Raw genomic sequence first — 72,089 nt, forward strand, 5'->3', positions numbered from 1 at the left:
CTGACACTCTCGCGACCACCCCGTGAGAACCCTCTGCGGCCATGAAAAGGTGGGGTTGTGTAGTGATAACCACGGAAGACATAACACAACAGGGAAATCAGGAGACTCAATTCTAAAAAAAAAGTGACTTGCTCTCGATGAGTCTCGTCCGTAGTGACTGGTGCTGTAACTTCCCTGACGAACCCAGACCCTAATGGTTGACTGTCAAGTGCTCTGATGGGGAGTGGAATGGTTAGGGGAACCAATGTAATGCCTAGACTATGTGCAAATGAGCTGTCCATACTGCATGTTTTTTACTGCAGTAATTTTGCAGTATAACTGCAGTTATTCTGCAATTACTTTGTCCAAAATACCACAGTCGAATGCAGTTACACCACTTTTACTGCAGTTTCAAAACTGCAATCTTTTTTTGTAAGGGATACATTGATTAATTGACTCCAAGTACGTCAGAGGTAATTAAATTATTCTGCTATTGTCCTTGGAAACAAGTTAATTCCCCTCCCCAATCCCACACGGAAGAGAATGCACTAACAATGGGCTTGTTGTATGTACATAAAAAGTACACTGCTCAAAAAAATTAAGGGAACACTTAAACAACACAATGTAACTCCAAGTCAATCACACTTCTGTGAAATCAAACTGTCCACTTAGGAAGCAACACTGATTGACAATACATTTCACATGCTGTTGTGCAAATGGAATAGACAACAGGTGGAAATTATAGGCAATTAGCAAGACACCCCCAATAAAGGACTGGTTTTGCAGGTGGTGACCACAGACCACTTCTCAGTTCCCATGCTTCCTGGCTGATGTTTTGGTCACTTCTGAATGCTGGCGGTGCTTTCACTCTAGTGGTAGCATGAGACGGAGTCTACAGCCCACACAAGTGGCTCAGGTAGTGCAGCTCATCCAGGATGGCACATCAATGCGAGCTGTGGCAAGAAGGTTTGCTGTGTCTGTCAGCGTAGTGTCCAGAGCATGGAGGCGCTACCAGGAGACAGGCCAGTACATCAGGAGACGTGGAGGAGGCCGTAGGAGGGCAACAACCCAGCAGCAGGACCGCTACCTCCGCCTTTGTGCAAGGAGGAGCAGGAGGAGCACTGCCAGAGCCCTGCAAAATGACCTCCAGCAGGCCACAAATGTGTATGTGTCTACTCAAACGGTCAGAAACAGACTCCATGAGGGTGGTATGAGGGCCCGACGTCCACAGGTGGGGGTTGTGCTTACAGCCCAACACCGTGCAGGACGTTTGGCATTTGCCAGAGAACACCAAGATTGGCAAATTCGCCACTGGCGCCCTGTGCTCTTCACAGATGAAAGCAGGTTCACACTGAGCACGTGACAGACGTGACAGAGTCTGGAGACGCCGTGGAGAACGTTCTGCTGCCTGCAACATCCTCCAGCATGACCGGTTTGGCGGTGGGTCAGTCATGGTGTGGGGTGGCATTTCTTTGGGGGGCCGCACAGCCCTCCATGTGCTCGCCAGAGGTAGCCTGACTGCCATTAGGTACCGAGATGAGATCCTCAGACCCCTTGTGAGACCATATGCTGGTGCGCTTGGCCCTGGGTTCCTCCTAATGCAAGACAATGCTAGACCTCATGTGGCTTGAGAGTGTCAGCAGTTCCTGCAAGACGAAGGCATTGATGCTATGGACTGGCCAGCCCTTTCCCCAGACCTGAATCCAATTGAGCACATCTGGGACATCATGTCTCGCTCCATCCACCAAAGCCACGTTGCACCACAGACTGTCCAGGAGTTGGCGGATGCTTTAGTCCAGGTCTGGGAGGAGATCCCTCAGGAGACCATCTGCCACCTCATCAGGAGCATGCCCAGGCATTGTAGGGAGGTCATACAGGCACGTGGAGGCCACACACACTACTGAGCCTAATTTTGACTTGTTTTAAGGACATTACATCAAAGTTGGATCAGCCTGTAGTGTGGTTTTCCACTTTAATTTTGAGGCTGACTCCAAATCCAGACCTCCATGGGTTGATAAATTTGATTTCCATTGATAATTTTTGTGTGATTTTGTTGTCAGCACATTCAACTATGTAAAGAAAAAAGTATTTAATAAGATTATTTCATTCATTCAGATCTAGGATGTGTTATTTTAGTGTTCCCTTTATTTTTTTGAGCAGTGTATATTATCTATGGTATTTTACAGTGCTAAATTATATGATGAGGCAGCGCGTGCAAGTCACTCCACTGGTCTCAATAGGGACCCTCTCACATATGGTACTTTCTGGACTGATTGAATTCAGTAATAAGAAGTTTCAAGTTAAAGTTGAATAGTCGTATGTACGGGATACACGTTGTATACATCGTCCAATAAAATGCTTACTTGCAGGTTCCTTCGACAACAACAATAAGAAATAGTAAAAAAATAAGAATACGAACAAAGTAAATGGCAGTAGAATATAATCAACATTTTTGCATAAGTATAATACAGGAAGGCACAATTTATAGTACAATATTTCCATGTGTATTGGGGAAGGGGAGATGGGGGACAAGTGTATAAATTGAGCAGTATAATAAGAGTCTGGTAGCAGCAGTTGCGGAGAATCAGAGCAGGTGGTCAGTCCAGTTCAAGTGTTCAGCAGTCTGATGGCTTGTAGATAGAAACCGTCTCTGAGCCTGTTGGTATCAGACCTCACGCTCCAATACCATCTGCCCGACGGTAAGGGAGAGGACAGCTCGTGGCTTGGGTGTGTGTGGTCCTTGATGATGCTTTGTGCCTTCCACAGGCACTGTTTCCAGTTGATGTCCTGGATGGGTGGAAGCACGGTCCCAGTGATGTACTGGGCCGTCTTCACCCCCCGCTGAAGGGCCTTGCGGTCGTGGATGGAGCAATTCCCGTACCAGGCAGTGATGCAACCAGTCAGGGCGCTCTCGATGGTGCAGTGGTAGTATTTGGAGAGGACCCGGGACGGCATGCTGAATTTCTTCAGCCGCCTTAGGAGGTAGAGACGTTGTTGTGCCCTCTTGACAAGCACGATGTTTTTTTGGTCCATGACAAGTCCTCAGTGATGTGGATGCTGAGGAACTTAAAACTCATGACTCTCTCTACTACGGTCCCATTTATGTGGATCGGGGAATGTTCCCTCTGCTTCCTGAAGTAAACAATCAACTCCTTTGTTTTGCTAACGTTGAGGGAGAGGTTGTCGTCAGCAAACTTGATGATGGAGTTGATGTCGTGCAAAGCCAGGCAGTCGTGGGTGAACAGCGAGTACAGCAGAGGACTGAGGACACACCCCTGTGGGGACCCTGTGTTAAGAGTCAGTGTGGAGGTGTTGTTGCCAATCCTCACAGCCTGTGGTCTGCCCGTCAAGAAGTCCAGGATCCAGTTGCAGAGTGGTGTCCAGACCCAGGGCTCTGAGCTTGGTGTCGAGCTTGGAGGGTACAATAGTGTTGAATGTTGAACTGTAGTCAAGGAACAGCATTCTCACATAGGTGTTCCTCTTGTCTAGATGTGTTAAGGCCGTATGAATAGCAATGGAAATGGAATTTCCATGGATCTGTTGGAGTGGTAGGCAAATTGGAGAGGGTCCAGTGTGCCTGGCATGCTGGCCTTGATGTGGGCCATGACCAGCCTCTCAAAGCAATTCATGATGACCGAGGTGAGCGTGATGGGGCGGTAGTCAGTTGGGCATGTCACCTTGTTTTTCTTGGGAAATTTGATGATGGTGGTCTCCTTAAAGCAGGTGGAGACTACAGCCTGGGCAATATATCAATGGCAGTGCTGTGAGGGCTACGATGGCAATTCAGGAGGAGAGTCAAAGGTTTCTTCCGAAAACAAATTTTTATTAGGCCTAGTCCAAAGAAATGCACTATTTTGCGTGCAGACAAGCCTAAAGCCTATGTTCTATTCAGTTTGAGAAGGAGAGCACGAAAATGAAGAGGAGGACAGGATAAAACTTTGATAACTTGCTAGTACTATAATACATTTTATTAAAAACAATATATTTCAGGCCTCCCGAGTGGCGCAGCGGTCTAAGGCACAGCATTGCGGTGCTTGAGGTGTCACTACAGACCTGGGTTCGATCCCAGGCTGTGTCACAACCGGCCATGAAGGGGAGTCCCATAGGGCGGCACACAATTGGCCTAGCGTCGTCCGGGTTGGGGAGGGTTTGGCCGGGGGCGCTTTACTTGGCTCATCGTGCTCTAGCAACTCCTTGTGGCGGGCCGGGCACCTGCAGGCTGACTTCAGTCGTCAGTTGAACAGTGTTTCCTCCGACACATTGGTGCGGTTGGCTTCCGGGTTAAGTGGGCAGGTGTTAAGAAGCGCGGTTTGGCGGGTCATGTTTCGGAGGAAACATGACTCGACCTTCGACTCTCCCGAGCCCGTTGGGGAGTTGCAGCGATGAGACAAGATCGCAATTGGATATCACGAAAAAGGGGTTAAATAAAATAAAATATGGTTTCTTGACCATGACGTATTTATCAGAGCTATTGACCTCACAATAAGCCAGATTCGAGTAACTTACATTGTGGTGGTGAAATTTGAAGCAGCAGCTGCGAAACAATCAATCGGAAATGAACAGCTCATGCTGCTGAAAGTAGGCAAAATCGAGAAGGCATAATTCATTTCAACCGTCTTCATTTTATTTAGACTTTACTAAAAGCAAGAGGGCTTTGTATTGGAGCCCATTTCTTCCTATTTAATAAATTAGAGGTAGGCCTATCTGTTTGACAGCCGAAATTAGGCTATAGGCTGCTATATCCATAGATTAGTCTGTCAATTCCTCCTTCAGGCCAAAGAGCTCAATCTTGGTTTCATCAGACCAAAGAATCTTGTTTCTCATGGTCTCATGGCAAACTTGAAGCAGGCTGTCATGTGCCTTTTACTGAGGAGTGGCTTCCTTCTGGCCACTCTACCATAAAGGCATGATTGGTGGAGTGCTACAGAGATGGTTGTCCTTCTGGAAGTTTCTCCCATATCCACAGAGGAACTCTGGAGCTCTGTCAGAGTGACCATCAGGTTCTTGGTCACCTCCCTGACCAAGGTCCTTGCTCAATTTAGCCGGGCGGCCAGCTCTAGGAAGATTCTTGGTGGTTCCAAACTTCTTCCATTTAAGAATGATGGAGGCCACTGTGTTCTTGGGGACCTTCAATGCTGCAGAAATGTTTTGGTACCCATCCCCAGATCCATCCCCACGACTACAGACACTGGGGACACGCCCCCAACACAGCTCTGAGAGGCTACACCGAATAGGCCTGTGTGTAGCAAGGAACAGCCGGCAACCTGTCACTGACAACCAACCCAGACATCACCCTCCCCCCTGCGCTTCTCACTCGCTCTTCACATTCAACGAGAGACAAACAACAACACAGTTGTGCAGGGGGCTGATGGGGGCGAGCATGTAAGTCCCTGGCAGAGCCGGGAAATATTTGTTCCCTTGGACTGTCGGTGTGCAGCAGTGAAAACTAATTTGAATCTGCTGGGGACTCGTGTGCTATTAAATGTATAATCTGTGACATCTGTGATGTTCGTTGTTGTTACGAGGAAAGGGTCGATGGATACCTTCATTTGTAAAAAATGTATTTAATTTGATGCACCTAAAGAAAGGATTATTACCCTTCATGAATACATTTTTTAAAACCAAGGATTCTATGAGACTATTGGCATCTTTAAATGCTTCCTATCAAAACAGCCAAGAGGATGATAATGGGACTTTCCTTGACTATGATCAATTTCCTCCACTGCACACCTCTACTAGCTTGAACCAGAAAATGGCTGCTCATTGTTCGACTCCAGGTGAGCGTAAATGGATGCGTATCGGAACCAGAACTTGTTCTCAACTGGCTTACCTAGTTAAATAAAGGTTAAATAAAATAAAATAAAAAAGAAAGAAGGAGAAGAATCGTTTTCAGTGCGCCTGCCTTCTTCACCTGCGTCCGGACTTAAGACTTTCAAATCGCTTTGAGCCGCTGTACCAGCTGTCTTCTGCCGGGGGCTTGGGTGTCCCTTCCATGGCTGTGGATGCCCCTCCAGCTACCTCTCCCTGTCCTAGTCATTCACCTGCCTGGGCACAGCCTGGACCACCGCGGCCCCCCTCCGCTGGGCCGTGCTCTCTGAATCAGAGCTCTGTCCCTTTGGCTGTTGTGGCCTCCATGCAGCCGGCTTCTCAGCAGCCCTCTTCTCAGGTGAGTTCTGTGGCTCTGGCCTCGCAATCTGCTTCGAGACACGGCAGAGGCCGGATCATTCCGGGGATTGTGATAGGGAGTTCGATGGTGAGGCATTCATCTGTACCTGGGGCAAAGACTTTGTGTTTTCCTGGGGCAAAAGTTCAGGATATCACCAATTTGCTTCCCGAGGCTGTGAGTCAGTCACCGGGGACTGATACTGTCATGGTTCATTTGGGGTCAAATGACATTACGAAGGGCAGCTCAGAACAGCTGAAGATGGGAGTCTCTACTTGACACCAACAAACGCCCCATAATATCTGGCACTCTGCCCTCCCTAAATCGTGGCATTGAACGGTTCAGCAGACTTTTAGCCCTCCATAACTGGCTACGAGACTATCACAGCTCTGTGTGTGTAACATTTATTGACAATTGTGATACCTTCTGGAAACAAAGCTTGTATTATAAGGAGGATAGGATCCACCCAAATCATTTGGGTTCCTGGATCCTTTCACAGCATTATAAGGCTGCATTGAGACAATGACTTATCAATGACCCAAGTCCAGCTAATTTAATCCCTACCGTTGTGTCGCTGAGTTGTTATAATGCTTCAGCAAATGTACATTATCCTAGGGGCGTTGGAAGACACAATGTAAGTATCCTAATTTATGTCCCTCTTACTGCCCTGAATGCCTCTGCTGATCCTACAGCTATTGTATGCAGTAATCATATGCCTATGAACCAGAGTAATACTGTTAGCACTGAGGTGGTGTGTCCTAGTAGGAAGTCCACCGTGTGCAGCTCACATTGCGCTAACATAAATAAACTAAGCACGTCTACCTCTGCTAAGTTTCCCAGTAAAGCAAGAAAAACAATCAAGCATCCCAGAAAAGTGTTGAAAATAGCCCACGTTAACATATGTAGCTTAAGAAACAAGGTTCATGAAATCAATCATTTGCTAGTAACAGATGGCATTCATATTCTGACAATCTCTGAAACTCACTTAGATAATACCTTTGATGATACAGTGGTAGCAATACATGGTTATGAGATCTGGCTGTTTATATTCAGAACCACATTCCTATAAAGCTTAGAGAGGATCTCATGTTAAATACTGTTGAAGTAATATGGCTACAGGTTCATCTGCCTCACCTAAAGCCCATTCTGGTGGGAAGCTGCTATAGATCACCAAGTGCTAACAGTCAGTATCTGGTTAACATGTGTGAAATGCTTGATAATGTATGTGATATCAATAGAGAGGTATATTGTCTGGGTGATTTAAATATTGACTGGCTTTCATCAGGCTGCCCACACAAGAGAAAGTGTCAAACTGTAACTAGTGCCTGCAACCTGGTTCAGGTTATCAATCAACCTACCAGGGTAGTTACAAACAGTACAGGAATGAAATAATCAACATGTATTGATCATATCTTTACTAATGCTGCAGAAATTTGTTTGAAAGCAGTATCCAAATTCATCGGATGTAGTGATCAAAATATAATAGCCATATCTAGGAAAACCAAAGTTCCAGAGGCTGGGCCTAATATTGTGTTTAAGAGGTCATACAATAAGTTTTGTAGTGATTGCTATGTTGTTGATGTGAATAATATTTATTGGTCCGTGGTGTGTAATGACGAGCAACCAGATGCTGCACTTGACACATTTATGAAATTGCTTATCCCAGTTACTAATAAGCATGCACCCAAAAATGTTAAATCCCTATGGATTGATGAGGAATTGAAAAATGGTATGGTTGAGAGGGATGAGGCAAAAGAGAGGGCAAATAGGTCTGGCTGTACAAACGATTGGCAAACATACTGCAAATTGAGAAATCATGTGACTAAACTGAATAAAAATAAGAAGAACATACACTATGAAACAAAGATAAATGACATAAAGAATCTTAGTAAAAAGCTTTGGAGCGCCTTAAATGAAATTTTGGGCAAAAAGGCAAACTCCGCTCCATCATTCATTGAATCAGATGGCTCATTCATCACAAAACCCACTGATATTGCCAACTACTTTAATTATTTTTTAATTGGCAAGATTAGCAAACTTAGGCATGACATGCCAGCAACAAACACTGACACTACACATCCAAGTATATCTGACCAAATTATGAAAGACAAGCATTGTAATTTAGAATTCTGTGAAGTAAGTGTGGAAGAGGTGAACAAATTATTTTTGTCTATCAACAATGAAAAGCCACCGGGGTCTGACATTTACATTTTAGTCAATTAGCAGACGCTCTTATCCAGAGCGACTTACAGTTAGTGAATACATGTTTTTTTATACTGGCCCCCCGTGGGAATCAAACCCACAACCCTGGCGTTGCAAACGCCATGCTCTATCAACTGAGCTACATCCCTGCCGGCCATTCCCTCCCCTACCCTGGGCCAATTGTGCGCCGCCCATGAGTCTCCCGGTCGCGGCCAACTGCAACAGAGCCTGGATTCGAACCAGGATCTCTAGTGGCACAGTTAGCACTGCGATGCAGTGCCTTAGACCACTGCGCCACTCAGGAGTACAAACTGGATGGAAAATTACTGAGGATAATAGCGGACGATATTGCCACTCCTATTTGCCATATCTTCAATGTAAGCCTATTAGAAAGTGTGTGCCCTCAGGCCTGGAGGGAAGCAACATTTATTCCCCTACCTAAGAATAGTAAAGCCCCCTTAACTGGCTCAAATAGCCAACCAATCAGCCTGTTACCAACCCTTAGTAAACCCTAAAACACTTCAGCAAGCAGGCCTTTCTAATTGACCTGGCCTGGGTATCCTGGATGGATATTGATCTCATTCCGTCAGTAGAGGATGCCTGGTTGTTCTTTAAAAGTGCTTTCCTCTCCATCTTAAATAAGCATGACCCATTCAAAAAATTCAGAACTAAGAACAGATATAGCCCCTGGTTCACCCAAACTTGACTGCCCTTGACCAGCACAAAAACATCCTGTGGCGTACTGTATTAGCATCGAGCAGCCCCCGCGATAGGCAACTTTTCAGGGAAGTCAGGAACCAATATACACAATCAGTTAGGAAAGCAAAGGCTAGCTTTTTCAAACAGAAATGTGCATCCTGTAGCACTAACTCCAAAAGGTTGTGGGACACTGTAAAGTCCATGGAGAATAAGAGCACCTCCTCCCAGCTGCCCACTGCACTGAGGCTAGGAAACACTGTCACCACTGATAAATCTATGATAATCGAGTATTTCAATAAGCATTTTGCTATGGCCATTCTGTCCACCTGGCTACCCCTACCCCGGCCACAAGCTCTGCACCCTCCACTGCAACTTGCCCATCCCCCCCCGCTGCTTGCACCCGCCCACCCGACTAGAATCACTACTCTCGGCGGGTCTGACTTAGAATATGTGGACAACTACAAATACCTAGGTGTCTGGTTAGACCGTAAACTCTCCTTCCAGACTCAAATTAAGCATCTCCGATCCAAAGTTAAATCTAGGATCTGCTTTCTATTTCGCAACAATGCCTCCTTCACTCATGCTGCCAAACATGCCCTCGTAAAACGGAGTATCCTACCGATCCTTGACTTCGGCGATGTCATTTACAAAATAGCCTCCAACACTCTATTCAGCAAATTGGATGTAGTCTATCACAGTGCCATCCGTTTTGTCACCAAAGCCCCATTTACTACCCACCATTGTGACCTGTACGCTCTCGTTGGCTGGCCCTCACTACATATTCTTCGCCAAACCCACTGGCTCCAGGTCATCTATAAATCTCTGCAAGGCAAATCCCCACCTTATCTTAGCTCATTGGTAACCATAGCAACACCCATATCTCACTGGTCATCCCCAAAGCCAACTCCTCCTTTGGCCGCCATTCCTTCCAGTTCTCTGCTGCTAATGACTGGAACGAACTGCAAAAATCTCTGAAGCTGGAGACTCTTATATCCCTCACTAACTTTAAGCATCAGTTGTCAGAGCAGCTTACCGATCACTGCACCTGTACACAGCCCATCTGTAATTAGCCCACCCAACTACCTCATCCCCATATTGTTATTTATTTTGCTAATTTGCAGCCCAGTATCTCTATTTGCACATCATCTTCTGCACATCTATCACTCCAGTGTTAATACTAAATTGTAATTATTTTGCACTATGGCCTATTTATTGCCTTACCTCCATAGTTTGCTACATTTGCACACACTGTATATATATTTTCTATTGTCTTATTGACTATATGTTTTGTTTATCCCATGTGTAACACTGTGTTGTTGTTTTTATCGCACTGCTTTGCTTTATCTTGGCCAGGTCGCAGTTGTAAATGAGAACTTGTGAAATAAAATAAATAAATACAATTTTGGAGAAAACATTTGTTTGACCAGATACAATGCTATTTTACAGTAAACAAATTGACAACAGACTTTCAGCACACTTATAGGAAAGGACATTCAACAAGCACAGCACTTACACAAATGACTGATGATTGGCTGAGAGAAATTGATAATAAAAAGATTGTGGGGGCTGTTTTGTTAGAATTCAGTGCGGCTTTTGACATCATCGATCATAGTCTGTTGCTGGAAAAACGTATGTGGTTTGGCTTTACACCCCCTGCTATATTGTGGATAAAGAGTTACCTGTCTAACAGAACACAGAGGATGTTCTTTAATGGAAGCCTCTCCAACAAAATCCAGGTAATATCAGAAATTCCCCAGGGCAGCTGTCTAGGCCCCTTACTTTTTTCAATCTTTACTAACGACATGCCACTGGCTTTGAGTAAAGCCAGTGTGTCTATGTATGCGGATGACTCAACACTATACACGTCAGCTAATACAGCGACTGAAATAACTGCAACACTTAACAAAGAGCTGCAGTTAGTTTCAGAATGGGTGGCAAGGAAAAAGCTAGTCCTACATATTTCAAAAACTAAAAGCATTGTATTTGTGACAAATCATTCACTAAACTCTAAACCTCAACTAAATCTTGTAATGAATAATGTGGAAATTGAGCAAATTGAGGAGACTAAACTGCTTGGAGTAAACCTGGATTGTAAACTGTCATGGTCAAAACATATTGATACAATAGTATCTAGGATGGGGAGAAGTCTGTCTATAATAAAGCGCTGCTCTGCATTCTTAACAGCACTATCAACAAGGTATATAATAATAATATGCCATTTAGCAGACGCTTTTATCCAAAGCGACTTACAGTCAAAAATTTTTTTTTTTTTTGTGTATGGGTGGTCCCGGGGATCGAACCCACTACCTTGGCTTTACAAGCGCCGTGCTCTACCAGCTGAGCTACAGAGGACCACGTAGGTCCTACAGGCCCAGGTTTTGTCGCACCTGGACTACTGTTCAGTCATGTGGTCAGGTGCCACAAAGAGGGATTTAGGAAAATTGCAATTGGCTTAGAACAGGGCAGCACGGCTGGCCCTTGGATGTACACAGAGAGCTAACATTAATAATATGCATGTAAATCTCTCCTGGCTCAAAGTGGAGGAGAGATTGACTTCATCACTACTTGTATTTGTGAGAGGTATTGACATGTTGAATGCACCGAGATGTCGGACATCCATGCATACCCCACAAGATATGCCACCAGAGGTCTCTTCACAGTCCCCAAGTCCAGAACAGACTATGGGAGGCGCACAGTACTAAGTGAGCCATGGTTACATGGAACTCTATTCCACATCAAGTAAGTCATGCCAGCAGTAAAAGTAGATTTAAAAAACAGATAAAAATACACCTTATGGAACAGTGGGGACTGTGAAGCAACACAAACATAGACACATGCATACAAACACACAATAACATACGCACTATACACACATGTACACATGGATTTTGTGTTATAGATATGTGGTAGTAGAGTAGAGGCCTGAGGGCACACACTTAATATGTTGTGAAATCTGTTATGAATGTATTGTAATGTTATTAAAATGTATAACTGCCTTAATTTTGCTGGACCACAGGAAGAGTAGCTGTTGCCTTGGCTGCAGCTAATGGTGATCCATAATAAATACAAATACAAAGTCAATGGGCTGGGGGAGGTTACAGATATGTATTTGAGATGAGGAAGAGTTTTTTGGTTGTGTATGAGAACGATTGAAAAGTGCCATTTCTCCTCAACCTCTCATACAGAACAATATATATACTCTGTAAGAACTGCCCACCTAAGACTTTTCACACCTTCTGCAGCCCCCAGCCCATTCACTTTGTTGACTGATCTTTCCTTTCAAAAGCAGCTCCCAAGGTCCCTCATTGCCCTAAACAATATACTAGTCTCTCTAAACACTTACAGTAGGTCCCAATCGGTTGACATCTTTACCAACAAAGGCGTGTTGCCCTATGTCCCTTCCACAAAAAGTGTAAATTGGTAACACCACAACCATGTCTTTCCAGGAGACGGGGAGTACCAGCAAATCTTCTGCAAGAGGTCCAAAACAGTTGGTGGTTAAGGTCTACGAGCCCTACACCACTTTCAAGTCTTCTCTCATTGATCGAGACAGGTGAGTGTCAACCTCAAAGTGCCGCATGTCATGATGACAGACACCTGTCTCGATCAATGAAAGACTTGAAATAGACTAGATGGGGGTGTACACGTTGGATTACTTCATGGAGCAAAACATTTTTTTTTTAAATAACTGAACATTTTCTAAATTCAAACTGACCCCCTGCAACTGGACACTGACATTTTATGAGACTCCTGTTCCCACAAATGTTTGTCTGTAAGACAAAAATGTATAATACATGATTCTCCATTGCACAGTTTGAACGACAGTTGAACTGTGCCAGCATAACAATATTAGGGTAGACTAGTTCAACATGCATACATGTGTACAGGCACAGAGATTACATTTAGAAAAATATCTAGCCTAATAGAAAGAAATATGGCATGACCCTCAACCTTTGCACAGTGATCAGACCGTACAAATGTACCTAGGGTAGGTAGGCAGAGTATCTAGCTACAGCCATGTCTAACAGACATGCTTAGGCAAATATTTGTTTATGTTAAATTGTTGTATTATTGTTTCTCCTCACTGTTAGCTAGTGAACTTAGCTAGATAACAATTATTGGCTATCGATCAAGCTATATAAATCTGTTTGGGATCCTATCTTGCGTCATGCCTCTAATTTTGTGATTTTGAAATGCATCCACGGTCAAAATCATAACCAATGTCAACCCTTGTCAATTATGTTACATAGCTAGCTAGTAAAACTATTTACAGTTGCTGATGTTACGCATTTGCTAAAATGTTACAAACGCGAGGCCTGGCGCATAGTAACAAGTTAGCAGGTGCCAGGCTAACTAGCTAGCTAACTCCAGTCATGTGCTAACGTTTGCTGGAAAACCTAGCTGGCTGTAGTGTTATAGCTTGCTGTTTAGTAGCCATATCTACGTTTAAAAAGAGAAGAGGTTTTACAATCGAGATACAATAGATCTCGGATTGTAAAACCTTTTCTATTTTTAGTCATAGATATGGCTACCTGTAGTTGTTTAGCTAACTTAGCTAGCTACATACGTTAGCAAACAGAAACATTATTCGATTTCCCCCTACTATAACACATTAGTATGTTAGCTAGAAATACACTATATGAATTTCAGTAAATTTTAAAGAAAATTTTTAAAGAAAGTATCACTGCCTCCTTCTCACAAATGATCCAAAAAATATAAAAATTAAATAAAGTTGGTTCAACACAGTGGCGGGTCATTTTGACCCTAGGACAACGGGAGGGTTAAAAGAGTTCTTCAAAGAACCCCTTTTAATGTATCCTCAAATAACCTTTTGAAGAACCTTTTGGGGTTCACTTTTGAACTACTCCCCCCCTCCCCTATTATTATTAGTAGTAGTAATACGCTTAACAATAACAACAATAACACCATATTTTAGTTGTCAGTGTGTATTAGGATTTTAGTGGCAAAGCAGAATAAAAAAATCTAAATATAAGGTAAACTCCCAGCAGAGCCCCAAGTCCAATGGGTATATCCTCTGGCATGTTGTTAATGTGTTGATGTTCTCCGTATCCATAGCCAGAATGATTTTGCAGTGCATGGTGATCAAACAGGTTTCCTGTTATATTCATCAGAGGTGTAGGGAGGGTGAAGTCTGTGAATCCCAAAAATAGTAATTATACAGATGATTAACAAAACATGCACACGATAGTATTCATGCCTTGGTTTTTGTGGTAAATGTGAATGAAAAAAACTATTTTGATAATGGTTTTCATTCACATACCTTGTTCTTAATGTAGAGGCCTATGGGATGTTCATTGAAGAGGTAAGGGAGGTGGATGGTACATGTGATCTGCATAACATACCAATATCAATTGACATACGTTTGTATGCCTCCTTGTCTGTAAACCTGCAAACACAGACACAAAAGTGAGCAGTTCAGTCATCTGCACCCAATACAGTTAGCCTTCAACATATTCTTATAGCATACATATTCTTACCTCTTTGTTGATTGATATCCATTGAATTGTATCCATTTTCTGTTTTAGAAAGATTTGCACAAATATGAAAAGATATATGGTATCATCATAAAACAGTATCAATGTATTGTATCAACAGTATCAAACTATTACAGACTACAAAGGGAAGCACAGCCGCGAGCTGCCCAGTGACACAAGCCTACCAGACGAGCTAAACCACTTCTATGCTCGCTTCGAGGCAAGCAACACTGAAGCATGCATGAGAGCACCAGCTGTTCCGGACGACTATGTGATCACGCTCTCCGTAGCCGATGTGAGTAAGACTTTTAAGCAGGTCAACATTCACAAGGCCGCAGGGCCAGACGGATTACCAGGACGTGTACTCCGAGCATGTGCTGACCAACTGGCAAGTGTCTTCACTGACATTTTCAACATGTCCCTGACTGAGTCTGTAATACCAACATGTTTCAAGCAGACCACCATAGTCCCCGTGCCCAAGAACGCTAAGATAACCTGCCTAAATGACTACCGACCCGTGGCACTGACGTCTGTAGCCATGAAGTGCTTTGAAAGACTGGTCATGGCTCACATCAACAGCATAATCCCAGAAACCCTAGACCCACTCCAATTTGCATACCGCCCCAACAGATCCACAGATGATGCAATCTCTATCGCACTCCACACTGCCCTTTCCCACCTGGACAAGAGGAACACCTACGTGAGAATGCTATTCATTGACTACAGCTCAGCATTCAACACCATAGTGTCCTCAAAGCTCATCACTAAGCTAAGGATCCTGGGACTAAACACCTCCCTCTGCAACTGGATCCTGGACTTCCTGACGGGCCGCCCCCAGGTGGTAAGGGTAGGTAACAACACATCTGCCACACTGATCCTCAACACGGGGGCCCCTCAGGGGTGCGTGCTCAGTCCCCTCCTGTACTCTCTGTTCACCCATGACTGCATGGCCAGGCACGACTCCAACACCATCATTAAGTTTGCCGACGACACAACAGTGGTAGGCCTGATCACCGACAACGATGAGACAGCCTATAGGGAGGAGGTCAGAGATCTGGCCGTGTGGTGCCAGGACAACAACCTCTCCCTCAACGTGACCAAGACAAAGGAGATGATTGTGGACTACAGGAAAAAAAAGAGGACTGAGCACGCCCCCATTCTCATCGACGGGGCTGTAGTGGAACAGGTTGAGAGCTTCAAGTTCCTTGGTGTCCACATCACCAACGAACTATCATGGTCCAAACACACCAAGACAGTCGTGAAGAGGGCACGACAAAGCCTATTCCCCCTCAGGAGACTAAAAAGATTTGGCATGGGTCCTCAGATCCTCAAAAAATTCTACAGCTGCACCATCGAGAGCATCCTGACTGGTTGCATCACCGCCTGGTATGGCAACTGCTTGGCCTCTGACCGCAAGGCACTACAGAGGGTAGTGCGTACGGCCCAGTACATCACTGGGGCAAAGCTCCCTGCCATCCAGGACCTCTATACCAGGCGGTGTCAGAGGAAGGCCCTCAAAATTGTCAAAGACTCCAGTCACCCTAGTCATAGACTGTTCTCTCTGCTACCGCACGGCAAGCGGTACCGGAGTGCCAAGTCTAGGTCCAAAAGACTTCTCAACAGCTTCTACCCCCAAGCCATAAGACTCCTGAGCAGCTAATCATGGCTACCCGGACTATTTGCACTGCCCCCCCACCCCATCCTTTTTACGCTGCTGCTACTCTGTTAAGTATTTATGCATAGTCACTTTAACTCTACCCACATGTACATATTACCTCAACTACCTCAACTAGCCGGTGCCCCCGCACATTGACTATGCAACGGTACCCCCCTGTATATATAGCCTCCCTACTGTCACTTTATTCTATTGTATATATAGCCTCCCTACTGTCACTTTATTTTTTACTTCTGCTCTTTTTTCTCAACACTTTTTTGTTGTTGTTTTATTCTTACTTTTTTGTTTAAAATAAATGCACTGTTGGTGAAGGGCTGTAAGTAAGCATTTCACTGTAATGTCTGCACCTGTTGTATTCGGCGCATGTGACCAATAAAATTTGATTTGATTTGATTTGATTTAGATCATACAAGGGACAAACCTTACCTTAAATTGAGGAGATCTTTACATCTTTCAGTTAAGTGCCTGCACCTGCTGTCGTTTCAAATCCAAATGTTTCAGTTGGGCAGTTAGGTTCCTGCAAGAACCCCCACCAACTAATGAGGTTCCTCGATGAGCCCCACCTCCTATGGGGTTCTTGGAAGAACCTTTTGGGGGCAATTTTCAGTGCCAAGAACTATAAGGTTCTTGAAGCAGGTTCTCATCAAGGATTTGCCTGTATTTGGCTCCATTTATTGTTCCCTCTATTCTTACCAGACCCTGAAACACATCTCCATAGCATGACACTGCTACCACAATGCTTCATGGTAGGGATGGTGTTAGACAGGTGATGAGCTGTACCTGGTTTTCTCCAGACATAGCGCTTTGCATTCAGACCAAGTACTAAAATGTTTGTCTCATCAGTCCACAGGAGCTTTTATTGATTTTATAGTGATTGACCGTCATCTTGAACTTCTTCCATTTTCTAATAATTGCGCCAACAGTTGTTGCCTTCTCACCAAGCTGCTTGCCTATTGTCCTGTAGCCCATCCCCGCCTTGTGCAGGTCTAACATTTTATCCCTGATGTCCTTACACAGCTCTCTGGTCTTGGCCATTGTGGAGAGGTTGAAGTCTGTTTGATTGAGTGTGTGGACAGGTGTCTTTTATACAGGTAACGAGTTCAAACAGGTGCAGTTAATACAGGTAATGAGTGGAGAACAGGAGGGCTTCTTAAAGAAATACTAACAGGTCTGTGAGAGCCGGAATTCTTACAGGTTGGTAGGTGATCAAATACTTATGTCATGCAATAAAATGCAAATTAATTACTTAAAAATCATACAATGTGATTTTCTGGATTGTTGTTTTAGATTTAGTCTCTCACAGTTTTAGTGTACCTATGATAACAATTACAGACCTCTACATGCTTTGTAAGTAGGAAAACCTGCAAAATCGGCAGTGTATCAAATACTTGTTCTCCCCACTGTATATGCCTCATCACAATTCTATCTCAGAGATCTATGGACAGTTATTTGGTCTTCATGGTATAGTTTCTGCTCTGACATGCACTGTCAACTGTGGGACCTTATATAGACAGGTGTGTTTCTTTCTAAATCATGTCCAAACAATTGAATCGGCCACAGGTGGACTCCAATCAAGTTGTAGTGACATCTCAAGGATGAATTTGGAGTGTCATAGCAAAGGGGTGTGAATACTTATGTAACTGAGATATGTATGTATTTCATTTTCAATAAATGTTCTAACATTTCTAAAAGCATGTTTTCCCTTTGTCATTATGCGGTATTGTGTGTATCAATTTAATCCATTTTGAATTCAGGCTGTAATACAACAAAATATGGAATAAGTCAAGGGGTATGAATACTTTCTGAAGGCACTATGTGTGTGTTTGTGTGTGTGCTTACACGTTTATTTGCGCTCATGCGTGTGGGTATACAGTATATGCTCAGCTATACTTCTTTCATCTATGTATTTTCAATATACAGTGAGGGATAAAGTATTTGATCCCCTGCTGATTTTGTACGTTTGCCCACTGACAAAGAAATTATCAGTCTATAATTTTAATGGTAGGTTTATTTGAACAGTGAGAGACAGAATAACAACAAAAAAATCCATAAAAACGCATGTCAAAAATGTGATAAATTAATTTGCATTTTAATGAGGAAAATAAGTATTTGACCCCCTCTCAATCAGAAAGATTTCTGGCTCCCAGGTGTCTTTTATACAGGTAACGAGCTGAGATTAGGAGCACACTCTTAAAGGGAGTGCTCCTAATCTCAGCTTGTTACCTGTATAAAAGACACCTGTCCACAGAAGCAATCAATCAATCAGATTCCAAACTCTCCACCATGGCCAAGACCAAAGAGCTCTCCAAGGATGTCAGGGACAAGATTGTAGACCTACACAAGGCTGGAATGGGCTACAAGACCATCGCCAAGCAGCTTGGTGAGAAGGTGACAACAGTTGGTGCGATTATTCGCAAATGGAAGAAACACAAAATAACTGTCAATCTCCCTCGGCCTGGGGCTCCATGCAAGATCTCGCCTCGTGGAGTTGCAATGATCATGAGAACGGTGAGAAATCAGCCCAGAACTACACGGGAGGATCTTGTCAATGATCTCAAGGCAGCTGGGACCATAGTCACCAAGAAAACAATTGGTAACACACTACGCCGTGAAGGACTGAAATCCTGCAGCGCCCGCAAGGTCCCCCTGCTCAAGAAAGCACATATACAGGCCCGTCTGAAGTTTGCCAATGAACATCTGAATGATTCAGAGGAGAACTGGGTGAAAGTGTTGTGGTCAGATGAGACCAAATTGGAGCTCTTTGGCATCAACTCAACTCGCCGTGTTTGGAGGAGGAGGAATGCTGCCTATGACCCCAAGAACACCATCCCCACCGTCAAACATGGAGGTGGAAACATTATGCTTTGGGGGTGTTTTTCTGCTAAGGGGACAGGACAACTTCACCGCATCAAAGGGACGATGGACGGGCCATGTACCGTCAAATCTTGGGTGAGAACCTCCTTCCGTCAGCCAGGGCATTGAAAATGGGTCGTGGATGGGTATTCCAGCATGACAATGACCCAAAACACAGGGCCAAGGCAAAAAAGGAGAAGCACATTAAGGTCCTGGAGGGGCCTAGCCAGTCTCCAGACCTTAATCCCATAGAAAATCTGTGGAGGGAGATGAAGGTTTGAGTTGCCAAACGTCATGCTCGAAACCTTAATGACTTGGAGAAGATCTGCAAAGAGGAGTGGGACAAAATCCCTCCTGAGATGTGTGCAAACCTGGTGGCCAACTACAAGAAACGTCTGACCTCTGTGATTGCCAACAAGGGTTTTGCCACCAAGTACTAAGTCATGTTTTGCAGAGGGGTCAAATACTTATTTCCCTCATTAAAATGCAAATAAATTTATAACATTTTTGACATGCGTTTTTCTGGATTTTTGTTGTTGTTATTCTGTCTCTCACTGTTCAAATAAACCTACCATTAAAATTATAGACTGATCATGTCTTTGTTAGTGGGCAAACGTACAAAATCAGCAGGGGATCAAATGTTTTTTTCCCTCACTGTAACTCGTTTCCTTTTATGCAGAAATTTCTCAGAAGCTGGTTCTCATTTCCCACATTCTTCCTATATACAATTATCAATAGTTTTTCTAACCAAAACATTATATAATTTAAAATTCTATATTTTGAACAAGTCACTGCATGAGTCCAAGCTAAAATGTCAAACTGCAAAATGGTGAAACTAATTACGGTCTTTGAAATGTCTCAAATGTCTGCAGCCATTTGGAAAACTAAATGAAGGGGAGATGATGAGGATAATGTCATATCAATATGCGGAAATACCACCACTAATAAAAATGAGATGATAGCATGACATTACAGCAGCTGAGGCTTTTTTGGGGGGGGAAATACAGGCTTGCACTCAGACTAACGGGGGGTTCCACCACCACCACTACCCTGGCTGGCTTGTGTATGAAACACACCTGTGTGTACACTCCACTCCACACACCTGCCATGCGGTTCACCAGGTCACACCTCTCAGTGTCCAGAGACTGCTATTCTGTTTTTCAACCCTTTGTCCGTTGAAGATGAAAGGGGCACTTGAAAAATATGGCTAGGTTGTAGATTCAAAGGACCATTCAAATAGGGGAAAACTTAGGTGTTGATATTAAGCAAGTAGTAACCACTACAAAATGTCTGTCCAGAACAATGAGGAGTCAGAATGTCCAGGTAAGGGGGTTTAATTGACAGGAAGGATCCCCACACACACACACAGCTGACACCACTCGGACATCAATGAAATGTAGATAGTGGTTCTAGAACAGTAGAAAATAAAAGGACATTATAGTACACAATAATATGTAAAAGGGGTAAGGCTATACACAGATACACCTTGACTTAACTGAATGATAATGCAGCATATATAAATATGAATGACAATAGCAGGATAAAGCTGCAGTCTTTACTGCTACATAATACAGATCCAATATGCTCACAGACCGTAAAGTATAATGTCGCTTGAGAGTACACGTGACCACCGCATGGTGAGAAATCTGTGTTACTAAACCAAGTAATGGTGGACAGAGTGAGAGCGTTCACCAAACCCACTCAACATGCTACACATGGCTAATAAGCTGCTGCAATAGCGAGCAGGCTGTACAGTACAACACAAACTCTGCATAGAATGTAACTACTATAAAAAACTATTACTATTATTCTTACAGTGGGGAAAAAAGTATTTAGTCAGCCACCAATTGTGCAAGTTCTCCCACTTAAAAAGATGAGAGAGGCCTGTAATTTCCATCATAGGTACACGTCAACTATGACAGACAAAATGAGGAAACAAAATCCAGAAAATCACATTGTAGGATTTTTAATGAATTTATTTGCAAATTATGGTGGAAAATAAGTATTTGGTCAATAACAAAAGTTTCAATACTTTGTTATATACCCTTTGTTGGCAATGACACAGGTCAAACGTTTTCTGTAAGTCTTCACAAGGTTTTCACACAAGGTTTTTCCAGAAAATCACATTGTAGGCTTTTTAATGAATTTATTTGCAAATTATTGTGGAAAATAAGTATTTGGTCACCTACAAACAAGCAAGATTTCTGGCTCTCACAGACCTGTAACTTCTTCTTTAAGAGGCTCCTCTGTCCTCCACTCGTTACCTGTATTAATGGCACCCGTTTGAACTTGTTATCAGTATAAAAGACACCTGTCCACAACCTCAAACAGTCACACTCCAAACTCCACTATGGCCAAGACCAAAGAGCTGTCAAAGGACACCAGAAACAAAATTGTAGACCTGCACCAGGCTGGGAAGACTGAATCTGCAATAGGTAAGCAGCTTGGTTTGAAGAAATCAACTGTGGGAGCAATTATTAGGAAATGGAAGACATACAAGACCACTGATAATCTCCCTCGATCTGGGGCTCCACGCAAGATCTCACCCCGTGGGGTCAAAATGATCACAAGAACGGTGAGCAAAAATCCCAGAACCACACGGGGGGACCTAGTGAATGACCTGCAGAGAGCTGGGACCAAAGTAACAAAGCCTACCATCAGTAACACACTACTCTGCCAGGGACTCAAATCCTGCAGTGCCAGACGTGTCCCCCTGCTTAAGCCAGTACATGTCCAGGCCCGTCTGAAGTTTGCTAGAGTGCATTTGGATGATCCAGAAGAGGATTGGGAGAATGTCATATGGTCAGATGAAACCAAAATATAACTTTTTGGTAAAAACTGAACTCGTCGTGTTTGGAGGACAAAGAATGCTGAGTTGCATCCAAAGAACACCATACCTACTGTGAAGCATGGGGGTGGAAACATCATGCTTTGGGGATGTTTTTCTGCAAAGGGACCAGGACGACTGATCCGTGTAAAGGAAAGAATGAATGGGGCCATGTATCATGAGATTTTGAGTGAAAACCTCCTTCCATCAGCAAGGGCATTGAAGATGAAACGTGGCTGGGTCTTTCAGCATGACAATGATCCCAAACACACTGCCAGGGCAACGAAGGAGTGGCTTCGTAAGAAGCATTTCAAGGTCCTGGAGTGGCCTAGCCAGTCTCCAGATCTCAACCCCATAGAAAATCTTTGGAGGGAGTTGAAAGTTTGTGTTGCCCAGCGACAGCCCCAAAACATCACTGCTCTAGAGGAGATCTGCATGGAGGAATGGGCCAAAATACCAGCAACAGTGTGTGAAAACCTTGTGAAGACTTACAGAAAACGTTTGACCTGTGTCATTGCCAACAAGGGTATATAACAAAGTATTGAGAAACTTTTGTTATTGACCAAATACTTATTTTCCACCATAATTTGCAAATAAATTCATTAAAAACCCTACAATGTGATTTTCAGGATTTTTTTTTCTCATTTTGTCTGTCATAGTTGACGTGTACCTATGATGAAAATTACAGGCCTCTCTCATCTTTTTAAGTGGGAGAACTTGCACAATTGGTGGCTGACTAAATACTTTTTTCCCCCACTGTATAGGCATAATGTACTGTAACTGAAATACACTGTGTGCATGACACAGTGAAAAGGTAGCCAGTGAGCCTAGCTAGCCCTCAATCTTAGTCACACTTCCCATTTATTCATATTTGATTCATAGGGAGGAAATGGCTTTGATGGGAGATATTTTAGATGTTGAATATTGAATCATGTTCCAAAGCTGAATTTGAGAACATTTGGGACCTTGAGAAATTGGGCCTGGTCTCACTATAATATTGTGTATCTGCCAACACTGTAGAGCGGCTTTAGACTTCATAACAATCCTAAAATAAAAATAGATGCAATTATCAGAGGGGAAGATGCGGTTACGTTACCATGGGTTACATGTTGTTGTCAGGGAATATGCAGAAAAACAGTTGCATCAAACAATTATAGTGAAGCTTTGGCAAGAACATAGTCAGTTCTACATATTTTTCTAACTTTATTCATTCACAAATGGTTGAGTATATATATACAGTTGTCGGAAGTTTGCATACATTTAGGTTATAGTCATTAAAACTCGTTTTTCTACCACTCCACAAATTTCTTGTTAACAAACTATAGTTTTGGCAAGTCAGTTAGGACATCTACTTTGTGTATGACACAAGTAATTTTTCCAACAATTGTTTACAGACAGATTATTTCACTTATAATTCACTGAATCACAATTCCAGTGGGTCAGAAGTTTACATACACTAAGTTGACAGTGCCTTTATACAGCTTGGAAATTACAGAAAATGATGTTATGGCTTTAGAAGCTTCGGATAGGCTAATTGATATCATTTGAGTCAAATTGGAGGTGTACCTGTGGATGTATTTCAAGGCCTACCTTCAAACTCAGTGCCTATTTTCTTGACATCATGGGAAAATCAAAAGAAATTAGCCAAGACCTCAGAAAAAAGATTGTAAACCTCCACAAGTCTGGTTCATCCTTGGGAGCAATTTCCAAACGCCTGAAGGTACCACGTTCATCTGTACAAACAATAGTACGCAAGTATAAACACCATGGGACCGCGCAGCCATCATACCGCTCAGGAAGGAGACGCGTTCTGTCTCCTAGAAATGAACGTACTTTGGTGCGAAAAGTGCAAATCAATCCCAGAACAACAGCAAAGGACCTTGTGAAGATGCTGGAGGTAACAGGAACAAAAGCCACAGTAAAACGAGTCATATATCGACATAACCTGAAGGGCCGCTCAGCAAGGAAGAAGCCACTGCTCCAAAAGCGCCATAAAAAAGCCAGACTCCGGTTTGCAACTGCACATGGGGACAAAGATCGTACTTTTAGGAGAAATGTCCTCTGGTCTGATGAAACAAAAATAGAACTGTTTGTCCATAATGACCATCGTTATGTTTGGAGGAAAAAGGGGGTTGCTTGCAAGCCAAAGAACATCATCCCAACCGTGAAGCATTGGGTGTATGCAAACTTCCAACTTCAACTGTATATATATATATATATACAGTTGAAGTCGGAAGTTTGCATACACCTTAGCCAAATACATTTAAACTCAGTTTTTCACAATTTGTGACATTTAATCCTAGTCAGTTAGGATCACCACTTTACTTTAAGAATGTGAAATGTCAGAATAATAGTAGAGAGAATTATTTATTTCAGCTTTTATTTCTTTCATCACATTCCCAGTGGGTCAGAAGTTTAAATACACTCAATTAGTATTTGGTAGCATTGCCTTTAAATTGATTAACTTGGGTCAAACATTTCGGGTAGCCTTCCACAAGCTTCCCACAATAAGTTGGGTGAATTTTGGCCCATTCCTCCTGACAGAGCTGGTGTAACTGAGTCAGGTTTGTAGGCCTCCTTGCTCGCACACGCATTTTCAGTTCTGCCCACACATATTCTATAGGATTGAGGTCAGGGCTTTGTGATGGCCACTCCAATACCTTGACTTTGTTGTCCTTAAGCCATTTTGACACAACTTTGGAAGTATGCTTGGGGTCATTGTCCATTTGGAAGACCCATTTGCGACCAAGCTTTAACTTCCTGACTGATGTCTTGAGATGTTGCTTCAATATATCCACATCATTTTCCTTCCTCATGATGCCATCTATTTTGTGAAGTGCACCAGTCCCTCCTGCAGCAAAGCACCCCCCCGTGCTTCACGGTTGGGATGGTGTTCTTCGGCTTGCAAGGTCTCCCTTTTTCCTCCAAACATAACGATGGTCATTATGGCCAAACAGTTCTATTTTTGTTTCATCAGACCAGAGGACATTTCTCCAAAAAGTACGATATTTGTCCCCATGTGCTGTTGCAAACCGGAGTCTGGCTTTTTTATGGCGCTTTTGGAGCAGTGGCTTCTTCCTTGCTGAGCGGCCTTTCGGGTTATGTCGATATAGGACTCGTTTTACTGTGGATATAGATACTTTTGTACCTGTTTCCTCCAGCATCTTCACAAGGTCCTTTGCTGTTGTTCTGGGATTGATATGCACTTTTCGCACCAAAGTACGTTCATCTCTAGGAGACAGAACGCGTCTCCTTCCTGAGCGGTATGACAGCTGCGTGGTCCCATGGTGTTTATACTTGCGTACTATTGTTTGTACAGATGAATGTGGTACCTTCAGGCGTTTGGAAATTGCTCCCAAGGATGAACCAGACTTGTGGAGGTCTACAATTTCTTTTTCTGAGGTCTTGGCTGATTTTCTCATGATGTCAAGCAAAGAGGCACTGAGTTTGAAGGTAGGCCTTGAAATACATCCACAGGTACACCTCCAATTGACTCAAATGATGTCAATTAGCCTATCAGAAGCTTCTAAAGCCATAACATCATTTTCTGGAATTTTCCAAGCTGTTTAAAGGCACAGTCAACTTAGTGTATGTAAACTTCTGACCCACTGGAATTGTGATACAGTGAATTATAAGTGAAATAATCTGTCTGTAAACAATTGTTGGAAAAATTACTTGTGTCATGCACAAAGTAGATGTCCTAACCGACTTGCCAAAACTATAGTTTGTTAACAAGAAATTTGTGGAGTGGTTGAAAAACAAGTTTTAATGACTCCAACCTAAGTGTATGTAAACTTCCAACTTCAACTGTATACACATACATACATACATACATACATACATACATACATACATACATACATACATACATACATACATACATACATACATACATACATACATACATACATACATACATACATACATACACACACACACTATATATATATATATTTTTTTTTTATGTTCTTTGTAAAGTGTGTTGAGACATTGTGAAATGCACTTTCAATAAATTGTGACTTGACTTGAGTAAGAGGTGGCAAAGAGATTGCAAGATTTCTACAGCTATTTTCAAGTCTTGGTTCCATTATTATATACTGTATCTGATTAAACATATCAACTTATACCAAAATTATTACCTTTTCACAAAGTATTATTTTACCAATATTGCTAAATAATGTGATTTAAAAAAAAAAATGATTTGATTTTACATAGATTACTCCCATGGTGTTTGAGAGCTACTTTGCTACAGAAACACTACCACCATCCTCATTGAATTAAAACAAGTTTTTTTGCATAAAAAACAAAACACTAGCAAAATGTAATGATATCCTCTCATTATACAATACACATATAACATAGCTTATTCGTTCAATTGTGTCTCAATTATTTGAAATGTGTGTAGTGGCTAGACTAAAACTAGGCTAACATTTCTATGTGATATCCTTCCATTTATCAAGACACATGCATACTATTTAAAAGAATCACTGCATAAATGTATTGATCATGATCAGTGAGATAAAAAAATTATACATTACACACAGCATTACGCACAACAAAATATGTGAACGGTCTTACAATAAAATATAATTTAAATACAAATAAATCAATACTTCATAAATAAATCATAGCCTACAATTAATTGTGCAAGATTCTAATCGTGGATTTGACCAAGGATTGCATTGCACTCCATGGCTCCAGCTGAAGTAAATTAAATGTCCCCCTCACACTGGAATTGGACGATGGCTGGCAGTAACATGTTCTTGTGATTGCGGGATGCGTTTGAGACAAGATAAACTTTGTGGAACAGTGGGGTTGTGTCCTCTCCCAGGTTGGGGATTGCGTGAGGTTGCTATGTAGCCATCAAGACTTGTGCGTCTTTTTGGAGCATTGTGTTGTGGTGATAGGACACCAATTCATTGCTGAAATTAACAGCATCCAATGTATTGCTTGAGCAAATTTTATTGCAACCTAGAATAGTTGTAAAGGCTTTTCTGAAATCCACGTTAAATGCATAAATGACAGGGTTTAACAAAGAGTTGGCCCAACCAAACCAAACGAAAATGGTAAACGTGGTGTCGCTTACACACGGAGGGTCATAGAAAGGTACCATGTAGTTCAGGACAAAAAAGGGCAGCCAGCAAAACACAAAAACTCCCATTATAATGGAGAGGGTCTTTAACACTTTGGATTCCTTTTTAAAAGCTGTTTTCAATGCGTTTTCGTGTGCGCAAACGTTTAGGTGTTGGTTATTTTGCGCTTGCACCACAGCTCTCTCCAAGGAGGATATCCTCCGTATCTGTGTTTGCGCAATACGGAAAATCCTCATGTACGTGGCAACCATGATGACCACTGGGATGTAGAAACTGATCAGTGATGAGGAAATAGCATAGGTCTTGTTCAAGTTTGTATTGCAGTTCTCGGAGTGGTTGCTAACATTCCCCGCTGATGTCTCCTCCTCAGCAATGTGCCAGTTCAGTTGGGCAGGTATGAAGGATATGAGAATTGACAGCGTCCACGCTACTCCAATCATGATAAATGCAACTCCGTGGGTAATTTTCCGTTCATATTGTAGTGTCTAAACAATTCATGACTTTGCTGACGGTTGCAAATGGTGTCTTAGAGGAAGTTGACTCAGCTTGTGGAAGCATCTGGAGAGCATTTCTATAGGGGCACCCTAAAACAGAGGAAGTCTGTTATGTGGCGTCCTGGGATTGGTCTGTAGGGGAAAACACCCATATCAGGTTATATAGGATATATATACTTGGTTGGGACAAAGGACGGGAAGAACAACATATTAAGAGATTGGGCCGGTTGTTCTCCAGATGTCTGCAGAAGTCTGTAAATTGGCGCTGAAATCTTCAATGTAATAAATAATTATAATCGAGGACAGTGTCAGCGGATTCCTTGTCACCACAGCATCTCAGCATAGTTCTCGACACTACATTAATGGCGACGAGGTATTTGGGCCGTGTTGCGTCTTTTCTCAGACTTCCATTCATGGGCGCCGAGCTGACTCTCGCTCCAGAGTCCGGCAGATAAGGGTGAGTTTTCTCACCACTTTGGGCACTGGTCAGTTCGTATGTCCGTGTGTGTGCATTGAATGAATGCACCATTAAGAACTTGCGTGTGCGCTTTGCTGTTATTTGCTGTGATGAGAATCCGTTCTAAATTTCTAAATGTGTTTGCGTTGAAAGCAACGCAAACAGGGGGGAGTGTCTATAAGGATTGATAATACTGGACACAGGGATATTTTGCTTGAATAAAATTCAAAAATAATACAATGAAGGAGAAAGGCCAGGAACTAAGGAAAATGTATACAAATTAGGACGTCGTTGATCTATGGTAAGCCCTCAAACGAGGCGATCATTAGGATGGGCCGAAAATCCTGAAAATTCACTAGGTTGTTTTTAGGGTCAGTTCTGGGGACTGGGGTTTGTGGTAGATACATCCGGTTGCAAGTTACCGCTCAACTTATAGTTGACGAGGTATATGTTCGATGTAACCTCTCATTTGAATATCTGCAAACTCAGAGGTAGCATAAATTTAGGAAGGAACAATGAGAAATAAGGAACGGCGGTAGCATGCTTTAGAGGTCCGTAGGAACGGATACAAGCCTCTTGAATTGTGTGTGTGTGTGTGTGAAAAAAAAAAAAAGGGAGGTCTCTGCTATGTGTCGACTAGGGCTATGACAACAGGGGTTTTAGTTTTTTGTAAGGAAATATGTTAGTTAAAGTTAAAATCTTATGAGTCTCTATAAAAAGAGAATGTTTAATAACTGTTAGAAGATTATGAGCCTAAAGGGAGGATTTCTAAGAGTGTATAGAGATGTTTTGTAATGGATAAGAAAATAACTATAAATCTGCAGATTAGGATAAGTAAAGATAAGTAACTTCGAAGTAGGATTTGTGTTCTATGTTTTGTGTTGGTTTGTGAGTTCTGTTAAGTGTTACTGTTTGTCTGTGTGGGGGAAATAACGGAGGGACAGCTGGTCTGTCTACTTTCTGTTGTTTAGCTTGGAGAGAGCTGCTTGGGAGCTCTTCTCACTCTGAAATCGCACTGGTGAATGAACTATGCATGCGTGGGATTTTATGAGTTTAGAGTTACGTAGAGCAAATATGCCACTCCCCTGCCTGCACTGAGCTGCTGTGACATGCAGACAGAGAGGGAGGGGGAGACTTACACACGAATAAAGTATTCTGTTTGTTAAATCGGCTGTTGCTTAATGATGAAACTATTTGATTGAGATCTATTGAATTGATAAATGAGAGATATGTTGACGGATTAAAAATAATAATATAATAATAATTAAATAAATAAATAAAATAAAATGTTATTGAGCTATTTATACAGTGGGGAAAAAAAGTATTTAGTCAGCCACTATTTTTGCAAGTTCTCCCACTTAAAAATATGAGAGAGGCCTGTAATTTTCATCATAGGTACATGTCAACTATGAAAGACAAATTGAGAAAAAAAATCCAGAAAATCACATTGTAGGATTTTTAATGAATTTATTTGCAAATGATGGTGGAAAATAAGTATTTGGTCACCTACAAACAAGCAAGATTTCTGGCTCTCACAGACCTGTAACTTCTTCTTTAAGAGGCTCCTCTGTCCTCCACTCGTTACCTGTATTAATGGCATCTGTTTGAACTTGTTATCAGAATAAAAGACACCTGTCCACAACCTCAAACAGTCACACTCCAAACTCCACTATGGCCAAGACCAAAGAGCTGACAAAGGACACCAGAAACAAAATTGTAGACCTGCACCAGGCTGGGAAGACTGAATCTGCAATAGGTAAGCAGCTTGGTTTGAAGAAATCAACTGTGGGAGCAATTATTAGGAAATGGAAGACATACAAGACCACTGATAATCTCCCTCGATCTGGGGCTCCACGCAAGATCTCACCCCGTAGGGTCAAAATGATCACAAGAACGGTGAGCAAAAATCCCAGAACCACACGGGGGGACCTAGTGAATGACCTGCAGAGAGCTGGGACCAAAGCAACAAAGCCTACCATCAGTAACACACTACGCCGCCAGGGACTCAAATCCTGCAGTGCAAGACGTGTCCGCCTGCTTAAGCCAGTACATGTCCATGCCTGTCTGAAGTTTGCTAGAGTGCATTTGGATGATCCAGAAGAGGATTGGGAGAATGTCATATGGTCAGATGAAACCAAAATATAACTTTTTGGTAAAAACTCAACTCGTCGTGTTTGGAGGACAAAGAATGCTGAGTTGCATCCAAATAACACCATACCTACTGTGAAGTATGGGGGTGGAAACATCATGCTTTGGGGCTGTTTTTCTGCAAAGGGACCAGGACGACTGATCCGTGTAAAGGAACAAATGAATGGGGCCATGTATCGTGAGATTTTGAGTGAAAACCTCCTTCCATCAGCAAGGGCATTGAAGATGAAACGTGGCTGGGTCTTTCAGCATGACAATGATCCCAAACACACCGCCCGGGCAATGAAGGAGTGGCTTCGTAAGAAGCATTTCAAGGTCCTGGAGTGGCCTAGCCAGTCTCCAGATCTCAACCCCATAGAAAATCTTTGGAGGGAGTTGAAAGTCTGTGTTGCCCAGCGACAGCCCCAAAACATCACTGCTCTAGAGGAGATCTGCATGGAGGAATGGGCCAAAATACCAGCAACAGTGTGTGAAAACCTTGTGAAGACTTACAGAAAACGTTTGACCTGTGTCATTGCCAACAAAGGGTATATAACAAAGTATTGAGAAACTTTTGTTATTGACCAAATACTTATTTTCCACCATAATTTGCAAATAAATTCATAAAAAATCCTACAATGTGATTTTCTGGATTTCTTTTCCTCATTTTGTCTGTCATAGTTGACGTGTACCTATGATGAAAATTACAGGCCTCTCTCATCTTTTTAAGTGGGAGAACTTGCACAATTGGTGGCTGACTAAATACTTTTTTTCCCCACTGTAATATTCCTGAGTTAAGCTGTTTGCTTATTTCTTAGCACGAATGTGAACAAAGGGCATTGCATGGTTGAAATAACCCAGTGAGTGCATAAAATACTAAATTCTTGTCTGTTCCTTTGTTCTTCTGTGATATGAGAGACGATATGGAGGAGACAGAGAGAGAGAGGAGGTGCTGACGAGTGCGTCACGCAACAGGGTGTGCTGCAACGGATCAAGTCAAATTAAGGCCAGTACTGTTCTGTTTACAAAACTTACCTTCCCATAGAGGATATTTTGTGTGCCTAGCATATTTCATGTTGTGACAATTTGACAGGGACTTGGCAACAGACTGATCAATTGATATAATTGAGAATTGCATATTGGAGTTTTTTGTGCATGAGTTGGTTTGATTAGAGTTGAGTTGGAAATCCAGCACTGACATAAGCTACATAGTCTAAAATAATTAAATAATTCACAATAAAGGAATATAAAAGAGTTGTTACAATGGGGAAAAAGGACATCAAAACTATGAAAGTAATTACTCCTGTTGATGTAGTAGAAAATAGTAATCCTCTAGTTAATGGTATTGCAAGGTTATCTGGAAAATGGAATAAACGTTGGCCTGACATTGAACAACCATGGCCAGTGGAAGGGACTCTTAACCCTGACGTCATCAACATAATGAAAGTGCTTGTGTCAATTTATAAGGCAGAGCAAAAGAAGGGAGAAAAAAAAGGGAACAACGTAAAGAAAAGAGACAAAGAGAGCTGGGTGTTCTTAAGCTGTTTGAAAATGAAGGACAAAAACTGATGAAAGATACCAACGATAAAAGAAACAGAGGTATAGAGAAAATGGCAAAAGAGGTGAAGGTGACAGAAAAACTAATGGCAGAAGTCAATACACCTTTCTCACATATGGATTCAGCAAAAAGACCCCCACCTTACGAGAAAGAAGTAGAGTTTAAGGACGTCTATCCTCAGCTTCCAATGATCATTCAGGAGGGTGATTATTGCATCAGAGATGAAGATGAAGAAATAATAGAGAGAGGACAAGCAGAAACGACCATAAAGATGAATCCAAACTCCAAAAGTAAGAAGAAAACGAGATGTCTGGAAACTAAGGGTGGAGTGAGGTTCAGGAGGATGGAACTTGAAGATGATGATGATGATGATGATCAGAGTGATTCAGAAGAGATCATGGGTGGATATGACCCTGTGATCAGATGGAGGTTGGCAAGAGAGGAAAGAAGGGGTGATGGAAGTTGAAGGAAGAAGAAGGACACTAGAGATTCGATCTCTGATGAAAGTAAAGATGAAGACAGCAATAAAGATTTGGAGATTAAAGGTGCTTCATATTCAAGAGGATTTTATCCTACAATGATTAGCAAAAAAATAAATAGAAAGAGATATAGACCGATGCGTATCATGCCTGGATAAGGAGAATAATTTAGAAGAAGTAAGAGAACTGGAAGAACAACTCAAGAAGCTGAAGATACAGAAGAAAAAACTGCTGAGAAAAGGATCCCAAAAATTGGAGAAGAAGTATACATTGAGGCCAAGGAAAGAGAGTACAAGTAAGAAGATGATGCCAGTGATAATTCGAGGACAGAACCTAGAGTATAAGCCTTTGCAGAATACCGATATGTCAGATATATTCCAGAAGCTGCCTACTCTTCAAGATGGAGCATATCCTTGGATTTCAAAATTGGAAGAAATTACGGTGGGAACACAGTCTGCCATAGGAGACATTAAGAGGCTTTTGGCTAATCTCCTTGGGATTCCAGATATGGAAGACATTTTTCAGAGAGCTGGACTTAATAGATATGTGGGGACTGCAGTGAATGACCCTGAATTGTTGGCTGCAAATAGAAATCGGCTGTGGAGAGCACTGAAAGATGCGTTTCCAACAAATGTGCATCCTGACAACATTCTGATTGACCCACTAGGACAACAAGAAAATCAGAGAGCCTATGTGTCAAGAGTTCATCAAGCGTGGAGAAATATTACCGGAAATGATCCAGATGTGAGTCAAATTGAGCAGTCAATTTTGTGAGCTAAACTGCAGATGGGACTGCCCTCACCAGTAAGGAGAAAACTAGCAGAGGTGGTTGGACTTGGAAGCATGACAAAAGGTGTCTATACAGATCATATAGCCCATCAAGTGGATCTGTTCAGGAAAAAGGAACACAACCAGAAAGAACAGGACCAAGAAACTCTCAGAAAACTCAATGAAATACTACTGGTGGAGAAAAAGAAGGAGAAGAAACAAGCTTTGGTTGTGAAGAATCAGTGTGCACCAAATCAACAATCACTGCCACAGCTTCAACTGGACCAGTTCCAACCTCAATTGTACCAGCCAACAATAGCGGTACCAGTTGTTTCACATCCACAGCCAGTCGCTGGACAGACACAGAATTGGAGAGGAAGAGGACGAGAAGGCTTAGAAAGAGGAAGAGGAGGAAGATTTAATCCATACTTACAGCAATCTTCAGAAGTGTGTTATGATTGTGGACCGGTTGGTGACTTTGCTGTGAGTGTAATGGGCCAGGAGGAAACATCAGTGAGGAATCTTGAGGGTCCATGTCTGTTGAGAATTCCAGCACCAGACACATGGGGTTCAATCTTAGAGACGGTGGCTCAACCTCTATCAAGTACGTGTCAATCTTATGCTTTATCATGGCTGTTGTATCAGCAACAATCATTAACAGATATAATAATGTCATTGTCGAAGCATTTGTTTAGGTCTAGGTTTAAGTGTTCTTGGTTAAATGAATTACCCTATGTGAATTTGTTAGATCGGAAGGAAAATCAGTTAACAGCGAATCCTGAAGCATTGGAGGTGAAACCCGTGAGGGCTAAAAGCTGTTTTTGTTCAAATAACACATATGATGGAAAGGGGATGTTTATGGGAATATCAGATTGTGATGATTATATGATGACTTGGGGTAAGCATGAACATAAGGTTGGTAATGAGAAATATAATGTAACTTTTTATGTTCCAGTTAGTAAGAAGAGCAGGACTTTGATGGTGAAAGATCCGCTTTTGCATGGCAATGTGACTATTGGGAATTTTAGAAACATCTGGGGTTTGTGGTGATAAAGCATATATATTCTTACCCTATGGATGGACAGGATGTTGTTACATGTCGACGTTGAAGCTTCCATATGAGGTTTTTACCATTAAATGAGGGGAAGCACCGGAAACAGATAAATCTGATTCTAGGTTTGGAAATAGGGTGAAAATGGTAATGAAGAAATGTCATAGTCTGGAAGCCTACCATTGGAGGATAAGTCTAGGAGAGAAGTGGGGACTTGGACTTTTTCCATGGTATGGTGTAACATTTTTGGCAGATCACATTGATAATGTTACCTATACTTTGCAGGGTTTTGCAAATGAAACGATAAGAGGGTTTAACCTTCTGTCAATTTTGAATATCCGATCATTTTTCACATGTTTTTACATATTATTGTGATTTTAGTATTTTGTGATGAATCAAAGGGGGGAAATGGAATGTGATTCATTTTATATATCATTTTTATATTATTGTTGATATTGATGTTTTAATTTGAATGTGTTGTTTTGAAAAAGATACTGTTTGGTCTTTTCTTTTCTTCCAGAAGCATATGGGGGAATGTGTAGAGGGCATTCAAATACTCAAACATGGACAATATGAATGGACAATATGAATGGACTGGAGGAAGTGGAACAAGGAAGGTGTGGAAATGTTCAGATTCCATCATCGACGTTTCATTGAAAGTCGACACTGCCGAGGAGATGAAGTGTAGTGGACTACATTCCAGTGTCTGCAATGATATACAGTGGGGAAAAAGTATTTAGTCAGCCACCAATTGTGCAAGTTCTCCCACTTAAAAAGATGAGAGAGGCCTGTAATTTTCATCATAGGTACACGTCAACTATGACAGACAAAATGAGGGGGAAAAAACCAGAAAATCACATTGTAGGATTTTTTATGAATTTATTTGCAAATTATGGTGGAAAATAAGTATTTGGTCAATAACAAAAGTTTCTCAATACTTTGTTATATACCCTTTGTTGGCAATGACACAGGTGAAACGTTTTCTGTAAGTCTTCACAAGGTTTTCACACACTGTTGCTGGTATTTTGGCCCATTCCTCCATGCAGATCTCCTCTACAGCAGTGATGTTTTGGGGCTGTCGCTGGGCAACACGGACTTTCAACTCCCTCAAAAGATTTTCTATGGGGTTGAGATCTGGAGACTGGCTAGGCCACTCCAGGACCTTGAAATGCTTCTTACGGAGCCACTCCTTTGTTGCCCGGGCGGTGTGTTTGGGATCATTGTCATGCTGAAAGACCCAGCCATGTTTCATATTCAATGCCCTTGCTGATGGAAGGAGGTTTTCACTCAAAATCTCACGATACATGGCCCCATTCATTCTTTCCTTTACACGGATCAGTCGTCCTGGTCCCTTTGCAGAAAAACAGCCCCAAAGCATGATGTTTCCACCCCCATGCTTCACAGTAGGTATGGTGTTCTTTGGATGCAACTCAGCATTCTTTGTCCTCCTAATACGACGAGTTGAGTTTTTACCAAAAAGTTATATTTTGGTTTCATCTGACCATATGACATTCTCCAATTCCTCTTCTGGATCATCCAAATGCACTCTAGCAAACTTCAGACAGGCCTGGACATGTACTGGCTTAAGCAGGGGGACACGTCTGGCACTGCGGGATTTGAGTCCCTGGCGGCGTAGTGTGTTACTGATGGTAGGCTTTGTTACTTTGGTCCCAGCTCTCTGCAGGTCATTCACTAGGTCCCCCCGTGTGGTTCTGGGATTTTTGCTCACCGTTCTTGTGATCATTTTGACCCCACGGGGTGAGATCTTGCGTGGAGCCCCAGATCGAGGGAGATTATCAGTGGTCTTGTATGTCTTCCATTTCCTAATAATTGCTCCCACAGTTGATTTCTTCAAACCAAGCTGCTTACCTATTGCAGATTCAGTCTTCCCAGCCTGGTGCAGGTGTGGTAAACAAGACCGAGCTTTTGCTGGTAATGCCGTAGTGAAAAGAAGATCCGCCGACACTGTACTTTGATTATAAAGGTTTATTATAACAAAGAGTTTACAGTGTCCAATTTACAGATACCTGCCGATATCTAGAGAACAGCCCGACCCAATCTGATTAGCTATTTCTTCCCCCTATTGTCCAAGACATGGCATTTATATCATACATGACAGAGCATGACGTGATTCCAACACACCAATCCCTAGTCTTTTTCACGTCTCTCCCCATATCATCTTTCCATGAACATTAGTAATGCTTTCCAGATGTTTTCAGCAAAGTAGAGTAAAGATCATCTATTACACCATTTTGCCACATCAGCAAAATCTTAGGGCCAAGTTTCCTACTTTTTGCAACGGTCAGCGTTTCTAGACTGTTAAGATACTACATATTCCCCCCTTCGAGACTAATTAAGTCTCGAAAACAAAAAGAATAGGATTATGACAAATAACAATTTTTGTTCTTGAGTAACTTTAACAATAAACCAAAATTTATGGAGATTAAACACATGTTTATATAGACACATTTTTGTATGTAGTGTAAATACATTATTATGGAGTGTAAATAAATTGTCATGGAGTGTAAATGAATTGTCATGGAGTGTAAATGAATTGTCATGGAGTGTAAGAGCGAAAAACCTGTCTGGCAGCTTTCATTCCAAATATCCATCAGTCAGTCAAGACAGGAAAATTCTCTCACGGCCCCTCTGCCCTAGGCGACCACCTAAGTACTCCAGATCAATTCACACATCTTCATGAATACATTTTAAGCTATGATGCAATTGAATACATATGAAAACCCCAGCAAACAAAATACAATCAAAATGTCCACATTCAGGCTGGTCGACCCATCGGACCCTCCTGTGGATTCTCTCTGTCCTTGCCTAGACCCCATATCCCTAAACTTCAACGAAATAAACAAAAACATCTGAGGTCCCCACATGTACCCAACAACAGAAAACATAATTCTTCAAAAATTAATACAGAAAGAATATAACACTGGAATATAGTCCACTACACTTCATCTCCTCCACAGTGTCGTCTTTCAATGCGACGTTGATGATGGAATCGGAACATTTCCACTCCTTCCTTGTTCCACTTCCTCCAGTCCATTCATATTGTCCATGTTTGAGTATTTGAGTCCCTCTACATATTCCCCCATATGCTTCTGGAAGAAAAGAAAATACCAAACAGTATCTTTTGCAAAACAACACATGCAAATTAAAATATCAATGTCAACTAAAATTGATATATAAAATTAGATATAAAATGAATGACATTCCATTTCCCCCCTTTGATTCATATCAAAACACTAAATATCACAATAATATGTAAAGACGTGAAAAATGATCGGATATTTAAAATGGATATCTATCCATCAATACTCCATCTAGCTCTACTTGTTTATCTCCATCCAGTTCAGTAACAGCTAACAACGGCATCTGAGTGTTGTCCCCAGGCATCACAACTCCAACCCATCTCAATATCATAGCCTTCGCAAAAGTCAACAACAGAGTACAAAAACAAAACATCACACACAGCGCTATAAGAGCTGCTACTAAAATCTGAACTATCACTGCTCCCACTGGGCCCAACTGATCTTGCAACCAAGCCTTCGCTGACCATCCAGCTCCTTCTGACTGACCAAACGCATCCCTTATACTCTTCAATGCATCTATAACACTAGTGATATTATCGGAACTATCGGGGATCAAAGTATAACAATCATCTCCCGTCAGATTCATAGCCACACATAAGCCACCTTGTTTGGCTAAAATATAGTCAAGAGCCATGTCATGTTTCAACAACGTCAGTCTGTGACTTCTCTGAGTATTTGACAGAAGATCAAACCCTCGTATTGTTTCATTTGCAAAACCCTGCAAAGTATAGGTAATATTATCAATGTGATCTGCCAAAAATGTTACACCATACCATGGAAAAAGTCCAAGTCCCCACTTCTCTCCTAGACTTATCCTCCAATGGTAGGACTCCAAACTATTAAATTGTGCCATTTCCCTTTTCACCCTATTTCCAGACCTAGAATCAGATTTAGCAGTGTCCGATGCCTTTCCCTTTTGGATAGTATAGACCTCATATGGAAGTTTCAACGTCGACATGTAACAACATCCTGTCCATCCATAGGGTAAGAATATATATGCTTTATCACCACAAACCCACCAAATATCTCGAAAATTCCCAATAGTCACATTTCCAGGCAAAAGCTGATCTTTTACCATCAAAGTCCTTCTATTCTTACTAGATGGAACATGAAAAGTTACTTTATATGTCTCACCACTAACCTTACGTTCATGCTTATCCAAAGTCATCATATACTCATCACAATCTGATATTCCCATAAACATACCTGGTCCATCATATGTTTTATTTGAACAAAAACAGCTTCTAGCCCTTATTGGTTTTACCTCCAATGCTTCAGGAATCGCTGTTAACTGATTTTCATTCTGATCTAACAAATTGACATAGGGTAATTCATTTAACCAAGAGCAATTAAACTTAGGCCTAAACAAATGTCTCGACAATGACATCATCATATCTGTTACTGATTGTTGCTGATACAACAACCATGATAAAGCATAAGATTGACACGCGGTTGATAGAGGTTGAGCCACTGTCTCTAAGATTGAACCCCACGTGCCTGGTGATGGAATTCTCAGCAGACATGGACCCTCAAGATTCCTCACTGATCTTACAGAATGAGTTAACTGCTGGAACCATAGATTCCTACCTGCCCATCCATCTTTAATTTGCAAAACAGAAGAGTCAAATCCATATGCCTTCCATTTAGTTTCTCTCTTCCCTAACGAGCGGTATTGATCAGATATATGTTCTTGTCTTCCATCAAATTCCAAGAACTCATCCTGTACCCCCGGGATAGTATTCTCCACTATTTCAGATGAATGTACATGATTCGCTGCTACCATCTGTTCTCCTATTTCAACACTATCCTTACTACCATTTACAGCACTCTCCATCTGTATCGCAGACATCTGAGTCACGTTTACTACATCCTTTAGTTTCAGGAAAGTTGTTGTTGGTGTCTGTGTCACATTTCCGGGGCTTGTTATCGCTGTTGTAACATTCATTTCTTCCAAAGTTATTGTTAAAATAGTGGCTTTAGTTGATGTATTAACACTTTTGATTAGGTCCAGTGGCAAAGTTACAGATGTCCTCTGTGTATTATTTATTGTTGGAGTAGCTACTGTAGTATGCTGCTCCTGAACTCCTTTGGTAACTGTGGAAACTTCAACAGACTTTAAAGTTTCTATCATAAGCGTCACCTTACGGGTTACATAGCCTTCTAACCAGTAATTCTTAACCGGAACAAATTTGAATGCTGGCTCTAAATAAGTACAAGTATATTCTCCCTGATCTTCCCATGTAATATTACGCAAAATGAGTGAGCAATCACTCATAACCCTTTTCCATTTCATATCGTTGTACAAAATATACTTCCTTTGGCTAGGTGGCACAGCTTCTACTTCTAGTCCTGATAACAACAATTCTTCTCCATAATTATCTCTCCACGTGGGAGGAATATCACCACCCCCACTCCGTCTCTCACATCTACAAGGAAGATGAGCTGTACCACCCATCCTAGCCCTAATGACAATATTTTTGTCTAAAATTGGTGTTGGAACGAGTTTCTGAGGCGCCATTGTAATGAAATGTGATACATTTATAGCTTTAACAGCTGTCAATGTTGAAAGAGTTGAATTGCTTCTTACTGTTGTTGCATTAGGTTGGAGTGTTGATGTAATAGTTGTGGATTCATCTATTTTCCCTATACCTTGGAGCTCTTTACTTATACTTCCCTCTATCACCACTAGTGTCACTACATTAACTCTTAGTCCCGACTCTAATCCCTCACTTTCAAACTGTGGATTATAAAAAATACATTTATAATCACCTTGATCCTCCTGCTGGGAATTGTACACATAGAGAGTACAATCACCCTCAATCTTCATTCTTCTCTTATCATTCAGCAACGCATACTTTCTCAATGCAACTGCTCCTAACAGATCTAAACTCCTGCCATGGTTGTCTTCCCACTGAACTCTAAATTTCCCTTCACCACTGTTCTCTCTCGTGCACTGGCATGGAAGCTGAGCTGACTTTCCTAGGGTTACTTCTACCCTAGTTTTCGTAACATTTTGGTCTGACTTTTCTCCTAACTGGTCTGGGCCTACTTTGTCTAACTGAATCATCAGCTTCTCCTGTAACAGAGTTGCCCTTGGTGATCTCCGTGGTTTCACAGTCCACTGAAATATTCCCTGTTGTGTCTGGGACGTATTGAAAGTCAATGTCCCCAAATCTCTTTTCCTTCCCATCCATTGCAGAGTCATCTCTGGTATCATCAGAAGTGTACACATTATCATCAATGTTGTCCACAACATGAACAATCTCTCCTTCTGGGTGTTGACTCTGGATATTGTCAGGCATCTCTCCTTCCACCTGTTCTTCCCTATCGTCATCCTGCTCTCTTGAGCCTTCAACATCCTGTCTCTCTATGCGTGGCACCACTTCTCCAGGCGCTTTAACGCAATGTGACAAATGATACCACGTTGGAGATCCTTTAACCTGCACAGCTGTTCCAGTACTACGAACAACTTCAAATGGTCCCTCACGACGTTCGTTATACCACTTCCTTCTAAATACCTTCACGAACACCTTGTCCCCCGGTTGCACTGTACTCCTTTTTTGCTCATCAAGCTTCTCCTGCACCTCTTCTTTTCTTTGCCTGTCAGAAACATACGTGGACAGCTTTTTATGAAAATTGGCCATATATGTAACGTATGCTCTCATTTCATCTTCCAGGAGAGCCAAGCTTGGACCCTTTCCGCTTGTTCGCAAACAAGGCGTAGGCATCCTTCTTCCTGTGACCAGTTCATGGGGTGTCATACGTAGATCACGCAACTCACTTGAGCGACACACCATTAATGCTAAAGGAAGCGCCGCTATCCAGTTTAGACCCGTATGCTGGCAAATTCTGATAATGCGATTTTTCAAGACACCGTTCATTCTTTCACAAATCCCTTGACTTTGTGGGTGATAAACTGCTCCTAGACGTTGCTTAATTCCCAATTTTTGCAACGTCAATTTCACTGATTTATCCACAAATTCTTTCCCATTGTCTGAGGATATTCGGTCGGGAAATCCCCACCTGCTTATGACTTCTTTGCACAAGAACTTAGCAACCGACTGAGCATCTTTTCGCTTGGTTGGACAGGCCTCCGGCCATCGTGAAAATCTGTCAACAACCACCAACATGTACCTTTTCCCATCAACTGGTTTTATCATATCAACAAAGTCGATAACCAACTCACGCATAGGACCTCTCGGTGTAGGAATGTGGCCAGGAAGAACAGTCACACCCCGGCGAACATTGTTTTTCAGACAAATTGTGCACCTGCCTATGACATAGTCAACTTGTTCAAGCAAATATGGTGCCCAACAACCATACTCCTTTGTGATCTTTCTTTTAACCTCCCCCCTTGCAACATGAGCTAACCCATGTGCTTCCTGAATCATCAGACCTAATAGGTCTGGAGGCGCTACTATCAACCCCTCATGGTTTCTCCACAGACCAGTAGCATCTTTGACGGCACCTCGGTCAAGCCATAACTGTTTGTCGATCGTAGAAGCAGCTTCCTGCATCAAAATCACATCCTTAAGCGTAATTTTGTCTTCCAAGTCCACTGCATGAGTGACCAGAAAAACTTTGCCCAATTTGTCCGCTCCTGTGATGGCTTTTGCAGCTTCATCAGCAGCTTTGTTCGCTTGTGTAACTTTCGACACATCTGTCCTATGAGCTGCACACTTAGCTATCGCTATCTCTGTAGGCTTCATCATAGCGTGTAACAGTTTCATTATTTGCGCATGATGTTGTATCGGAGAACCATCCGTTTTCTTAAACCCTCGACCTTTCCACACTGCTCCGAACAGATGACATACACTATGTGCATATGCTGAATCAGTGTATATCGTCACTCGCTTTCCTTCTGCTAACAAACATGCTTCTGTTAGCCCCACAAGTTCAGCAAGTTGTGCAGACGCAGGCTGTGGTATTACTTCAGCCTTCTCGACGACAAATCCAGTTCCTTGGGCTTTGACTACTGCATAGCCAGCGCACAATTTGTCTCCCACACGATAACAAGACCCATCAGTCCAATACTCCAGGTCTGCTTCACGTAATGGAAAGGCTTGCAAATCTGATCGAAGCCTTGAGTATTTCTCTGCTTCCTGGACACAATCATGTGGCTCACCATCCTCTGAAGTTGGCAAATTCTCGGCTGGATTCACCGTATCACACCTTACTAGGGTGACATCTTCCTGCTCTAAGAGCCTGTGATAGTCTCTGAGCCTAGGCATAGTCAATGTATATTTCCCAAAGTTCAGAAGATTTCTGAGACTATGATGGGTAAGAATTGTTACTGGGTAACCCATTGTAACGGATGATGCTTTGTTATACATTGAATATACTCCCACCATTGCTCTGTAGCACAGTGGTAGTCCTAGTTCTACTTCTGAATAGGCAGTAGAGTAGTAGGAAATAGGCTGAGGATTCGTCCCTGTGCCTGTCGGCTGACAAAGAACTGCACATGCATATTTACCTCCAGTAGAAGTAGACACATATAGCAAAAAATTCTTAGAGTAGTCTGGTAATGTGAGTGCAGGTGCCTCCTGCAACCTCTGTTTGATCGTTTCAAATGCCACAAGGCCTTCCTGTGTCCAGGAAAGATTGCTATGGAGTTGACCATTTCCAGTATCCTTTACCATAGCTCTCAAAGGTCCTGTCAAACTAGCATAGCTCTCAACCCAAGCTGAAGAATATCCAGCAATACCAAGAAATGTCATCATCTCTCTGACAGTTCTAGGCTTCGGAGCCTTACGAATAGCTTCCAATTGACTATCCGAAATGCTTCGATTTCCGTGCGTTATTGTCTGACCCAAATAGACAACCTTCTCCTGGCAATATTGCAACTTTTTCTGTGAAACCTTATGTCCCTTTTCTGCCAATACCTGTAGCAATTTAATTGAGTCTCTATGACATGTTTCCTTATCCTGTGAGCAGATAATTATATCATCTACATACTGAATGACAGTGCTTTGCAATATCTGATCTATCCCTACCAAATCTTCCTTCAATACTTTATTGAAGATGTGCGGGCTGTGCCGAAAACCTTGTGGTAAACGATTGTACTCATAGAACTGTCCCTTATATGTGAACCCAAATAAACCCTGACTCTCTACACTAAGTGGAACACTAAAAAATGCACCACATAAGTCTAACACCGTAAAATGTGTCGCATCAGGAGGAATTTGGGCTAACAAAGTATGCGGGTCTGGCACTTCCGCTGGAAAGTCAGTTACTACCTCATTCACTGCTCTCAAGTCATGAACCACACGATAAGTTCCATCTGGTTTTTTCACAGGTAACAAAGGTGTGTTACTCTGAGGATTTTTTGTTGTCCTTAAAACAGTTGCTTTCGAAAGTCCTTCAATTTGTGGTTCGATCCCTTGGATTGCTTCATCTTTCAATGGATACTGATTCTTCCAAGGAGGTCTGGCTCCTGGTCGAAGTTCAACTTTCACCGGTTGGGCTGATTTCACAAGTCCAATATCGGTACTGTGTTGAGACCACAGAAATTCTGGAACTTGTTGCAACATCTCCTCTTTCATAGGGTCTGAATCCATCTTCACACTGCAAATAGATTCGTGTGTTATCCGTACAGCTTGTGGCTCTCCTTGTCCTTGAGCCGAAATCATGATTTTGAGAAATCGATGATCTTCAGTCCTCCAGATCGCCAAATTCTCTTTCATCGGTATGAAAACAGCTTTCTCTGCTTCTGTCATCATTTCTCCTATTTGCTTCTGCTCATAGCCTTCAGAAACCAACAAGGTCACATGTGGCACACTCTTCTCAATCTCAAATTCTTTATCCAGATAATCGTCTGTGTTTATCTTCATAGCTGCTCCTTGTGGTCCTAAAATTATGCAACATGAGGTAAGTTGAACTTTCTTTGGTTGACGACTCAGCCATTCCTCTGAGTCCGATTGGGCAGCATTCTTGAAATACTTGAGCGTACAATGAGATGGATATTCCGGAAGCCTCGCATCTGGCATGTTTGTCACAATGAATTTCTCCCATATCTTAGCCTGCTTCAAAAAATCTTCACTGAGATTTCCAATCCAGAATACTGAAGAAGAATCCATCTCAGTCGTCATCGACAATTGGTAAACTTTTTCCTTTGGCATCTCTACCAGACAGCCGTCTGGTGTACATTTTATTGTACAGTTCAATTTACACAATGCATCTCTTCCCAACAATGCAATAGGTGTATGTTCTGATACTAGTATGGGTATTGTAATTTTCTGATTTTCATAGCAGAGCTCAATTGGTTCCGTAAGAGGAATCAGCTGTTTCACTCCCTCAAATCCGATTGTCCTAATTAGTTGATTGGACATAGGGAGATGTGTAGCATCTTCAGGCCGAACACAGGTAAAAGCAGCTCCGCTATCCGCCATCACTTCCAATGGTCGTTTGTTTACTTTCACCTCAATTGTTGGATCTTTTTCCGGTCCTGATGCTACCAGCTGACACCCCCCTTTCGGATCTTCTGGGCACCTCTAGAATCCTTGCTCCGGGCCCCTATAAGGGTTCACCGGTCCTCCAGATGATCTTGACTGGCTCCTGTATCTTCCTCTGAAATTCCCTCTGGTGTTTCCTTCTGGCCCATTACACTCACGGGCAAAATGACCAACCTGTCCACAATTATAACACACTTCTGAAGATTGCTGGAAGTGTGGCTTGAATCTTCCTCCTCTTCCTCTTCCTGAACCTTCTCGTCCTCTTCCTCTCCAATTCTGTCTCTGTCCAGAAACTGGCTGTGGATATGAAACAACTGGTACCGCTATTGGTGTCTGATACAATTGTGGTTGGAACTGGTTTGGTTGAAGCTGTGGCAGTGATTGTTGATTTGGTTTACCCTGATTCTGCATCACCAGAGCTTGTTTTTTCTCCTTCTTATTCTCCACCAATTGTATTTGATTGAGTTTTCTGAGAGTTTCTTGGTCCTGTTCTTTCTGGTTGTGTTCCTTTTTCCGGTACAGATCCACTTGATGGGCTATATGATCTGTATAGACACCTTTTGTCATGCTCCCAAGTCCAACCACTTCTGCCAGTTTGCTCCTTACCGGTAAGGGCAGTCCCATCTGTAGTTTAGCTCTCAAGATTGACTGCTCAATTTGACTCACATCTGGATCATTTCCGGTAATATTTCTCCACACTTGATGAACTCTTGACACGTAGGCTCTCGGATTTTCTTGTTGTCCTAGTGGGTCAATCAGAATGTTGTCAGGATGCACATTTGTTGGAAACGTGTCTTTCAGTGCTCTCCACAGCCGATTCCTGCTTGCAGCCAACAATTCAGGATCATTCACAGCAGTTCCCACATATCTATGAAGTCCAGCTCTCTGAAAAATTTCTTCCATGCCTGGAATCCCAAGGAGATTAGCCAAAAGTCTCTTAATGTCTCCTATGGCAGACTGTGTTCCCACCGTAATTTCTTCCAACTTTGAAATCCAAGGATATGCTCCATCTTGAAGAGTAGGCAGCTTCTCAAGTATATCTGACATATCGGTATTCTGCAAAGGCTTATATTCTAGGTTTTGTCCTCGAATGATCACCGGCATAATTTTCTTACTAGTGCCATCTTTCCTTGGCCTCAATGTATATCTCTTCTCAGATTCTTGGGATTCTTTTCTCAGCAGCTTCTTTTCCTTCGTCTTCAGCTTCTTGAGTCGTTCTTCTAGTTCTTTTACTTCTTCTAAATTATTGGCCTTATACAGGTATGATACGCATCGGTCTATATCTCTTTCTACTTCTTCTGTGTTAGTCATTGGAGGATAAAATCCTCTTGAATATGAAGCACCTTTAGTCTCCAAATCTTCATCGCTGTCTCCATCTTCATTTTCATCAGGGCTTGAATCGCTTGTATTCTTCTTCTTCCAACTTCCATCACCCCTTCTTTCCGCTCTGGCCAACCTCTGTCTGATGACAGGGTCATATCCACCCATGATCTCTTCTGAGTCACTCTGATCATCATCATCATCATCATCATCATCATCATCAAGTTCCATCCTCCTTGACCTCACTCTACCCTTAGTTTCCAGACATCTCGTTTTGTTCCTGCTTTTGGAGTTTGGATTCATCTTTATGGTCGTTTCTGCTTGTCCTCTCTCTATTATTCGTTCATCTTCATCTCTGATGCAATAGTCACCCTCCTGAATGATCACTGGAAGCTGAGGATAAACGTCCTTAAGCTTGGCTTCTTTCTCATAAGGTGGGGGTGTTTTTGTTGAATCCATATATGAGAAAGGTGTATTGACTTCTGCAATCAGTTTTTCTGTCACCTTCACCTCTTTTGCCATTTTCTCTGTACCTCTGTCTCTCCTGTCTTTTGTATCTTTTATCAGTTTTTGTCCTTCATTTTCAAACAGCTTAAGAACATCCAGGTTAATTAATCAATCAATTAACCAAATCAATCAATCAATCAATCAAATCAATCAATCAATCAACGAATGAACCAATCAATCAATCAATCAACAAATTAAATCAATAAATCAATCAACTAATCAAATCAATCAATCAATCAATCAACTATTAATCAAATCAATCAATCAACCAATCCAATCAATCAACTAATCAATCAAATCAATCAATCAATTAATCCAATCAATCAACCAATCAAATCAATCAATCAACTAATCAAATCAATCAATTAATCAATCAAATCAATCAACCAATCAACTAATCCAATCAATCAACTAATCAATCAAATCAATCAACCAATTAACTAATCCAATCAAGTCAATCAATCAATCACTAATCAAATCAATCAACTAATCAAATCAATAAATCAATCAATCAATCATTAATCAAATCAATCAATCAATTAATCCAATCAATCAACTAAACAATCAATCAATCAACTAATCAAACCAATCAACTAATCAAATAAAAAAATCAATCAACTAATTTAATCAATCAATCAATCAATCAATTAATCCAATCAATCAACTAATCAATTAAGTCAATCAATCAATCACTAATCAAATCAATCAATCAATCAAGTCAATCAGCCAATTACTAATCAAATCAATCAATGAACTACTAATCAAATCAATTAATCAATTAATCCAATCAATCAATCAATCAACTAATTAAATCAATATATCAATTAATTAACTCATCAACTAATTCAATCAATCAATTCAGTCCATATATGAATTTGTTTGTGAATTTTATTTTACCAAATTATTGATTGGTGGCAGTCTTACCACATCCGATGAGGAAGAGTAAAGGAAAGTAGTCAACTCCAGAGCAATTCAAAAATAAAATACCTGTACCAGCAACACTACCCAATTGCTTAATAAGTACCTAATTACTTTAATTTTACAGAATAATGTTAATGCTGGATTTCCAAGACAACTCTAATCAAAACAAGTCATTGACGGAAACTGTAATGTGCAATTATCAATTACATAAATTCATCAGTCTGTTGCCAAGTTCCTGCGAAATGGTCACAACATGAAAAATTCTATGTAGACACAATGTATCAATTAAATCCTGTAAGGGAAAGTAGGTTTTGTGGATAAGTACAGTACTGGCCTTAATTTGGCTGGGTGGTTGTCATCGATGCCAGCTGATGTTAGCACCTCCTCTCTCTCTCTCTCTGTCTCCTCCTTCTCGTCTCTCATATGACAGAAAGGCAAAAGAACAAAGAAGAGTTTAGTTTATACTTTTTCCACATTCACGCTTATACTTTTTCCACATTCACGCTAAGAAATAAGCAAACAGCTTAACTCAGGAATATTATAAATAGCTCAATAACATTTTATTTTATTCATTTATTTTATTATTATTATTTTTAATCCGTTAATATATCTCTCATTCACCAACTCAACCGATTATCAACCAAACAGGTTTACAGTCAAGCAATAGTTAATTCAAGAGAACATTTCACTTGTGTGCAAAATTCCCCCTCCCGTTTTCTTTTTTTTTTTTTTTTTTCTGCACTGAAAACGGACTCTCCCAATCAGTTCAGTGCAGGGGAGTGGCTAAACTCATAAATCCTACGCGTGCGCAGTTCAGTCACCAATGTGATTTCAGAGTGGAAGGAGCTATAAACAGACCCGCTGTTGCTCCGTGCTCCCCTCCTATAGACAATAAGACTTAAGACATTAACAGAGCTCACAAACTGAACACATAGAACATACAAGACATACAATAAGACTTAAGACATTAACAGAGCTCACAAACTGAACACATAGAACATACAAGACATATCCAACTTCGAAGTTTGTTATCACTTATCTGCAGATTTATAGTAATGATGTTATCAAATACAAAACATCTCTATACACTCTTAAAAAGTCCTCCCTGTAGGCTCATGATTAGTTAGTAAACGTTCTCTTTTTTTTATTTTTTTTATAGAGACTCATAAGATTTTAAACTTATTGTCCTTCCAGGGGGCTCATAGTTTATATAGTTTAAGAATTATAAACGTTCTCACAAACAGAGACTCATAAGATGTTTAACCTTAACTGTGTTGTAGGGGCTTTAACCTTTTACTCTAGGGGCTTAACTTTTGAAAACAAAAAAAACCTAACACATTTATTTACAAGAGACTAAAATAAAAATAAAAACCTGGTCCTTAGTGTTAGTCGACACACATCTGGAACTCATCAAGCACGCAGCCACACTCACTCTGTTTCACACACACACACGTTGACAGAGAAATGTGCTTTTCCTCCTCTCAGACACACACACACCGGATCCGTATACTCAAGGCATGCCTATCGCCGTTCCTATTTTCTTTTATATTCCTTTTTCTAAATTTCTGCTACCTTCAGTTGTAGACATTCAATGAGAGGTCACGTCGGACATACAATTCGTCAACCATATTCCGAGAGGTAAACATACAATTGAATAAATGTCCTAACAACATGCAGTTCCCAGAACTGACTTTGAGAGTTAATCTAATAACTATCAAGATTTATGGCCCATCATATTGATCGCCTTGTGTTTCAAGGGCTTGCTTAAATTAACGGCGCCCTAAAAGTATACTGTTAACTCATTTCAAGCGTTATCCTCTAAGCCTTTCCTTGGACACTCCTTGCACTTTTATTCAAGCCAAAACATCGGTGTCCTGTCGGTGTGTCCTACAGACACTCAAACTAATTTAGAAAATTTAGAACGGAATTCCTATCACACAGCAAAAAGAACCAGCAAAATGCACGCATAAGTAATTTAACGGTACATCTTGAACGCACACACTCTGGACTCACAAAACGACCAACGCCCAATGATTTAGTGATAAAAACTCACCTTAGTTGCCGGCTTCTTGAGAGGTAGTCGTTTTGTAGCCCAGGAATGGAATGCAAAGAAAAGACGTAACACGCCCCAAAAATAATAAAAATTAAAACTACCTCGTCGCCATTAAATGTGGTAAACAAGACCAAGCTTTTGCTGGTAATGCCGTAGTGAAAAGAAGATCCGCCGACACTGTACTTTGATTATAAAGGTTTATTATAACAAAGAGTTTACAGTGTCCAATTTACAGATACCTGCCGATATCTAGAGAACAGCCCGACCCAATCTGATTAGCTATTTCTTCCCCCTATTGTCCAAGACATGGCATTTATATCATACATGACAGAGCATGACGTGATTCCAACACACCAATCCCTAGTCTTTTTCACGTCTCTCCCCATATCATCTTTCCATGAACATTAGTAATGCTTTCCAGATGTTTTCAGCAAAGTAGAGTAAAGATCATCTATTACACCATTTTGCCACATCAGCAAAATCTTAGGGCCAAGTTTCCTACTTTTTGCAACGGTCAGCGTTTCTAGACTGTTAAGATACTACACAGGTCTACAATTTTGTTTCTGGTGTCATTTGACATTTCTTTGGTCTTGGCCATAGTGGAGTTTGGAGTGTGACTGTTTGAGGTTGTGGACAGGTGTCTTTTATACTGATAACAAGTTCAAACAGGTGCCATTAATACAGGTAACGAGTGGAGAACAGAGGAGCCTCTTAAAGAAGAAGTTACAGGTCTGTGAGAGCCAGAAATCTTGCTTGTTTGTAGGTGACCAAATACTTATTTTCCACCATAATTTGCAAATAAAATCATTAAAAATCCTACAATGTGATTTTCTGGATTTTTTTTCTCTCAATTTGTCTGTCATAGTTGACGTGTACCTATGATGAAAATTACAGGCCTCTCTCATCTTTTTAAGTGGGAGAACTTGCACAATTGGTGGCTGACTAAATACTTTTTTCCCCCACTGTATAGACATATTTGCATGTGTAATACAGAATTTGTGTCATATTCTTACTGTATTAATTTTTGAAGAATGATATTTGCTGTTTTTGGGTACATGTGGGGATCTCAGATGTTTTTGTTTATTTCATGGATGCTTAGAGATATTGGGTCTAGGCAGGGACAGAGAGAATCCACAGGAGGGTCCGATGGGTCGACTAGCCTGAATGTGGACACATTTGATTGTATTTTGTTTTCTGAGGCTTTCAGGTGTATTCAATTGTATCATAGTTTAGAATGCATTGATAAAGATTTATGAATTGATCTGGAGTACTTAAGTGGTTGCCTGGGGCAGAGGGGCCGTGAGAGAATTTTACTGTCTTGATTGATTGATGGATATTTGGAAAGAAAGCTGCCAGACAGGTTTTTCGCTCTCACACTCCATAAAGATTTGTTCATATTTCATAGAAATGTATTTACACTCCATAGAAAAATGTGTTTTTGGTTTATTGCTAAAAAAATTGTTATTTGTCATAATCCTATTCTTTTTGTTTTCGAGACTTAATTAGTCTCGAAGGGGGGAAATATGTAGTGTCTAAACAATTTATGACTTTGCTGACGGTTGCAAATGGTGTCTTAGAGGAAGTTGACTCAGCTTGTGGAAGCATCTAGAGAGCATTTCTATAGGGGCACCCTAAAACAGAGGAAGTCTGTTATGTGGCGTCCTGGGATTGGTCTGTAGGGGAAAACACCCATATCAGGTTACATAGGATATATATACTTGGTTGGGACAAAGGACGGGAAGAACAACATATTAAGAGATTGGGCCGGTTGTTCTCCAGATGTCTGCAGAAGTCTGTAAATTGGCGCTGAAATCTTCAATGTAATAAATAATTATAATCGAGGACAGTGTCAGCGGATTCCTTGTCATCACAGCATCTCAGCATAGTTCTCGACACTACAATATCTAAAAGGAATTGCTATAGCCCAGTATCTGTCCACACTTATGATTCAAAGATTAAGAATGGATGCAGTCGAGCACATTATGTCAAAAGCTATCCACATGCCACAAAATCTACCAAACAGCCAGGTGCCAGTCACCTCAGATATTGCCTCCCATGGCATCACGAGGATGGCAACGAAGAGGTCAGACACCGCCAGAGAAATCACGAAAAAGTTGGTTACCTTGGACCGGAGGTGCCTGAATTTAACGACCGCGGCGCACACTAGCGTGTTCCCCAGCAGAGTCGAAACAATGAGGAGAAACAAAATGCATCCAATTAGCATCAGCACACCATTCCCGCCGGTCTCGGCTTCTGTGGCGTAAGATTCAGACAGAACTTGCGTTTCATTTCCAGTATAGTTTTCCATTTGCACTTTACTGTCTTTATGAAAATACGTATTTATTCACTGTCTTTATTCTCATGTAGCTTTCTATGACTGCTTCCAACCTCGTAGCAATTCAACTGGTCTCAGTACTCAGTAGGCTACAAAAAAACGGTGCAAACTGTCGGATGATTCTCTCTTTTGATAGGCTATGACTCATAGCAGGTGAGACAATTATGTCTATGGTCTATCTATAGATAGACATCTTAGTGAGAGGTCTAGCCCAATGTCAGCACCAGTGGTCTGCTCATCCAGTTTATAGGCTAGATTAGAATCTTCCAAAAAGAGCTTCAGTGATGGGGATGAATTAAGAATATGGTAATTAGCCTATGCCTATATGCATGTTGAAATAATAAACTCCCCCAAACTACCATAAATTATATTTTGAAATTAGTATGCTTGTGACTACAGTAGTTTAGCCCATGCTAGACATATTTAAGGATTTTGAAAGAAATAAGTATTTTTATGTATGTAATCAATATTTTCAGTAGGCCTACTACACGCCTGTTTGTGCATGGCCATGTGGTTCCTCTCAAAACATATTGATTAATATGGTGCCCAGATTATATCTGTTTACAACTTCTTTGGCACTCTACATGACCCCAAGGCTAAGTTTTGTTCCGGACCGCACAATTCCTTGCACAACGGCGGGGGCAGTGTTGAGTAGTATGAAGTTCTATATTTTACCACCAAACTTGCTTTGGTTGAAAACGGAGCAAAGTTGGCACAAAGTTGGTTCACAAAAGAACGAACTCTGCATATATCAATTGTGTCATTGTCACCAATCAACTTCAAAATCACTTCAACTTCAAGATGGCTCTGTCTTGGATTAGCTTGGCATTAAATAAGCAGCATATTTTGCATTGATAACCAAATATAATCTCAGCAACTGTTCAAACAATAAACCAAACAACATTGTAGCCTTTTTAAATCCCTCCTAGAGTCGATTGACACCAATTAACATAACAAAAATCCCCATCAAAATCCGTCTGTTTAAGCTAAAGATATACACCTATGTCGGCTTTCCATCTGCAATGGAAAGTGGCAGAGCTACAGTGCTGTTTGTCAGACCAGGAGACATCCCGAAAATCGGTCTTCTCAAGAAAACATATGTAGCTTCTGAAAGGTTAAGCCTAGAAACTACACTGAACACAAATATAAACGCAACATGCAACAATTTCAAAGATTTTACTGAGTTATAGTTCATATAAGGAAATCAGTCAATTGAAATAAATAAATTAGGCCCTAATCTATGGATTTCCAGACTGGGATAACTGATATTAATCTGTTGGTCACAGATACCATTTTTTTTTTAAGTAGGCGCATGGATTAGAAAACCAGTCAGTATCTGGTGTGACCAACATTTGCCTCATGCAGCGCGACACAGCTCCTTCGCATAAAGTTGATCAGGCTGTTGATTGTGGCCTGTGGAATGTTGTCCCACTTCTCTTCAATGGCTGTGCGAATTTCCTGGATATTGGCGGGAACTGGAACACGCTGTCGTACATGTCGATCCAGAGATTCCCAAACATGTCTGATGAGTATGCAGACCATGGAAGAACTGGGACATTTTCAGCTTCCAGGAATTGTGTACAGATCCTTGCGACATGGGGCCACGCATTATCATGCTGAAACATGAGGTGATGGCGGCGGATGAATGGCACGACAATGGGCCTCAGGATCTCATCACGGTATCTGCGCATTCAAATTGCCATTGATAAAATGCAATTGTGTTTGTTGTCCGGAGCTTATGCCTGCCCATACCATAACCCCACCGAGACCATGGGGCACTCTGTTCACAACAATGACATCAGCAAACCACTGATTTGAGAGAAATAAGCTTTTTGTGCATATGGAACATTTCTGGGATCTTTTATTTCAGCTCATGAAACATGGGACCAACACTTTACATGTTGTATTTATATTTTTGTTCAGTGTAGATAAAGTGCCTCATTGCCAAAAGTATCCCTTTAACCAGTGGTGTAATGTACTTAAGTAAAACATATTTTGAAGTACTACAAAAGTCGTTTTTTGGGGTATCTGTACTTTACTTTACTATTTATATTTTTGCCAACTTTTACTTCACTACATTCCTAAAGAAAATAATGTACTTTTTCTCCATACATTTTCCCTGACACCCAAAAGTACTCGTTACATTTTGACAGGAAAATGGTCCAAATCACATACTTATCAAGAGAACATCCCTGGTCATCCCTACTGCCTCTGATCTGGCGGACTCACTAAACACAAATGCTTCGTTTGTAAATTATGTCTGCGTGTTGGAGTGTGCCCCTGCCTATCCGTCAATAAAAATAAAATAAAAATTGTGCCTTCTGGTTTGCTTTATATAAAGAATTTGAAATATTATACTTTTACTTTTGATACTTAAGTACATTTGAGCAATTCCATTTACTTTTGAAACCAAAAACGTTTAGACTTTTACTTAAGTCATATTGAGTATTTTCTCCCACCACTGCCTTTAACTATCATATCAGCAAGATGCTTTAATTTTCAAATACAAAGGATACACTTACTGTATGCGGTTTAGGAAAGTGTACCCAGCTGTATTTTGAGAAACACATGCAATCCATTTTATTTATTTTATTTTACCTTTATTTAACCAGGTAAGCCAGTTGAGAACAAGTTCTCATTTACAACTGCGACCTGGCCAAGATAAAGCAAAGCAGTGCGATAAAAACAACAACCCAGAGTTACATATGGGGTAAAACCAAACATAAAGTCAAAAATACCACAGAAAATATATATACAGTGTGTGCAAATGTAGCAAGTTATGGAGGTAAGGCAATAAATAGGCCATAGTGCAAAATAATTACAATTAGTATTAACACTGGAATGATAGATGTGCAAGAGATGATGTGCAAATAGAGATACTGGGGTGCAAATGAGCAAAATAAATAACAATATGGGGATGAGGTAGTTGAGTGGGCTAATTTCAGAAGGGCTGTGTACAGATGCAGTGATCCGTAAGCTGCTCTGACAACTGATGCTTAAAGTTAGTGAGGGAGATAAGAGTCTCCAGCTTCAGAGATTTTTGCAGTTCGTTCCTGTCATTGGCAGCAGAGAACTGGAAGGAATGGCTGCCAAAGGAGGTGTTGGCTTTGGGGATGGCCAGTGAGATATACCTGCTGGAGCGCATACTACGGGTGGGTGTTGCTATGGTGATCAATGAGCTAAGATAAGAAGGAGATTTGCCTAGCAGTGATTTATAGATGGCCTGGAGCCAGTGGGTTTGGCGACGAATATGTAGTGAGGACCAGCCAACAAGAGTGTACAGGTCACAGTGGTGGGTAGTATATGGGGCTTTGGTGAGAAAACGGATGGCACTGTGATAGACTACATCCAATTTGCTGAGTAGAATGTTGGAGGCTATTTTGTAAATGACATTGCCGAAGTCAATAGTCAGTTTTACGAGGGCATCTTTGGCAGCATGAGTGAAGGAGGCTTTGTTGCGAAATAGGAAGCCGATTCTAGATTTAACTTTGGATAGGAGATGCTTAATGTGAGTCTGGAAGGAGAGTTTACAGTCTAACCAGACACCTAGGTATTTGTAGTTGTCTATATACTCTAGGTCAGACCCGTCAAGAGTAGTGATTCTAGTCGGGTGGGCGGGTGCCAGCAGCGTTCGATTGAAGAGCATGCATTTAGTTTTACTAGTGTTTAAGAGCAGTTGGAGGCTACTGAAGGAGTTTTGTATGGCATTGAAGCTCGTTTGGAGGTTTGTTACCACAGTGTCCAAAGAAGGGCCAGATGTATACAAAATGGTGTCGTCTGCGTAGAGGTGGATCTGAGAGTAACCAGCAGCAAGAGCGACATCATTGATATACACAGAGAAAAGAGTCGGCCCAAGAATTGAACCCTGTGGCACCCCATAGAGACTGCCATAGGTCCAAACAACAGGCCCTCCGATTTGACACATTGAACTCTATCTGAGAAGTAGTTGGTGAACCAGGCGAGGCAGTCATTTGAGAAACCAAGGCTATTTAGTCTGCCAATAAGAATGCGGTGGTTGACAGAGTCAAAAGTCTTGGCCAGGTCGATGAAGACGGCTGCACAGTACTGTCTATTATCGATCGCGGTTATAATATTGTTTAGGACCTTGAGCGTGGCTGAGGTGCACCCATGACCAGCTCGGAAACCGGATTGCATAGCGGAAAAGGTACGGTGGGATTCGAAATGGTCGGTGATCTGTTTGTTAACTTGGCTTTCAAAAACTTTCGAAAGGCATGGATATAGGTCTGTAACAGTTTGGATCTAGAGTGTCACCCCCTTTGAAGAGGGGGATGACCGTGGCAGCTTTCCAATCTCTGGGGATCTCAAACGTTTACGAAAGAGAGGTTGAACAGGCTAGTAATAGCGGTTGCGACAATTTCGGTGGCTATTTTTAGAAAGAAAGGGTCCAGATTGTCTAGCCCAGATGATTTGTAGAGGTCCAGATTTTGCAGCTCTTTCAGAACATCAGCTGTCTGAATTTGTGTGAAGGAGAAGCGGGGGGGGGGGGGGGGGGGGCATGGGCAAGTTGCAGCGGAGGGTGCAGAGCATGGCCAGCCGTAACAAAATGCTTGTTGAAATTCTCGATTATTGTAGATTTATCGGTGGTTACAGTGTTTCCTAGCCTCAGTGCAGTGGGCAGCTGGGAGGAGGTGCTCTTATTCTCCATGGACTTTACAGTGTCCCAAAACTTTTTGGAGTTAGTGCTACAGGATGCAAATTTCTGTTTGAAAAAGCTAGCCTTTGCTTTCCTAACTCCTTGTGTATATTGGTTCCTAACTTCCCTAAAAAGTTGCATATCGCGGGGGCTATTTGATGCTATGCAGTACGCCACAGGATGTTTTTGTGCTGGTCAAGGGCAGTCAAGTCTGAGGAGAACCAGGGGCAATATCTGTTCTTAGTTCTGAATTTTTTGAATGGGGCATGCTTATTTAAGATTGAGAGGAAAGCACTATTAAAGAACAACCAGGCATCCTCTACTGACGGAATGAGATCGATATCCATCCAGGATACCTGGGCCAGGTCAATTAGGAAGGCCTACTCGCCTGTCTATCCCTGTTCTCTCCTCTCCGCACAGGCTATACAAACGCCTCACACCGCGTGGCTGCTGCCTTTCTAACCTGGTGGTCCCTGCACGCACCACCCACGTGGAGTTCCAGGTCTCAGGCAGCCTCTGGAACTGCCGTTCTGCTGCCATCAAGGCAGAGTTCATCTCAGCCTATGCTACCCTCCAGTCCCTCGACTTCTTGGCGCTGACGGAAACATGGATTACCACTGAAAACACTGCTACTCCTACTGCTCTCTCCTCGTCTGACCATGTGTTCTCGCATACCCCGAGAGCATCTGGTCAGCGGGGTGGTGGCACAGGAATCCTCATCTCTCCCAAATGGACATTCTCTATTTTTCCACTGACCCATCTGTCTATCTCCTCATTTGAATTCCATGCTGTCACAGTCACTAGCCCATTTAAGCTTAATATCCTTGTCATCTATCGCCCTCCAGGTTCCCTTGGAGAGGTCATCAATGAGCTTGACGCCTTGATAAGTTCCTTTCCTGAGGATGGCTCTCCCCTCACAGTTCTGGGGGACTTCAACCTCCCTACATCTACCTTTGACTCATTTCTCTCTGCCTCCTTCTTTCCACTCCTCTCCTCTTTTGACCTCACCCTCTCACCATCCCCCCTACTCACAAGGCAGGCAATACGCTTGACCTAATTTTTACTAGATGCTGTTCTTCTACTAATCTCACTGCAACTCCCCTCCATGTCTCCGACCACTACTTTGTATCCTTTTCTCTCTCGCTCTCCTCCAACACTACTCACTCTGCCCCTACTCAGATGGTAATGCGCCGTCGCAACCTTCGCTCTCTCTCTCCCGCTACTCTCTCCTCTTCCATCCTATCATCTCTTCCCTCTGCTCAATCCTTCTCCCTCCAATCTCCTGATTCTGCCTCCTCAACCCTCCTCTCCTCCGTTTCTGCATCCTTTGACTCTCTATGTCCCCTATCCTCCCGGCCGGCTCGGTCCTCCTCCGGGCAGCCGAGCGGAAATGGAGGAAAACTAGACTCCCTGCGGACCTGGCATCTTTTCACTCCCTCCTCTCTACATTTTCTTCATCTGTTTCTGCTGCTAAGGCCACTTTCTACCACTCTAAATTTCAAGCCTCTGCCTCTAACCCTAGGAAGCTCTTTGCCACCTTCTCCTCCCTGCTGAATCCTCCTCCCCCTCCTCCCCCTCCTCCCTCTCTGTGGATGACTTCGTCAACCATTTTGAAAAGAAGGTTGACGACATCCGATCCTCGTTTGTTAAGTCAAATGACACTGCTGGTCCTGCTCACACTGCCCTACCCTATGCTTTGACTTCTTTCTCCCCTCTCTCTCCAGATAAAATCTTGCGACTTGTGACGGCCGGCCGCCCAACAACCTGCCCGCTTGACCCTATCTCCTCCTTTCTTCTCCAGACCATCTCCGGTGACCTTCTCCCTTACCTCACCTCGCTGATCAACTCATCCTTGACCGCTGGATATGTCCCTTCCGTCTTCAAGAGAGCGAGAGTTGCACCCCTTCTCAAAAAACCAACACTCGATCCCTCTGATGTCAACAACTACGGACCAGTATCCCTTCTTTCTTTTCTCTCCAAAACTATTGAGCGTGCCGTCTTTAGCCAACTCTCTTGCTATCTCTCTCAGAATGACCTTCTTGATCCAAACCAGTCGCATTTCAATAGTGGTCATTCAAATGAGACTGCTCTTCTCTGTGTCACGGAGGCTCTCCGCACTGCTAAAGCTAACTCTCTCTCCTCTGCTCTTGTCCTTCTAGACCTGTCTGCTGCCTTTGATACTGTGAACCATCAGATCCTCCTCTCCACCCTCTCCGAGCTGGGCATCTCCGGCGCGGCTCACTCTTGGATTGCGTCCTACCTGACCGGTCGCTCCTACCAAGTGGCGTGGCGAGAAGCTGTCTCCGCACCACGTGCTCTCACCACTGGTGTCCCCCAGGGCTCAGTTCTAGGCCCTCTCCTATTCTCGCTATACACCAAGTCACTTGGCTCTGTCATATCCTCACATGGCCTCTCCTATCATTGCTACGCAGACAACACACAACTAATCTTCTCCTTTCCCCCTTCTGATAACCAGGTGGCGAATCGCATCTCTGCATGTCTGGTAGACATATCAGTATGGATGACGGATCACCACCTCAAGCTGAACCTTGGCAGGACGGAGCTGCTCTTCCTCCCGGGGAAGGACTGCCCGTTCCATGATCTCGCCATCACGGTTGACAACTCCGTTGTGTCCTCCTCCCAGAGTGCGAAGAGCCTTGGCGTGACCCTGGACAACACCCTGTCGTTCTCCGCTAACATCAAGGCGGTGACCCGATCCTGTAGGTTCATGCTCTACAACATTCGGAGAGTACGACCCTGCCTTACACAGGAAGCGGCACAGGTCCTAATCCAGGCACTTGTCATCTCCCGTCTGGATTACTGCAACTTGCTGCTGGCTGGGCTCCCTGCCTGTGCCATTAAACCCCTACAACTCATCCAGAATGCCACAGCCCGTCTGGTGTTCAACCTTCCCAAGTTCTCTCACGTCACCCCGCTCCTCTGCACACTACACTGGCTTCCAGTTGAAGCTCGCATCTGCTACAAGACCATGGTGCTTGCCAACGGAGCTGTGAGGGGAACGGCACCTCCGTACCTTCAGGCTCTGATCAGTCCCTACACCCAAACGAGGGCATTGCGTTCATCCACCTCTGGCCTGCTGGCTCCCCTACCTCTGCTGAAGCACAGTTCCCGCTCAGCCCAGTCAAAACTGTTCGCTGCTCTGGCACCCCAATGGTGGAACAAGCTCCCTCACGACGCCAGGACAGAAGAGTCACTCACCACCTTCCGGAGACATTTGACACCCCACCTCTTTAAGGAACACCTGGGATAGGATAAAGTAATCCTTCTACCCCCCCCCCCCCCTTACCCCACCCGACCAAAAAATATATAATAATAATAATTGTAAAGTGGTTATCCCACTGGCTATAAGGTGAATGCACCAATTTGTAAGTAGCTCTGGATAAGAGCGTCTGCTAAATGACGTAAATGTAATGTAAATGTAGGGAGCGTTTGACAGTGATGAGGGGTGGTCGTTTGACCGCGGACCGATTACTGACGCAGGCAATAAGGCAGTGATCGCTGAGATCCTGGTTGAAGACAGCGGAAGTGTATTTAGAGGGTAAGTTAGTCAGGATGATATCCATGAGGGTGCCCATGTTTACGGATTTAGGGTTGTACCTGGTAGGTTCCTTGATAATTTGTGTGAGATTGAGGGCATCTAGTTTGGATTGTAGGATGGCCGGGGTGTTAAGCATATCCCAGTTTAGGTCACCAAGCAGTACGAACTCAGAGGATAGATGGGGGGCAATCAATTCACATATGGTGTCCAGGGCACCGCTGGGGGCTGAGTGGGGTCTGTAGCAAGCGGCAACAGTGAGAGACTTATTTCTGGAAAGGTGGATTTTTAGAAGTAGAAGCTCAAACTGTTTGGGCACAGACCTGGATAGTATGATAGAGCTCTGCAGGCTATCTCTACAGTAGATTGCAACTCCACCCCCTTTGGCAGTTCTATCTAGACGGAAAATGTTGTAGTTGGGGATGGACACTTCTGAATTTTTGGTGGCCTTCCTAAGCCAGGATTCAGACACTGCTAGAACATCATGGTTGGTGGAGTGTGCTAATGCAGTGAATAACTCAAACTTAGGAAGGAGGCTTCTGATGTTAATGTGCAGAAAACCAAGACTTTTACGGTTACAGAAGTCAACAAATGATAACTCCTGGGGAGTAGGAGTGATACTGGGGGCTGCAGGGCCTGGGTTAGCCTCTACATCACCAGAGGAGGACTAGAATAAGGATACGGCTAAAGGCTTTAAGAACTGGTCTTCTAGTGCGTTGTGTACTGAGAATAAAGGGGGCAGATTTCCGGGCGTTGTAGAAAAGATTCAGGGCATTATGTACAGACAAGGATATGGAAGGATATGAGTACAGTGGCGGTAAACCTAAGCGTTGGGTAACAATGAAAGAGATAGCATCACTGGAGGCACTGATTGAGCCGGTCTCGGCGTGTATGGGGGGTGGAACAAAGGAGCTATTTGAGGCAGTTTGAGAATGACTTGGGGTTCTATATTGAAATTGTATAATAAGAACTAACTGGAACAGCAATAGGCAAGGCGTATTGACATGGGAGAGAGGCATAAATCAATCACAGGTGTTATTAGAGAGAGCTACGACAACAACTGGTAATGGCGATGAAAGTTTGGGCTGAGGCTAAACAGATAAACAGGACAAGGTACCGTGTAAAGGAACAGTCCAGCAGGCATCAGCTGTGCAGCTGAGTGATCATAAGGTCCAGTGAACAGCAATATGTGAGTCCGAGAGCAGTTCGAATTGGTGCTAAAGCACAGTGAGCAGGAAGCACAGCTGTTGTTTGCGTGTGCTAGCGGGCCGGGGCTAGCAGATGGATCTTCGTGGTCGTCGCAATGGGAAGTCTGTTGAAACCACAGACGATTACATCGGCAGACCTGTCGTGATGGATCGGCGGGACTCCGTGTCGACTCTAGGAGGTCCCGTCCGGTTGACAGAGAGGTAGATAGCCGGGAGATGTGCCTGACTCGAGGCTAGCTCCAGGCTGATTAGCCAACAACAACATCCATTTGGTTGCAGCTAGCTAGTTGCGATGATCAGGTGTTAAAGGTCCAGTGATTTAGTGATTCTGGCAGAAAATCCGATATGTTCTGGGTTGATAATGCGCTGTGCAGACAGTGCAGACTGGCCGATAATAGTCCAGGCTAGAGCTGGCTGGGAGGTAGTGCAGGCCACGGACAATGGTGAAAAACCGCTAACGGTGGCTAATAGCATGTAGCTAGTCAGCTGGCTACTCCCGTCCGGTAGACAGAGAGGTAGATAGTCGGGATATGGGCCTGGCTCAAGGCTAACTGGTGCTTGCTTCGGGGGCAGTGGTGATTAGCCTACAGCAACATCCATTCGGTTGCGGCTAGCTAGTTGAGATCCGGTGTTAGGGTCCAGTGATTCAGTTATTCCGGCAGAAAATCCGATGTTCTGGGTGAAAACCGCTAACGGTGGCTAATAGCAAGTAGCTAGTTATCTGGCTAGCTAGTTTCAACTGGATATTCTAGATAAAGGTGAGTAAATAATAGAACCCGTTCCACATTGAGTGAGGCGGGTTGCAGGAAAATATATTTAGTAGAAGGATGAAAAGTGTGATAGGGAAATATGTACGAAAAATACAAAACAACACAAAAAACAGCCTATTTACACGGACACACAACAAAGAACACGACCGCACTGCTACACCATCTTGGATCAAAATCCAGCCGGAATGTGGAATGGAATGGTGAAATGGAAATGCGAGTGCAAGATCAGAAGATGTCGTAGTCGAGCTGGTGTGTAAAAGCATCCAGGTGCAATTTTGCTAAACTGATTACAGTAAGTCCTATCTTTTGTACGTGAAATATTATTTCTCGCCTATATGAAAGTTAAGTTCCAAAGGTTGCCAAAACCGTATCGCTAACGAGGGTTAATAATGTTTCTAAACGTTAAAAGAGAGTGTAGGGTTTGTAGTTCACTTGGAGCCAGTTGTTCTCCACCCATACCATCAGCTGAGAACCCAAGACTGGGACCGGCTGTACGCCACCTTGGGTTTTCCAGAGCTACCGTAGCCTATGGTTCATTCCCTCTATGTAATTATGTCTTCTCAACAGAAGATGATGTAGGTTCGGCCCTAATTTATGTGCTCTCTGACAGCTGGAGTTGGAAGACAGAGGATAATGCCAAAGGACTAGTAAATTCTACTCCCTCTGAGGGGCCAAAATGTTTCTCTCTGTTACAGTATTCAGAGGACTAACTATTGAATGTGATAGAATAATGATATATTATCCATGTCTGGTATTCATCTGAAACTTGTTCATTGAGAATAACTCTGATGCTATCTACAGTGCCTTTGGAAAGTACAACCTTATTCTAAAATGTATTAAATAGTTTTTTCCCCTCATCAATCTGCACACAATACCCTATAATGACGAAGCAACAGGTTTTTAGACATTTTTGCAAATGTATTAAAAATAAACTCAGTACTTTGTTGAAGCACCTTTGAGAGCAATTATAGCCTTCAGACTTCTTGGGTATGATGCTACAAGCTTGGCACACCTGTATTTGGGGAGTTTCTCCCATTCTTCTTTGCAGATCCTCTCAAGCTTCTGTCTGGTTGGAAACATATTTTATATTTGAGATTCTTCAAAGTAGCCATCCATTGCCTTGACGACAGCTTTGCACACTCTTGGCATTCTCTCAAAGAGCTTCATGAGGTAGTCACCTGGAATGCATTTCAATGAACAGGTGTGCCTTGTTAAAAGTTAATTTGTTTGAGCCAATCAGTTGTGTTGTGACAAGGTAGGTGGGTGGTATACAGAAGATAGCCCTATTTGGTAAAAGTCCATATTATGTCATGAACAGCTCAAATAAGCAAAGACAAACGACAGTCCATCATTACTTTAAGACATGAAGGTCAGTCAATACGGAAAATGTCAAAGACTTTGAAAGGTTCTTCAAGTGCAGTCGCAAAAACCACCAAGCACTATGATGAAACTGGCTCTCATGAGGACCGCCACAGGAAAGGAAGACCCAGAGTTACCTCTGCTGCAGAGGATAAGTTCATTAGCGTTACCAGTCTCAGAAATTGCAGCCCAAATAAATGCTTCACAGAGTTCAAGTAACAGACACATTTCAACATCAACTGTTCAGGGGAGACTGCGTGAATCAGGCCTTCATGGTCAAATTGCTGCAAAGAAACCACAACTAAAGGTCACCAATAAGAAGAAGAGACTTGCTTGGGCCAAGAAACACGAGCACTGGACATTAGACCGGTGGAAATCTGTCCTTTGGTGTGACATTTTTGGTTCCAACCGCTGTGTGAGACGCAGAGTAGGTGAACATATTATCTCTACATGTGTGGTTCCCACTGTGAAGCATGGATGAGGAAGTGTTATGGTGTGGGGGTGCTTTGCTGGTGACACTGTCGGTGATTTATTTAGAATTCAAGGCACACTTAACCAGCATGACTACCACAGCATTCTGCAGCGATACGCCATCCCATCTGGTTTGCGCTTAGTGGGACTATCATTTGTTTTTCAACAGGACAATGACCCAACACACCTCCAGGCTGTGTAAGGGCTATTTCACCAAGAAGGAGAGTGATGGAGTGCTGCATCAGATGACCTGGCCTCCACAATCACCCAACCTCAACCCAATTGAGATGGTTTGGGATGAGTTGGACCGCAGAGTGAAGGAAAAGCAGTCAACAAGTGCTCAGCATATGTGAGAACTCCTTCAAGACTGTTTTGAAAATCATTCCTGGTGAAGCTGGTTGAGAGAATGCCAAGGGTGTGCAAAGCTGTCATCAAGGCAAAGGGTGGCTATTCAAATATAAAATAAATGTTGATTTGTTAAACACTTTTTTGGTTACTGCATGATTCCATGTGTTATTTCATAGTTTTGATGTCTTCACTATTATTCTACAATGTAGAAAATAGTAAAAATAAAGAAAACCCTTGAATGAGTAGGTGTGTCCAAACTTTTGACTGGTACTGTATATGCCTAGAATTACAGTATGCTTTGTTAATGTCAGTATTACCTTGTAACTTAAGCTTCATGCCTTGTATGTGAACCCATTCATTTGACAAAGTTATTAAATAATACATGCTTTGATACTTGCTTCTCGTGACCATTCATTGATCTTAGTTAGCTAAACGCATAATACTTGATTGCACATGGTTCAACTGTAGTTCATATTGCTAATTATTTTTATGGAGTCAGATAAACATTTGAATAGGCTAATTGCTTAGTCTTATTATGAGTCGCACGTGAGGTATTTATGATGTCATATATACTGTATATTCACATATTGAATATTTACTACACTACAATGTCACTTTGTATCCAAGATCTGACTTTTGGTTTTAGCAGAGAGGAAGAGAGAGGCCCAACTCTGCAGAAAATCTGTCTCCCTCCAGAAGTTGCTGTTGTTTCGCCCACCAAGCAAGGAGTTTTTGTGTAAGAGAGTGTCGAAATTTGGTCATCAAAAAATGCATGGTTATTTTCTGCGTGTGTTTGTTTTGATCGAATAGAAGTTTTGTAATGCTTAAGTTGTTACTAGTCTACTGATATAAATAGGACACATTACATCCCAGCAACTTTGAGAAAAAATAACTTTATATCGGAGTTGTCTCGAGATGCCTTGCATATTCATGAAACGAGGCTAGTAGCATAGCATCTCTCTCCATTGAATACAGGCAGTTGATGTTAACAACCCTCTTTGAATATTCAAAAAAGGATTAGAATAATGAGATGTATCCATCAATCCAAAGAAAGGATATGTGGGACCTAGACAGCCCGCCGTGCCGCTTTGTGGACAACGACTCCCATTGTTAGGGCAGAGAGACATGTATCCAGTGGCGTGTATTCATGGTGCCAAGGGAAGCCAGGCTTCTCAAAAAAATTGACCAATAAAACATTAAATTAAAAATAATGTGTCTTTCATCTCTCTTTGTGTGACGAGTACTGAGGATACAAAGAGGCAGGACGCAGAAATCAACAATGTAAAGGTTTACTTAACACTGAGCAAGAGAACAACAAAGAGCAAGTACATGACATGACACTAACAATCACACACAACACAACACTGAACAGTCCAGGGCTATATAGGGGTGGTGATGAGATGATGAGGTGCAGGTGCGGTGGAGGTGATTAGGGTGCGTTGGGTTTTCATTTCGGTGTTGCCGAGGTGGTGCGCTCAGACCGGTGGCTCAGTAGACCGGCGAATCAGAGTGCCGGAGGGGAGCAAAGGGAGGAGACGTGACACTGTGTTTCATAATTTTCCTTCAATTCGCAAGAGGCTGAATGTATCTCACAAGAGAAAGCATCCGAGCAAGTGAAACAGCACCCCTCTGTCTCTCTAAGTGTAGGCCATCAATCTGATGCTGTCTGGTCCAAACGAGTATGATATTATTGCCGCCAGTAGCATTGAAGGCAAGGGAAGCCAGCGAGCATTTGGCCTCCCTTGATAAAAAAAAACTATAAAAAATGTGCCAATCAACTGTGAATGGTTCTGGCGCACCATAAAAAAGTGTCAAGGGAAGCCAGCTTGGATTTTGGCATCACTGCTATCAAATCCCATTGAGAGCATAGGTCATTAACAGGAAAACTTGAATTGTTGCATCTCGTTAAAATTGGACCTTTCCTAAATTAGCCATGGATGGAGATAGGGATTTGGACTTGTGGTTTTACTTAATTCTTTGTACTGGCCAATGATTATAACTGCGATTCTGATCCAACCATTAATTCATACATTGTTTTGCCCCTGGCCTGAGAGGATGGAAGTTCAATATGTAGCTAGATGTAGAAGGCTAAGGTTAACTAGCTAAAGTTGCCCATGAATGGAAGTTAGGCTAGCGAGCCAGGTAGCCTGGGACAAGAAAAAATTAAAGTGTGTACTGTATGACAGAGTGATAGACCGTTTCATCAACATGAAAGATAGGAAGATGGCATTGGCGTTTTGTCTAGAAGTAGGGTGAGTCAACATGTTTTTCTACTTGCACGAACGCGCACGCAAACACACAGAGACAAACACGCACACGGAAATCAGAAAAATGGACAGCCACATCCAATTTAGCGTATGTTGATTGGAGTAAATTGTTTTTGGTATCTTTTAGCTGTCACTGTATTAGACTAAACAGAGGTGATTTGATGATGTTGAAATGTTGAAGTTGAAATGGTGCTGGAATAGTGGACGCAGCCCCTTTTTTCTTTGCGACTTGCAGTAACTCTCTGTGGTTCTAAATCAATAGTTGTTTAGTGGTCCGAAAATGTCGAAAACATGAACTTGCTTGACCATGCTATAGGTCATATACAGTGCATTCGGAAAGTATTCAGACCGCTTCCCTTTTTCCACATTTTGTTATGTTACAGCCTTATTCTAAAATATATATATTTTTTTATGTCTCATCAATCTACACACAATACCCCATAATGACAAAGCAAAAACAGGTTTTTAGAAATGTTTGCTAATTTATTAAAAATAAAAAACAGAAATACCTTGTTTACATAAGTATTCAAACCCGTTGCTATGAGATATCGAAATTGAGTTTAGGTGCATGCTGTTTCCATTGATCATCCTTGAGATGTTTCTATTTGATTGGAGTCCACCTGTGGACAATTCATTTGATTGGACATGATTTGGAAAGGCACACACCTGTCTATATAAGGTCCCACAGTTGGCAGTGCATGTCAGAGCAAAAACCAAGCCATGAGGTTGAAGGAATTGTCCGTAGAGCTCCGAGACAGGATTGAGTCGAGGCAGAGATCTGGGGAAGGGTACCAATTAAATGTGTGCAGCATTGAAGGTCCCCAAGAACACAGTGGCCTCCATCATTCTTAAAAGGAAGAAATGTGGAACTACCAAGACTCTTCCTAGAGCTGGCCGCCCGGCCAAACTGAGCAATCGGTGGAGAAGGGCCTTGGTCAGGGAGGTGACCAAGAACTTGATGGTCACTCTGACAGAGCTCCAGTGTTCCTCTGTGGAGATGGGAGAAACTTCCAGAAGGACAACCATCTCTGTAGCACTCCACCAATCAGGCCTTTATGGTAGAATGGCCAGACAGAAGCCACTCCTCAGTAAAAGGCACATGACAGCCCGCTTGGAGTTTGCCAAAAGGCACCGGAAGGACTTTCAGACCATGAGAAACAAGATTCTCTGGTTTGATGAAACCAAGATTGAACTCTATGGCCTGAATGCCAAGCGTCACGTATGGAGGGAACCTGGCACCATCCCTAAGGTTAAGCATGGTGGTGGCAGCATCATGCTGTGTGGATGTTTTTCAGCGGCAGGGACTGGGAGACTAGTCAGGATCGAGGGAAAGATGAACAGAACAAAGTACAGAGAGATCCTTGTTGAAAACCTGCTCCAGGGCGCTCAGGACCTCAGACTGGGGCGAAGGTTCACCTTCCAACAGGACAACAACTCTAAGCACACAGCCAAGGCAATGTAGGAGTTGCTTAGGGACAAGTCTGAATGTCATTGAGTGGCCCAGCCAGAGCCCGGACTTGAACCCGATCGAACATCTCTGGAGAGACTTGAAAATAGCTGTGCCACAACGCTCCCCATCCAACCTGACAGAGCTTGAGAGGATATGCAGAGAAGAATGGGAGAAACTCCCCAAATACAGGTGTGCCAAGCTTTTAGTGTCATACCCATGAAGATTCGAGGCTGTAGTCGCTGCCTAATATGTAAATGTATTATTTCCGTTTTTTATGTTGAATACATTTGCAAAAATTTATAAAAACCTGTTTTTGCTCTGTCATTATGGGGTATTGTGGGTAGATTGATGAGGGAAAACATGTTTAACATCCATTTTAGAATAAGACTGTAAAGTAATAAAAAATGTGGAAAAAGTCAAGGGGTCTGAATACTTTCCGAATGCACTGTATTTCAAGTACAGGGGAGGATGGCAGGAAGGGACAGAAGAGAGGAAGCTATTTTTACAAGATTAAGGGTGGGATACAGCCGGTTGAATAAGACTTTAAATGTGATAGGAAAGCATTCAACAGGAAAGTGTGATTTCTGCCAGGAAACAGAGACCATGGAGCATGTATTGCTACAGTGTGGAAAGTATCAGAGGGAAAGAGAGGCTGAGATCTAGTATGAAGGAGAAGGGGATACAGGGAATTAGTTTTCCTGGCAGAAATCACACTTTCCTGTTGAAAATATTGTATCTTTTTAAGTGCAATCGGGGCTGGCAGATAGTAAATTATTTACTTTCGCCCCGTCTCTGGCCCACACTCCTGTACAATAGGTGGCGGTAATGCGCCTAAACGTTGGATGCCAACTACCAATAAACCCCATCGAAGAAGAGGTCATCGTTCGTGCTGCTATGTAGTTCTTGGCTGTGGTAAAAGTGATGCTGACTGGTACTGTGGGATTTAATTAATCTGCTACATCTACAGCACAAGACAGATTTAAATGTTATTTTGACCAAACGTTCCTCAAAACAGTAGGCTATTTTTGTGGGTCTGCCAAAGTAAAAGCAACAGACTATAAAAAATGGTCACGCTCTCAAAGAACAACGAGAACTGGGAGCTCAGCCGTCCGAGGTGGCGACGCTACAGGATTTTATGTCCGAAGCTGTAAACTTCGCAGACGGTTAATGAAATGGAAACTGCAGAACATGTAGATGCGGTTCTTGTTTGCTCTGTCGATGTCAACGAAAACGAAGAGGCAGGTAAATCGTACTGTTAACATGCCGACTGCAATATAATAGCAACATCTTGCACATTGTTGGACGACAACTGCCGAGTATGCCCGGCTGATGAGGCCGGTCAAACGTGGAAGGGTTATGTTTATATAGCCAGCAATGGGCAGAATGCAATAGTAGACTGTGCCATGTTACCATCACAGAACGACCGAGTTGGGAATACAATAATGCTGGATTTGGTTGCAGAGTGTCTTCCCAGTCGGATCAATGACAGCTGTGTAATTTCAGACCTGTGCAAAGACCCCAGACTGAATGGATTTACTGAGTCATCAGTTAAACTGATGGTCGTGTCCGACGTTGACGAAGGTGAAAGTGGGGGGCCCTTTTCCTGCTCAGACACAGCTGCAAGCGCCTACAGACAAGCGAAGAGGAACGGAATGTTACTGCAGCTGGGTCGTGTTTCAGAGCAGGGAGAACTCCGGGATTGTGCGGGGGAGACTCAATATTCTAACTCAGTTACACCTAAGGATTCAAATGCGGAGCCAGGGCCAGGGAATCCATCTCTCTGTATAGACAAGCATCAACAGAATTGCACTTTCACAAACTCTGCTGATTCGGACATGAAGAGCAGGGATATGGATTTGTATTTATCGAATGATGATTGGTCTACAGATGTGGGCACTGATTATTGTAGCAAGATAGACACATTTAACAGACTTATGCCAAGGACTTGATTGTTCTGTCAAGGAAGTAAATGTAACAAATAGTGGCTTACATATTATAAACACTGAAGCAAAATGCAATTTTGATGCTGTTTCCTCAGAAAGAACCACAAACGTGCCTTTCGACGTCATCTTGGTGCACGCTTCTAATCTGCAGCTCCAAAACATCCAACCATCAAAATTAAAGTGCAACAGCTTGTGATTGAGGCATGCCAGCCCAGAGGAAGCTGTCCCAGCGAACAGTGTTCCGAACCCTGATGGTGTCCCCTCAGAATATAATGCCAAACTCCCGTCTCCCTGCCCGTCAACACTTTCCGAAAACACCAGCAACAGTCCAAACACAGAGCCCAGGAAGAGAGACGACTTGAGTGAGTGCGGTCTCCCAGCTAGGCCGCTCAGCCTCAGGACTAACCCAAACATCGCAGTCTTGTTCAGCTGCGATGCCACGCCTCTCAGCCCGTAGGATGGGGACATGTTTTTCAGGGATGAGGGGGCACTGACTCTAGAAACACTTATATCTGTTGTCGTCAGTGCCTCAGAGAAACTCCCCGATGGGTCGACAGCTCTGTCCTCCTCTTCTAAGTTTGGAATCTCCGATTTTTTTTCACCAGGTAATATGACAACCATCACTGCACTTGCACACGCATGCACGGACACACACACACACACACACACACACTCCATCACCACCACTACAACCAACCCATGCATGCACGTGTTGGAAACCCTCCCGTGTTAATGCTCCATGCTGAATTCCCACAGTGAGCGTGTTGGGGGTTGTAATGGATATTAGTAATGCCCCAGTTATTGTGGTAGTAAGGAATATGGTAGGCCTCACTGAACAATTAGGCCTACTTAGTCTATCTTCTTAGCTTTTAGCCTAGACTTCCGATGGCATCCACAGTGTAATTTATTGTTCATCATGAAACTGATGGACTGCCCTACTATCAACCAACTACCCTATTCCAGCAGCTCATTACTATAGCTGGTTATCTATAATGACCATGTTTTGTAGTGAGTAGGTCCATCATACATTATTACTCAGAGCATCCATTCAAGCACATGCAGGCCTGGTGAATGTCATTGTTTATCTGGTGCGTCTTTATGTTAGTTACATTGCATGGCAGCAGACTGGCGGAAGCACTCACAACGACTACTGATCATCATACTGCAAATGTTGGTTTGACAGGTGGCCGGATGTGTAACTTGTAAAGTAAATTAGCCCATGTCATCTAACTTCTACAGATGAACAGGTTGATGGACAAGGCAGCTGGTTCGTTGTTTTTTTTCCTTCAGTTCCATTAAAGGAAAAGGATTGAATAACAAAGAGGCATTAAACTCCAGAAGCATTTTAATATCAGCTAGAATAAATATAATCTGAAACCTAACAGCTGGAGAAGGCATCCTGTATAACACACAGTCTACCTGTAACACTATTCCCCTGTCCGTCCCTGTGTTGACTGAATGAGATTGGCAGGCCTCCAGTTTTGCCCGCAGCCCAGGGTAATGTGGACAGAATTGTAGGGTTGTTTCTTTTCTTGCCGGGATTTCATACCACAACAAGCCCTGAGACTGCAGAGGAAATGTTCTCGATCTGTCGCGCTCTCTCTCCCCCCCCCCCCCTGCCTACCCCACTCTTGCTCCTATGAAAGTACTGTATGATTGGAGCTGAATCAATTCTCTGCTCATTTCAGAAGTATTGATTTTTAGTTGCTTGCAATGCCAGGGACACGCACAGAGACTTATTCTACAAAGGCAATACTCAGCTAGGCCTAGCCCTGTAGGATAGGGGCGATTCCCGCGTTATGGACGTCACATTTGCACGCAAAATCACAACTTTAATGTCTCACAGAATCGACTAACAAAATATATGTGAAACTTTTGATGTGTAGGCTATGTCTATAGTTACCCGTTGGAGTGAGTGTTTCCTCAAGAAAGCGGACTTCTAAGTATTGGCATGTTGGAGAAATAAAACAAATAAGTGTTATGGATGTTGCATGAAATGGACAGGCTTTTTGGGGAGGCTAAACATATTAGCAAAAGTCTGAGTTTAAGTCTTAGGTCAAAACATGGATAGCCATTTCGAAGGAAAGGCTTAGCTGAAAACAAAAATGATCATTTTGAAAAGGTTGTCATTTCCATCAGGCTTAGTCTATTACTTTAGAGGAAAAACGACTATTATGGATGTTACACCCTCTTTTATGGATGTTAGTCTGAAATTGACATTCAAATCTTAAAGATTTGGGTGGTCCTCTGTAGCTCAGCTGGTAGAGCACGGCGCTTGTAACGCCAGGGTAGTGGGTTCGATCCCCGGGACCACCCATACACAAAAATTTATGCACGCATGACTGTAAGTCGCTTTGGATAAAAGCGTCTGCTAAGTGGCATATTATATTATTATAAAGATTTCGTGATAAAAATATGTCATTACACATGTTGTCATTTGGAATGTTCTTAAAAA

General features: G+C 42.4%; 1 pseudogene across 1 annotated transcript; it reads right to left on the reverse strand.

Moving 5' to 3' along the window:
* Nucleotides 1-26,745: 26,745 nt before the first annotated feature.
* Nucleotides 26,746-51,581, reverse strand: LOC311116451 (D(1C) dopamine receptor-like; annotated as a pseudogene). Its single transcript has 2 exons — nt 51,186-51,581; nt 26,746-27,471 (listed from the first exon to the last, which is right to left on the reverse strand). The product of its transcript is annotated as a D(1C) dopamine receptor-like (transcript).
* Nucleotides 51,582-72,089: the final 20,508 nt, after the last annotated feature.

This window comes from Coregonus lavaretus (assembly GCF_964263955.1).
Source record: "Coregonus lavaretus genome assembly, chromosome: 1".
Classification (NCBI taxonomy): Eukaryota; Metazoa; Chordata; class Actinopteri; order Salmoniformes; family Salmonidae; genus Coregonus; species Coregonus lavaretus.